General features: G+C 42.6%; 2 protein-coding genes and 1 pseudogene across 2 annotated transcripts; 1 reads left to right on the top strand and 2 right to left on the bottom strand.

Annotated features, from left to right (window-relative positions):
- Nucleotides 1–4,988: 4,988 nt before the first annotated feature.
- LOC129857710 (smad nuclear-interacting protein 1-like) lies at nucleotides 4,989–12,470 on the bottom strand. Its single transcript, XM_055926213.1, has 4 exons — nucleotides 12,176–12,470; nucleotides 7,501–7,624; nucleotides 6,706–7,322; nucleotides 4,989–6,243 (listed from the first exon to the last, which is right to left on the bottom strand). Exons 1-4 carry the CDS (start codon nucleotides 12,340–12,342, stop codon nucleotides 5,964–5,966), a joined length of 1,188 nt encoding a protein of 395 aa, XP_055782188.1. The 5' UTR covers nucleotides 12,343–12,470; the 3' UTR covers nucleotides 4,989–5,963.
- A 341-nt stretch (nucleotides 12,471–12,811) lies between these two features.
- Nucleotides 12,812–16,338, top strand: LOC129858601 (axonemal dynein light intermediate polypeptide 1-like; annotated as a pseudogene).
- Nucleotides 16,339–17,287: 949 nt separating this feature from the next.
- Nucleotides 17,288–45,483, bottom strand: LOC129857708 (nucleolar GTP-binding protein 2-like). Its single transcript, XM_055926210.1, has 16 exons — nucleotides 45,300–45,483; nucleotides 44,771–44,861; nucleotides 44,422–44,516; nucleotides 43,961–44,100; nucleotides 36,720–36,904; nucleotides 36,394–36,460; nucleotides 35,028–35,186; nucleotides 29,098–29,211; nucleotides 28,242–28,370; nucleotides 22,201–22,305; nucleotides 21,265–21,423; nucleotides 20,492–20,599; nucleotides 19,436–19,938; nucleotides 18,926–18,999; nucleotides 18,048–18,130; nucleotides 17,288–17,878 (listed from the first exon to the last, which is right to left on the bottom strand). The coding sequence occupies exons 1-16, from the start codon at nucleotides 45,361–45,363 to the stop codon at nucleotides 17,735–17,737; spliced, it is 2,220 nt and encodes a 739-aa protein (XP_055782185.1). The 5' UTR covers nucleotides 45,364–45,483; the 3' UTR covers nucleotides 17,288–17,734.
- Nucleotides 45,484–57,932: the final 12,449 nt, after the last annotated feature.

Genomic DNA, 57,932 nt, shown 5'->3' with positions numbered 1-57,932 from the left:
GTTTTGTCTGATCTTGATTATTGTCCAGTCGTGTGGTCCAGTAATGCAAGGAAAGACCTAGTTAAGGCGCAGCTGGCCCAGAACAGAGCGGCACGTTTTGCTATTAATTGTAATCAGAGGGCTGATATAAATATTATGCATGCCAGTCTCTCTTGGCTAAGAGTTGAGGAGAGACTGACTGCATAATTTCTTCTGTTTATAAGAAGCAACGTGTTGAAAATCCTAAATTGTTTGCATAGTCAACTTACACACAGCTCTGACACACACACTTATCCCACCAGACATGTCACCAGGGGTCTTTTCACAGTCCCCAAATCCAGAACAAATTCAATAAAGCATACAGTATTATATAGAGCCCTTATTGCATGGATCTTCATTCCATCTCATATTGCTCAAATAAACAGAAAACCTGGTCTCAAAAAACAGATAAAGCAACACCTCGCTGCACAATGCCTCTCCCCTATTTGACCTAGATAGTTTGTGTGTATGCATTGATATGTAGGCTATGTGTGCCTTTTAAAATGTTTTATGTAGTTCTGTCCTTGAGCTGTTCTTCTCTATTTATGTTCTGTATTATGTCATTCTGTATTATGTTTCATGTTTTGTGTAGACCCGAGGAAGAGAAGCTGTTGCTTTTGCAACAGCAAATGGGGATCCTAATGAAATACCAAATAAACTCAGCCAGAAAAGAAACGTCCTCACACTGTCAACTGCGTTTATTTTCAGCAAACTTAACATGTGTAAATATTTGTATGAACATAACAAGATTCAACAACTGAGACATAAACTGAACAAGTTCCACAGACATGTGACTAACAGAAATGAAATAATGTGTCCCTGAACAAAGGGGGTGTCAAAATCAAAAGTAACAGTCAGTATTTGGTGTGGCCACCAGCTGCATTAAATACTGCAGTGCATCTCCTCCTCATGGACTGCACCAGATTTGCCAGTTCTTGCTGTGAGATGTTACCCCACTCTTCCACCAAGGCACCTGCAAGTTCCCGGACATTTCTGGGGGGAATGGCCCTAGCCCTCAGATCCAACAGGTCCCAAACATGCTCAATGGGATTGAAATCCGTGCTCTTCACTGGCCATGGCAGAACACTGACATTCCTGTCTTGCAGGAAATCACACACAGAACGAGCAGTATGGCTGGTTGCATTGTCATGCTGGAGAGTCATGTCAGGATGAGCCTGCCGGAAGGGTACCACATGAGGGAGGAGGATGTCTTCCCTGTAACGCACAGTGTTGAGACTGCCTGCAAAAACAACATGCTCAGTCCGATGATGCTGTGAGACACCGCCCCAGACCATGACGGACCCTCCACCTCCAAATCGATCCCGCTCCAGAGTACAGGCCTCGGTGTAACGCTAATTCCTTAGACGATAAACGCAAATCCGAACATCACCCCTGGTGAGACAAAACTGTGACTCGTCAGTGAAGAACACTTTTTGCCAATCCTGTCTGGTCCAGCGACGGTGGCTTTGTGCCCATAGGCGACACTGTTGCCGGTGATGTCTGATGAGGACCTGCCTTACAACAGGCCTACAAGCCCTCAGTCCAGCCTCTCTCAGGCTATTGCTGACAGTCTGAGCACTGATGGAGGGATTGTATGTTCCTGGTGTAACTTGGGCAGTTGTTGTTGCCATCCTGTACCTGTCCCGCAGGTGTGATGTTTGGATGTACCGATCCTGTGCAGGTGTTGTTACACGTGGTCTGCCACTGATGACGGTCAGCTGTCCGTCCTGTTCCCCTGTAGCGCTGTCTTAGGCGTCTCACAGTACAGACATGGCAATTTATGCCTAAGGCACATTCACGCAGATGAGCAGGGACCCTGGGCATCTTTCTTTTGGTGTTTTTCAGAGTCAGTAGAAAGGCCTCTTTAGTGCCCTAAGTTTTCATAACTGTGACCATAATTGCCTACCGTCTGCAAGCTGTTAGTGTCTTAACGACCGTTCCACAGGTGCATGTTCATTAATTATTTATGGTTCATTGAACAAGCATGGGAAACAGAGTTTAAACCCTTTACAATGAAGGTCTGTGAAGTTATTTGAATTTGTAAGAATTATCTTTGAAAGACAGAGTCCTGAAAAAGGGATGTGCCTTTTTTTGCTGAGTTTAGGATACGATGTTCATGTGCACATGAACACTTGCTACAGTAATGAGAAAGTTTATTTCCATTTGTAATGTGTCCTTTGTTTGAAGTTTGCTGTCTCAGAGCACCAAGACTTATCTGTCATGTCCGTGCGTAATAGGAGCGTGTGCGACTGCGCGCCTCCATAAGTAATACTTTTGCCACCTGTTGGCCTGCAGAACTATTGTTATGAAACATATATTCATTAAACTGCTACCGGGGAACTTCAGATAAGTCTTGTGAGGCTTGTGTGCCTCTTGAGCAAAACAACCGACATTTATGTATTCATGAGAGACTCTGTGTGTAGCCCAACCTGTTTGGATCCTACAGACAGGAGTCCCGTTGAGGGGGGGGGGGGTCATAAAGCAAAACGGAGAACACCATGTTTGTGAGTCTCATCTTTCCATAACAATTTGTAGGTCAAACCATTCGGACGCTTTAGAAGTAGCGCTGCCACCTTCACCACAGATGCTGAAGGGTGATATCTGCAGAGCCGTTGGATTAAGACGCAGCCCATGCAGAAATATATAGTTTTTAAACATTGGGATTTTGAGGGGGATTTTTATATTGTGTTGATTTGGTTTCCGCAGGGCCGTGGAAATTGTATAAGGGTTAATATGCCATATTTGGGCAAAGAGCTCCATGTTTAATGGTATAGTCCACAGGGAGGGGCCATAGTTATAAAGGTACCTGTGAGCTGGAGTTATGTTCTGGCTCTGCTATGTGAGCTGTGTGGGAGGCTGTCTATAGCCTGGTATACCCCAACCTGCTATAGTTGGTTTAGTAGGGTAGGCCTGATTTAAGGCTTAAGTTTTCGATTTAGATTTAAATCTGTATTTGAGAGTCTGTTCATATTGTAAATATGTAAATAAGTGCATTGTGTAAATATTCATTCATTGGATTTCGTCATTCACCGGGAACCACCTTTCACTGTTAATAAACTGGACACTCTTTTGCACCTGATCCTGCTGCCTCCTGCTACTTATTGCATAAAAGGCTGCTTCAACATCCAGTCTCTACAACAGCATCAGAGAGGAAATGTGTCATTTTTCAAGCTAATATCCTGAAATTCTACACATTTTGCCATGAGGCAGATAAAAAAAAATTTGAACATAAACTCAATTTTGTTAAGGGGAATACAAGAAGTACTGAGTACTATGGAGCCTCCAAGACCCATGTTGCCCAGGGTTAAGAACATACATTTTAGAATAAAGGCGCTAGGCTATATGTTATTTTTCATTGTTATTTCTAAAAACGTTCTTAATATCGACAGTAATAGTGGAATGATAGTGTTTCACAATATTATTTTCCCAAAAATGTATTAGGTCCACACAAAATTGCATTTATTGGTAGAGCGTTGTTATTGGTCAACAAAAGACGACTATCCCGTGGTCAAATTGACTTGTTTCCTTTAGCTTCAATAGACAGGCTAGCTGACGTCGCAAAAACGATGTGCACGCTTACAAGGGGCAGCAGGCCGTGTGTTATGGTTCTGGATGGACAGATAGCTAGCAACAATGTCAAGAAACTGCCATTTGGTGAATCTTTAGTGGCTCGTTTCAGCTCATTTGATCTCGTTTTTAATACTATGTCTTATTTATAGCTGTTTTGACTGTCACATCTATGCTAATATGGCAAAAAAAATGCTATCTATCTAATGTAAACCTAACGATGTATTTGAGAAACAAGTGCTCATTGTTAAACTTTGTGTTTTCAATAAACATTTGAGATGGAATATGTTAACAAATTATGTCAAAAATCTACGCCAACCCCGTGTTTTGTCCCATAGTTGCGCACCTGACGATTTTTTTTTGCTAAACAATCAACCCCTACTATATCCCCAAAGTAAGATTCTACAGCCACAAAGTCAAAATTTGCTAGGGTTTAATTTAAGGTTAGGCATAAGGTTATCATTGCAGTTGATAGGGTTAGGTTTAAATTCAAATGTTATTTGAGAAATTGTAGAATTAGGCGGGGTATATGACTTTGTAGTTGTAGAAACGAGTGACAACCAATTGACTGGGGCTGAGCGATTTCTACATGTTTAACATTTGCTGGCCCCATTCAATTTGACAAGAGATTTGCTGGCCCCAGTCAATTTGACAAATAGACTTTCGCCTTTTGTTGACCAATAAGGCTGCACCATTAGAATGCAATTGTGTCGGCCCCCAATAACATTTTTTGGGAAAAATACTATCACTGTATATATTAAGGATGTTTAAGGACTTTTATGAAATTACAATACAAAAATATTACATCTAGTTCCTTTAATATTATTTATTGCATTACACCCTCTAAACTTATTCGACAGATACCGGTCTTTGGCCAAAATGAATTTTGTAATATTCATGTATTTATCATCTTGCAGTACCTGCAGTACCTCCGTCGCCCACACTGAGAACCGCCAGGGGTACTCAACTCTTAACTTACGAGGTCCAACGCCTGCTGGTTTTATGTTCTACCTGATAATTAATTGCACACACCTGGTGTCCCAGATCTATGTCTGTACCTGAAAAAAATGCAGTGCGGTCCAGAGTTAAGTTTGAGGGGTCTACGCAATACTATTACTGATATGACAGAAATGTATGAGAAAACGTTACTCACACAACACAGTGCGCCATAGGGCTGCAGGCAAGGCTAATAAAACTGAAATAACTGTGGTTATCAGAATTTTGGGTACATTAGAGTTTGTAGAAGTTGCAACATTTACCTCTGGTTTATCACTTGATGTATGTGGCTTACTATAAGGTTATGATGGTTTACTGTAAGGTTACGATGGTTTACTTGACCATACAGTAAATCAAAGGAATGGCAGATGTAAACCTGAACTACGAACAAACATCAACAAAACTAATAGTCTTTCACAACCTTTATGTACAATACAAAACATCTAAAATGGAACTACAATGTAGATGGTGTCTGAAAAAGTAAAAAACAAAATTGTCTTTGTAGTAGGAATAGTCATGCTTTACAGTGTGGTATGATCTTTCTCCAGAAACCTCCATAGCCTAGTCAATTCGGTGGTAAAGACCGGACAAACGAGAATATACTGCGATACACACGTTTTTCCCACATCACAAGAAACACATTTAAAGCAGATACATATATGCCTATGCTTTCTTTACTCCTGCTCAAACCCAAATACAGTACACCATATGATGAATCCAGCATTCACATTCAATACATCCAGTGTATTTACAGTTAAGGTCTGGACATAGTCTATTGCTGAAGGCTAGCCTTTGTATTCAATGTTGTATTCCAAAAATATAATAACAAAATATTTATTTTGTCAAGGAACTTCTTTCTGGCATTGAGCACTTGTGTTAAACATATGCAGTCAGATATGGGGGTGAAATCAACCACACTACTGATCTTATACTAATGTCCTGAGAATAGGGAGTACTGAGACCGGTTACTGCAGGTTAAAGCAGGTTTTTATGACCGCCAAATAGAGAACACAGACTTCTCTTTCCACTTTTTTATTTTTATTTGTTCCGTTAACCCTGAAAGATGCTTAACCCAACACGCCATCATGTCAGGTCATTGTTCCATTCGTGTTTTTAAGGAGATGGCCAACAGGTGGTAGGCATCGGTGAGAACATTATTTTCCCACAATACACTTGATGGGATAATCCATGGCCCTGTCAGAATACTTGAAAGAATGCGCATTTCCTTCCTTGTTTCCTTGAGGTAAGCACATATTTATAAGTGACTGAATAGGTTTAACTAAGCAAAATCCTATTACTTTCAACAATCCAACCAATTAAGATCTGTGATTACTTCAAAGGAAATTAGGACGGAAGGACGCAAGTCAACTATTCGAAAAGGTTCAGAGGTCTTGCATTCCCTCATCTGGACCCTCGTCCAGGCCCTCGTCGTCTTCCTCCGCCCTGGCGTCCACCTCGGCCGTGTCGGAGAACTCATGCAGCAGGACGTACTCGCGGCTACTGAAGCCAAACTTGAGCACGTCCTTCTCCTTGAGCTCGTAGTAGCGCTGCGCCTCGATGCGCTGGTTGTTCAGGTAGGTGCCATTGCCCGAACCTAGGTCAATGATGTAGGGCTTCACCCGCCGTCCGCCAGTTCCATCCGAACGCGTGAACTCCACCAGCCTGGAAACCAGCAGACACAGAACTACATTACCCAGAGGTTGAAAGTGTCCCAACTCAGAACTACATAGCCTAGAGCAGGCCTGTCCAGGCCTATCCAACACTGTTCCTGGAGAGCTACCGCCATGGAGGTTTTTGCTCCAAACCTAATCTGATTCTAGTTATTAGCTGGTTGATAAGCTGAATCAGGCTAGTTACAACTGGGGTTGAAACAAAAACCTACAGGTGGGCACCTCTCCAGGAACAGGGTTGGAGAGCCCTGACCTAGAGATTTAAATCACAAACCCAACAGAACTACATTAACCAGATGTTAAGTGTCAGACTTCAACAAAATGTTGGGAAATTATGTCAAACTGGAAAATGGCAGAATTTCAAAACATAGAGATGATTTTCGAAGGATTAGCAGCTAAAATAATGTCATCCCGAGGGCCTGATTTGAGCAACCAAGTGATTGTCAGATCTCACCTGTACTGGAACACTGCATGCTGTTTGGAGCAGGAGGGGTGGTCAATGGGGATATCCGCAATCTTCCTCTGCCGCCCCATCAGGTAGGCACTCTGCCTGTGAACGTACATGACCGGGAGCTGCTCATCGTTCTTGAAGGGGTACAGTCGCCACCTGCGCTTAGGGATGCGAGCCTCGGGGGGCTCGTTGTACTTGATCACTTCCCCCCTGAACGTGTTGGTATCTTCCGTGAGCGCGCCAGACAATGCAAAGTTGGGCTTCTCTTTATCGACTGGGGGGCTGTCTTTGCCCTCGCCCCCCTCTTGGGTACCTTGTCCGAAAGCTTGTTCCTCACCATTGTTCTCCTCAAACCGGTGCCGGTTGTCCCGTCGTTGATTGTCATGCTGCTGTCTCTCAGCCTGCTGCTCCTGGAAGGAGCGGGATTCGCGCTCTCTGGGCCTGTCCCCACCTCCACCCCGCTCTCTCTCACCTCGTTTTCTCTCCCTGGGTCTGTCAGACTCTCTGGGTCCGTCAGCCTGCTCCCACCTACTTCGCCGCACTGGTGGCTCCGAGGGCTCTGGCTTGTCGTTGCGGTCACGCCTTCTACGGTCATCGGCACCGCGGTGGTCATCCTGCTCCTGTAGGGGAGACAGTGGGACAGGAGATAGGGGAATTAGCCTGATTCCAGAGTCAAGCATAGGGCCAAAATGAGTTGATAAAGTGTTACTATTTAAAGAAGATATTTGCTGCATTAAAATTTTTCATGAATACATTTCCCCAATTGTTACATTTACTCATAAGTAGTGGCAGAATCACCCGCTTTATTTTGACATCGGCACTGCGTGGAGGGCTTCGGCTCCTGCCGGTGTTTTTGGGCGATCTGTCTCGTCTTCCCAACGCCCTTCTACCTGGCGAATGACCTTTTGTCCTGGGTGGCGATCTAGTCAATCAAATCAACAAGGAAAGGCTTTAAAACCAATAGTTGAATAATTTAACACCAAGGCTAGCTAGCTACAACGGACAGCTCCTACTGGATTCTCTGAGCGACATTGACAAATAATTAGTAATACAGGGTTTGACATACAGGATGATCGCTGGCCTAGGGAGTCAATCATCCCTGTCAATGGCAAAAAATATTGTAATAATGCTATTTTCAATTTGGGCTATATAATTGATGAAAAACAGAAATTCCCAAAGCGGTTACTTCTTTATGTACATGATTTATTACACGCACCGCACACATTGCCTTTGAGAGGAATATAATCTGTCGGGCAGCAAAGAGGATGCAGCTCTCAACCGGTTATCACGTAGAGCAGCTCACAGAAGAACGACAGCAGTAGGGAAGACGTTTCAATTCATGATAACTACCAGTAAAAGCTAAGGCAACAAATGGTTATGCAAACCAGGTATTTAAAAAGTTTGGTTCGAAGTCATGGTTAAATCCCTGCGATGCGCCATTCAGTCATCATGATTTGTTTGAATGAACATTTCTGAATGCTTTCCTAAAAATAACTCAAAATACAATTAGGACTGCTATGTAGATCTACCTGGCAGAATAATATCATGATGATTTTGATCAATTGGGTCAGCATTTGTTTTGCAAACTCTGGCATCAAATTTAGGCTACACTGTACAGTACAGACACACCAATAGCCAAACAACTGTCTCTTGGCTAGGTGCGCAATTGAATCGAAAGGCAACTACACCCGTCGGGATGTAGAACGTCACATTTTATCCTTTTCTATAAAAATTTTAAAAAGTGTGATTTTGAGAGTGAAACATGACAAAAATAGGAAGCTCAGAAACCGTGAATAACAAAACTGGGAAAATGGAAATTAGCAAAAGATAAAACTGATTTTATAGGGTCCTATAGTAGCCTGCTGACTGTTCAAAATCGCTAACCACAACAACCTTTTTGAGATTACGGAAGAAAAAAAAATCACTCTAAACAATAAATGTAAACATTCAATTGTCAAGTTAAAATGCAATTATTAGTGTATGGAGGGTAGGTTATTATAGGCTACTTGCTCAGCCCGCAAAATATGTATACAATTACCTGATATTGAAATTCTGCGCACATTATCATTTTTCACGTGAGATCTTGGCCCAGGACAGTATATAATTTTCCCCCATTTGGGCCAGTAGCTTTCAGTTGGCACTGGGCCAGTGTGCCACTGGCAAATGTACCATTTATAGCTAGTCTGATTAATCAGGCTGTAATAGATAATTAATTGGTATATACAGCCTGAAACTAATGACTGCAAAATCATGTAAAGGTTCCTTAAAACTAACTTTACCTCGTTCCGAACCATATACCTACCGGCTCTCTAAAAAGTTGGGTAAACAATACCTTCCTGTGGATATTTTCTCAAATTTGGAGAAGATGAAGGACAAACCACTCAGACAACCAGTAATGTTTAAATGTAATTTTATTAAACATTCTGGAGACATTAGTTTCGGGCTGTGTACCAACTAACTGTGTATTACTGCCTGATTAATCAGACTAAACACATACAAGGCCCTCCGTTGGGCAAATCCGACCATGACTCCATTCTCCTGCTTCCTGTTAACTAACCAAAGCTCAAAAAGGAAGCACTAGTGATGTGCTCAATACAGAAGTGGCGGGAGCGAGCGCGAGGCCACAAGACTGTTTTGCTAGTACAGATGCTCGTGATGCGGCAGGGCTTGCAGACGATAAGGGATTACAAAGGGAAACACAGAGTAGCCCAGCAATGCAGAACTCCCAAACAAGCTAAATGCCTTTCATGCTCGCTTCAAAGAATAGAGCACGGTGCCTTGCTTAAGTCAATCTTTACAGATGACTGTGATACAGCTCTGTGGCCGATGTGAGCAGAATGCTTAAAACAGGTTAACAATCACAAGGCCAGAATTCCAGGGCATGTTCTCAAAGCATGCGTAGACCAGCTGGCAGTGTCTTCACAGACATTTTCAATATCTCCTTGTCCCAGTCTGTAACCCCAACATGTTTCAAGCGGAATACCACTGCCTCTGTTCACAAGAGATTCAAGGTAGCCTGCCTAAATGACTATTGCCCTGTAGCAATCACATCTGTAATTATGAAGTGATTTGAAATGCTGGTCATGACACACATCAACCCCATCATCCCACACACCCTAGACCCACTCCAATTCGCATACCGCCCCAACAGATGGCGTAATCTCAATTGCATTTCACACTGCCCTCTCCCACCTGGACAAGAGCGGAAATAATTATGCGAGAATGCTTTTCATAGACTACAGCTCAGCGTTCAACACCATAGTCCCCTCCTTGCTCATAACCAAGCTAGGGGACCCAGTGACTGAACCCCTCCCTCTGCAACTGGATCCTGGGCAGGCAACAACAACTCCGGCAACGCTAACCCTCAACACGGGGGCCCCTCAGGGGTGTTTGCGTAGTCCTCTCCTGTACTCCCTGTCCACCCACACAGCTGCATGACCGTGCACGACTGCAACACCATTATCAAGTTTGTTGACAACAACGCTGGTAGGCCTGATCACCGACGCCGATGAGTCAGCCTACAGGGAGGTTGTCGGAGTCTTAGGAGTGTGGTGCCAGGAAAACAACCTCAACATCAATAAGATCAATGAGCTGATTGTGGACTATAGGAGAAAGAGGGGAGAGCATGCGTAGTTCCTTGGCGTCCACATCACTAAGGACTTAACATGGTCCACACGCACACCCACAGTCGTGAAGAGGGCACGGCAGCATCTCTTCCTCCTCAGGAGGCTGGAAAGATATGGCATGGGCCCTCTGATCCTCAAAAAGTTATACAGCTGCACCATCGAGAGCATCTTGACAGGCTGCATCACCTCTTGGTATAGCAAATGCGCTGACCCTTGAGAGCAAAGCACTTCAGAGGGTGGTGCAGACAGCCCAGTACATCACAGTCAGGGGAGGCCTGAAAAATTGCCAAAGACTCCAGCCACCCAAGCCATAGACTATTTACTCTGCTGCCGGACGATCGGCTCTCAAACGGCTCTGGGACAGCTTCTACCCCCAAGCCATAAGACTGCTCAATAGCCAGTTAATGGTACCAGTACTATCTGCATTGACTATCTTGCACTGACCCTATGCACACTCACTAGACTACATTCCCATTACACTGACACTCCCACAGACATTAATACAGACAATACAAACTCACACACACTTTTACACTCATTTGCTGCTGCTGCTCTGTTCTTTATTTTACTCTTATTATCAATCCTGGTGCCTAATGACTTTACCGTCTTCATGTGCATTTCTACCTCATACATATGCACAATGACCTGGTACTCGCTGTACATACTGTCAAATAAAATAAAATGTTATTCCTCACATGCACCGAATACAACAGGTGTAGGTAGACCTTACCATGAAATGCTTACTTACAAGCCCTTAATCAACAATGCAGTTAAGAAAATATTTCCTAAATAAACTAAAGTATATATATATTATATATTAACAATATCAGATAAAAAAATGAGACTTTATACAGGGGGGTACAGCTACCGTGTCAATGTGCAGGGGTACAGGTTAGTCAATGTGCAGGGGTACAGGTTAGTCAATGGTAGCGCTGTTCTATTCCTCCTTACCATTTCATTTTTTAAACTCGGCATCAATGGAAAGGGCTCATAAGCAAGCATTTTACGGTAAAGTCTCCAGTGCTTGTGACAATTGTATTTGAATTCTAGCTAGCTCTCACTGTTTCCAGTCAACTAACATTAAATGAGACTTAGCTAGCTAATTGAGGGGAAACTAGGCAGCATTCTCCTTTGACCCCACAGTTCATTCATTTTCTTTGCCCACTACCACCTCATGTGAACTAGGTACAATCCTGACACCGTTTTAACGTTTAGAAACGTCAATAATAATCACTTCCCATACGTCTTTCAAAACATATGGCACTTATCCATCATGAGGGAGAAAGAAAAAAAAAACACTTGATCAAACAGTTTTGCAGATCCATTCGGCTATGGTAGCCTGCACCAGACGAAACTACACTTCAGCTACACTTCCTGAGTTATGCTTACACACAGGTGTTGGGGTGGAGCATGCTAGCTAGATAACACATGTGGTTGGTCGCCTCGTCTTCCGTAAACAAGCACTTTAACATGGAGGTATTTCAGTGTGGTAACACTAACCTTAACCCTATCAAGGCGTGTATCAATTTAACATTTTGTTTTTTGAAATTATATAATGATACTAAAAATAAGGTCCTTATACTTCAAAAGCCGTACCGCCAGCGACGCGTTGCAAAGACGCCCTTGTACAATGCCTTGTGTAATGTAACAGAGTCATGATCAACGGCTAATTGAGGACTGACGTTAACGTTCCAAGACTAACGCATAACAATAACGCCTACTAGTTAGCTAAATGGTTAACTAGTTGCTATTTTTGACATTGTGTAAACTCATGGACGTGCAACCCCACTGTGTAATTTGTGCTCGCTAACTACAATACCATACACCCATGAAATCAGGCTAGCTACCTGCTCGTTCGTCTCCTCTGCGGCGGTGGGCTTGGGCTGCCGTTGGACCCCGAACTCGAGCGGCGTGATCTCTGGGGCCTAGCAGGGCTCAGTTTCTCTTGTTTGATTTTCGGTTTTGAGTCCCGCACAGGGGATTCCACTCTTTTATGCCGTCTCTCTTTATCCATTATGAAACTCAACCAATCGTTGTTAATCGAATAAATATGTATAAAACGTGAACAACAAACTCCACTACAAACGCTGAGAAAGTTTTCCTAGGAAACGCGTTTCCGCTTCCGGCAGAACGCTATATATATTTTTCACCGTGGCTATGGACTAGTTCACTTTAGTTCCGTTGTAATATTGCAGACCAATTCTATCACATCTTCAATGAGGTCATGCACCTACAAATATTATAATTAAATGTACTTAATTTTCCTTAACCAATTCATAGCATCAAAGGTTTGAAACAACTCTGAATCATGCCATCGAGCAGCTCGGAGAGGTTAGTGAGTCGCGCATGGAATTAAGTTGCCATGGTAAAAATAAACAAATAGGTTATCAATTCACATTTCAACAACACATACATACATTCCTTAAGACAGTACTCGCTACAACAAACTACGTTTTTATGTGTAGTGTAATCAAAGTATCACAATGATTCCTCCAGCTGATTCTCTGCTGAAATACACTGCTCAAAAAAATAAAGGGAACACTTAAACAGCACAATGTAACTCCAAGTCAATCACACTTCTGTGAAATCAAACTGTCCACTTAGGAAGCAACACTGATTGACAATAAATTTCACATGCTGTTGTGCAAATGGAATAGACAAAAGGTGGAAATTATAGGCAAGACATGGAGGTCATTTTGCAGGGTTCTGGCAGTGCTACTCCTTGCGCAAAGGCGGAGGTAGCGGTCCTGCTGCTGGGTTGTTGCCCTCTTACGGCCTCCTCCACGTCTCCTGATGTACTGGCCTGTCTCCTGGTAGCGCCTCCATGCTCTGGACACTACGCTGACAGACACAGCAAACCTTCTTGCCACAGCTCGCATTGATGTGCCATCCTGGATGAGCTGCACTACCTGAGCCACTTGTGTGGGTTGTAGACTCCGTCTCATGCTACCACTAGAGTGAGAGCACCGCCAGCATTCAAAAGTGACCAAAACATCAGCCAGGAAACATTGGAAGTGAGAAGTGGTCTGTGGTCACCACCTGCAGAATCACTCCTTTATTGGGGGTGTCTTGCTAATTGCCTAAAATTTCCACCTTTTGTCTATTCCATTTGCAAAACAGCATGTGAAATTTATTGTCAATCAGTGTTGCTTCCTAAGTGGACAGTTTGATTTCACAGAAGTATGATTGACTTGGAGTTACATTGTGTTGTTTAAGTGTTCCCTTTATTTTTTTGAGCAGTGTATGACAACCCAGTCTTGGTGAGCAGAAACACAGAAAATAAGTCACCAAAGGTAGAGAGTAACGTTAACAAAACACGTGTTTAATGCTGGCTGCTAACGTTAGTTACAGTAGCTGGGTGATTCTGCAACTACGGGCACTTCCATGTCCTCTGGTCAATGTTGAGGATTCTATAAAAATATATATTAAAAATATATATATATTTGTATGTTAAGTTCACACTGGAATCACCCCATACTTTTTTAAACACCTCTCTATCAAGTATTCTAGTTACTTTTCAGATGCATTTTATGTCTCAATTTCACTATTTTGCCCTTGTCCCTGACCCAGACTTTTAAGCTTCTACTATGTTTTTCTATGAAAAAACATTAATAATTACGCATTATATAATGTTATGTACTACAGAAAGAGTCAATTAAATAAAATCTATATCAATATTTATTTTTAGTATGCCCTTTATATTGTTTTTTACACAAAATTGTCACGGCTCCTCTGCAGTGCAGGGGCGCTTCCTCCTGCAGGCAGAGGAGGGTCGTTAGTGATTGGAGTCACCTGGGCTCTAAGTATTTAAACTGTCACTAACCACTTCTCTCTCGCTCTCTGCTCCTCCAGGTATGCTCATGATTTGTTTGTTCCTTTGTAGTTTTGCATAGTTTTCACTCAGTCATGTTCACGCATCCATGAACTTTACATACACCTTACATTGTGATACTTCCACACCTCATTCCTTTTTCTTAGTTTAAGTTAATAGTTTGTTGTAGAATAAAGAATCTTTATAAATTGGCCTATACCTGTTCGTGTCCCCTCATTTTTGTTACAGGCTGAGCCGGCTTGTGACAAAATATACCTGTCCTTTGGGAGTGATGTCATTTCCACCACTGAGGACAAATTCCTCATTAAAGTTTTTTTCAAGAGAATGTTAATTTAGTTACCATGGAAACATTGTGACACAAGTGCATGGCTGCAGTGGAAAGTTGTTCTAGATGTGATGTCCAGAAGTTGAAGAAAAATCGAGGTAAATATTGGATGTGTAGAAAAACAGAGGGAAACGGAGAAGTTCAGTGTACATTTGACAGTAAAGTAAAAGGTATGTGGCACACTGCAGATTCTATTGAAGGACTTCTCCAAAGGATTGAAAGAAGTTGGGGAAACACATGTACAACATTTGACACCAATACTCCAAACTAAGAAAAGTAAGAGAATCTGGGGAAAGAGGTGATCATTGTGCATATTGACTTTGCAGAGAACTACCTGTGTAAATACACCAGTGAAATCCAGGCAGTTCACTTTGGTGATTCTCACAAGCAAGTGACCCTCCACACCTGTGTTGGATATACCACAAATGATAGTTTCACTTTGCTCACTGTGCTCTTCTATGCGGCATGACCCCTCTGCTGTCTGGGCCCATTTCGCAAAAACACTGGCCTACTTCCTTGAGCTCTGCCCATCGGCTACTGATGTACACGTTGTGAGTGATGGGCCTACAACCCCAGTATAGGTCTGAAATGTTTAACAATGGTTGTTCAAAATGTTTGCCATAAAATGTTGTTTTCATACATTTTTTTTTTTACATGTCACTTCCACCACACCTTGTCATTTCCATCACAACCCATATTTTTGAGGTAGAAGAGTATATTATGTATAAATTACATACATTTGTTTTAGATATGGAAACCATATGGTTGTTATCATCTCACAAAAAGGTTGGGTGGAAATATATTTTTCATGATAAATGTTTTCAGCTGTCACCAAGGCAAGTTTATACATTCAGGTGTCATGCTGAATTATTCATATTAGGAAAACCTTAAAAATCACTTTAAATAATTTTCAATACAAGTTCATGTACAAATGTATAAGAAATCCATTAAATCAATTGTATGATATTTCATTTTCAACTAAAATGGATGTTTAATGATGTGATGGAAATGACATTTGTCTGGGGAAAATGACAAAAACATACATTCCTGAAAAGTACGATCGCAGCCATTTTCAGCTGTTCTAGACAAATCAAAGACAAGTACAATACTGGTAAAATGGTGTTTGAATAAGTTTTAATTTCGGAAAGTTTGCACTGCTAAAGTGTCCGAAGTTGCATAATCCCCCAGCTACAGGTAGCTAAATGTATCCATATAGTGGAATCTTACATCCAGGGGCATTATTTTGAAATCAATGTCATGCCAATGTTCCTAGTGAGCGGTGAGAGATGTCAAACAATTGTCTTTGCTTTTTCTCAACATCAAATTGGCTGAAGATGGATGTTGGATGGATGTAACCTAAATGTGTACTGCAAATTCAAGCACGGACTCTGAAAGGGGCCCCACAACAGCCTGCCATGACTGGCCCTGTGCCACCTCCACCCAAGACCCCCTCAGCCGATGCCAACAAACAGTAAACCGAGGAGATCCTCAATGCCATACTACCACCCTGGTATGACGTGACACACACATCTTTACTGATTAACACCCTTCTCCCTATTTTTTTCCCCTTAGGGAAATTAACCAATATTCCCGGTTTTGTAAAACTTAATCTGGCAACCCTGTGTTAATCTCAGCTCTACCACTGTTACAGGGAATGGATGGAGACCAACCAGCTGTGGGTGCAGCAGGTGTCTAGCACGTCGTGGACCCGCATGGACGTGGTGCACCTATAGGAACAGCTGGATCTGAAGCTGCAGCAGAGACAGGCCAGGGAGACTGGCATCTGCCCAGTCCTCAGGGAGCTCTACTCCCAGTGCTTCGGTAAGGAGAGAGATGAAGGAAAGATGAGATGAGATGCATGGATGGTAGTAATATTGGAAAAGTGTTCTCCCATTCTTCTTTGCAGATCCTCTCAAGCTCTGTCAGGTTGGATGGGGAGCGTTGCTGCACAGCTATTTTCAGGTCTCTCCAGAGATGTTCGATCAGGTTCAAGTCCGGGCCCCTCAAGGACATTCAGAGACTTGTTTGGCATTCGCCAAACCCAGGTTTGTCTGTTGATTCAACACTCCAGAGAACACATTTCCACTGCTCGAGAGTCCAATGGCGGCGAGCTTTACACCATTCCAGCCAACACTTGGCACTTTGTGTGCAGCTGCTCGGCCATGGAAAACCCATTTCCTAAAGCTCCCGATGAACAGATATTGTGCTGACGTTTCTTCCAGAGGCAGTTTGGAACTCGGTAGGGAGTTCCAAACTACGCGCGTCAGCACTCGGCGGCCCCGTCCAGTGAGCTTGTGTCCTACCACTTCGCGGCTGAGCTGTTGTTGCGCCTAGACGTTTCCACTTCACAATAACCACACTTACAGTTGACCGTGGCAACTCCAGCAGGGCAGAAATATGACGAACTGACTTCTTGGAAAGGTGGCATCCTATGACGGTGCCACATTGAAAGTCACTGAGCTCTGGCAGTAGAATGTCCTTACTGAAATGTCTGTATGGAGATTGTGTGGCTGCGTACTCAAATTTATACACCTGTCAGCAACAGGTATGGCTGAATACACTAATTTGAACGGGTGTCCACATACTTGTGTATATATATGATAGATATTTTTAACATTTCAATTTCTTATCCTTTACAGGCCCAGCTGGAGGGGTTCATTGCCCCCAAAAAGTGACCCCTTCATTCCACAAGTGATCTATAACCGGCAGATTTCAGATGTTCCAACACAGCATTATGTAATAAAAGTGTACTTCATAACCATAAAGCCTTGCGTTACTATAGCAGAAAAAAAAAAGACAAAATTTGTTCATATTCTTTATTTTATGATATGTATATTTGGAGAAGAAAAGTAATGTCACATGATGTTTTTCCCCCCAAAAGTGCAGTACATAACCTGGGTGCCAGTGCGTTTCTGCTCTCTAGCCAACTCCTTATGTAATTGTCATGCCACATTTGACAGTTCCATAAGGAGCTAGCAAAAGAATGAAAACAGACTGGCATCCAGGCTATGCAGTACAAGTGTACTTTTTTAGGGAATGACAGACTCATCCTTTCACTTCGCAGTGAAGCTCCTTATTAGGTTAATGCGTCAAGCGATTAGGTTCATCAAAACCTAACTCACTCAATGCACCCTAACCCAAATCACTTTCCATCAAGATTACCAAGGGTAGGTACCAAGACACCTTAAAACAAGTCATTAAAACAAATACTTATTATAAATGTCCCAATTTGGTGTCTTGGACCCCAGACTAGCGCTTCAACCTCTTGGCTTTCTTGCCCTCACTGGGCGCCGTAGGAATCTTTCTGTTCTTGTTCTTGTTCTTGATGTTGTGTGTTTCGTAATAGCGCGTTCCAACTTTCTTCACCTTCTGAGCACGATCCGCTGCTCTCCTCTGCAGAGGGGGAGAGAGAGACAAATGAGTGAGATTTTAGCTTGAGGAAAAACAGTGCCTTCATTCCATTAACAATAGCGGTAGGGGAGTGGCTTTCCATCAGAAGCATTCAGTCAAGATAGATGGGCCTGTTTGATGTCAAACAGCAGGGTAAGTGAACATGCAGTACCTGCTTGGATGTTAAACTTCTGAGTGGACGCGTGGGCTCCTCTGCCTCCTCGTTTTTCCTCTTCTTGCCGACCTGTGTTACAGCTGAGGTACAAAAGGTTGGCCAGTAAGTGGATGCTCCTTAGGCATGGAATTCATAAAACAGTTAATAGGACATACCCAATGGGGCGGCAGGTAGCCTAGTGGTTAGAGCGTTGGGCCAGTAACCGAAAGGATCGAATCCCAGAGAAAATCTGTCGTTCTGCCCCTGAGCAAGGCAGTTAACCCACTGTTCCCCGGGCGCCGAAGACGTGGATTACAATTTAAGGCAGCCCCCCGCACCTCTCTGATTAAGAGGCGTTGGGTTAAATGTATAAGACATTTCAGTTAAAGGCATTCAGTTGTACAACTGACTAGGTATCCCCCTTTATATGGTTTGATTGCTTGTTTGGTGGTCAGTTTAACAGTGGTCTTTGGCCAAACACCTACTCTAATTATACATTTTATCTGCTGCTATCCATGAAGACTTGTGTAAAGGAAGGTGCATATTTTGCGGGAAGGCCCTTTTATTCTTTGATGGAATTCATTTGGCGGGTTAAAGGAAAATAAATCCCATGACTGAAACTTAAGTTGATCTCAGATCGAATGTCTGGAGGGAAGTTAACCTCCCCTTTCATGTAACAAAAAAGTAATGACCATCATGCTTTCAGGGAAAGAGGATCATTTTGTAAATGTATTATAATGCAAGTTTGACCAATTCCAGTCCTTTTCAATTGGAAATATTACAAAAACAATTATCCATACGACAGATATCCGTCAGTGACAGAACTTTAACCCCTGCATTTGGGATGTCAGGTAAAAGGAAGGAAAATCACAAATAAGTTGAAATGAAGTTGTTACCTTTAGGTTGTGGTTTATTCCCCGCCTTCACTTTCATGTCTGTGAGCATTTTGTCAGAGAGCGCCTTCGGAATCCTGTACAAAAAAAGAAAAGTAGAAAGAGACGTCAAATATAACCTCATTACTCCCTATACATCCAGACGGTTTAGTCCCGTTGGAATTCGCTGAGCCGACAATGGAAAGCAAATTGGCCGCCGCCGACTCTTATTTGACGTTGTTGAGCGAGGGGGCGTGAGCTGAAGTTCTCCAGCGAGAGAGACGGTAGGTGAGTGCGCGGAGCAAATCAACAAATGATAAAACCCCATCGATCAGACAGAACAGTATGAGCAACTGCCAATCATGTTTCACCTCAAAAGGACCCAGGCACCCTTCATCTCTCTCCCTCTATGGCTTCGTCCCAAATGGCATCCTATTTCCTACATAGAGCACTACTTTTGTAGTAATTAAGCACATATTCAAAACTAGACTGAAATGATAAGTGGTGGGGAGAACTGAGAAGAATAAGACAAACCGGATGGCGGAGAAGCGCTTGAGTCTGGCCCGATCCAGGAACTGCTTGTACTTCGCAATCTTCCCGTCCAGCTCGCGGATCGTCTCACGCGAACTCCTTTTTTCCTCCACCTTGGCAGGCTGACCGGCTGGGGTGGTGGCGGCAGCCTCGGCGTCTCCGGCTGCTGTCTCCCCATCCCCCCTCTCTTCATCTCCATTTTCCTCTTCCTCGCTATCCTTCTCCACGTCCGAGCCGGACAGGTCAGAGAAAGCGAGGTCGTCGGTCTGCACGGGGACCAGGTCTTCGTCGTTGAACTCGGGCGCCACGTTGATCTTGCCGAAATTCTGCCGGACATTGGAGAGGATCTTCTGCACCTGCTCATGTTTGTGTTTCTGCTGTTGCTGGGCCTCCTGCTCGCCCGACACTGCAGCCACCATCTCCTTGCTCTGCTCCTCTGTTGCTCCTTCTTCCTGTACACACTCTGTAGCTTCTGGTGCCCCCTCCACCGGCAGTTTATCCTTGCCCTGAAAACACACCAGTCAGTACAGTTTCCATAATAATGACTAGGTTTCGATTCTCCTGAAGTGTGCACTTGCACTCATTCGCAAGGATTTAAAAATGGAAACTACCTCCAGCCAATGCTTACACCAATCCAATTAAATCCACATTGGGGAGTGTGTGAAAGTGCACACTTCAGGAGAAAGGTAGAGAATCGGGATGCATGCAGACCATGTATACATTTCATATTGAGTGTACAATCTTGTTGCTCACCTGAGAGAACCACATCGGAAATAAGACTTTGGGTTTTAGCCTCAATCATTTTAATGTATGCATTGTTGTACCTGGCTGGAGCAGCTTTATATCTATTTTTACATGTCAAATAAAAAGATAACTTGAGCAAAGAAAGTCAATGTGACCATGCATGCACTCTTGGCAAGTCCTGTGATGACATTTTACATGTAGCCAGAGGGTGGCAGACTATAACCAGAATATGTGCTAACATTACTATTGGGAATGTCTCTTTGTATTTGTATGCGAGACAGAGGGTTTTATTCCAGCCGTTCGTCCACCCCTCACCTCATGCTCTCCCTCACAGCCAGGGGGTTTCACGAAGAAGGGGATGCGTCCTCTCTGCCAGTCGTTCAGCACCATTTTGGAAACACAGGTAAGGTCTGGCTCACCCCCCTGCAACAGATCATGCATTAGGGAAACATGAGAAGAAAATCAAGTAGGAATAAACGGAGCATCCTTATATAGACCTTATGTGCCACCTGGATGGATGAGTTCCAAATAAGCTTTAGGGTCAAGTGTACAATTTCAAACTGATCAAGAAAAGGCCCATACAAAAACTTAGTGTATGTTTAGGGAAGATCATTTTTACCACTGACCTACAGCTTCTCAAATACACAAAGATAAATCCTGAACATACAGGACTAATATATATTCTGACATTCAAATTCCATTGATCACAAAGAGTTATAAAGCTAATTGAGACAGATGAAAGATCGTCAGAAATGAAGACAAGCAGCCCAGACAATGTAGCCTGGTGGTCTCAAATCTGCGCTGTCTTGCCAATCCCTACGGTCATTAGCATGCCAAACGACAACCATAGGAGTTGGCTATGAAGCACAAACAGATCTGGATCGACCAACAGCTTACAGTCAATGACCCTGGACTGTGACTTCGGCCCCCATTGATACACTCCAGGATGATGTTAATTAAGTACCAAACAAGAAACAACTGACGAACAGGGAGGGACTATCTGGGCTTGTCCAATAAGAAACACTTTTTGTTTTCCGTTAAAATGTTTTGCTACGGTGTGCGCTAATGAATATGACCCAGGCAGTGACCTTGTGGAGTTTGCCCATGCGCATCGCCAGTTTCTCCAGGAAGTCCTCTGGGGAGCTCCAGGTGGGGATGCGGTACGTCTTCTGGATGTACTCAGGTTTGGCCCGCTCTAGCACCGCCGGGATATGCTCCTCCGGGTTACGGATCTTCTCCACTTGCACCTGGGAAACAGCAGTGAAGTGTACAATGATACACTTGTTAGGCTAGAAATGGTACAGGTTTAGACATGGAAGTATACACAATTATCAGTGAGAAAGTTAGACACACAAATATCATACCCCCAAAACATGCTAACCTCTCACCATTACAACAACAGGGGAGGTTAGCATTTTTGGGAGGGGGGTATGCTATTTGTTCATCTAACTTTCTCACCCATCATTATTCACTAATCATTAAGGACTATCTGTAATCATGGTAGCATCCACATTAATATACAAGTGTGCAGAAACATTCAATTCACCATGAAAGTGACACCAAAACGATACATTATTTACCATTAATTTCTATTGGGCACAAAATAATCTGAAACGCAACTAAAACAAACAACAAATGCATCCAACAAGTTTGTAGTCACCAGCTCGATGAAATCACTGCATGCTAGGAATATGAGACCAAATACTCAACATCTGACTACTTTAATACACAAGTGAATTTGTCCCAATATTTTTGTTCAACTAAAATGGGGCACAAAAAGTACATTTCCAAACAGTTTACCCAGCATGGATGAAAATACCCTCAAATTAAATCTGATCGTCTGCACTTTAACTATTTCAAATCCAATGTGCTGGCGTACAGAGCCAAAACAAAACAATTTTCCACCGTCCCAATACTTTAAGCTCACTGTATAACCCTGCACGCTCAAATAAAATATAATTAATGGTTGAGTACAAAACAAAAACAACCATATAGATTATTGATGGAGAAAAATAATAACATACCACTCCTTTCAACACGATGTCGCTCTCGCTGTCATCAGAGGGGTAAACGACACCGGGGCAGTCGATGAGGAAGATGCGTCGCATCAGGGTGATGTACTGCCACACCTGGAAGAAGAGACCGGGCCCGAGATCAGCTAAGTCACAGGATCTATTGATTTTATACTCGGAGCACTTTCACAACATTTCACCGGTTTGGGACAATCACATTTGATAATGTAGCAGAAATGAAGACCCTAGTGCCTCAACATAAACAAAACAGATCTTAAAAGCGGACAGACCATTCATTCAGAGCGTACTCCAGAACTGTCCACATGTACTTCGTCAGCCAAAAAGGTGAGTAGGACTAGCGAACAGCAAAAGCACTAGCTTATGTCAATCGACTATCCCCCATAGTACAAAAGTTGAACTATTGTATTCGGTGCAAGAAATAAATATTTCTCAATGTTCCATTAGGGGGAAAACACCATTATCAAAAGTGACCACAAATGCGATTATACATGTAATGCTTATATTAAATCTTGTCTTTACATATAATAAATAAAAAGGTGTGAAATTTGTTTAGATTTAGAATGGACCATTACCATGCACCTGTCTCGAAACAGGGGCAGGTGGAAAACAATACATGTCATCTAAGCTTAAATAGCAAATGGAAGACGCTTTTCCCGTGGTTCACTTAGAAATTAATATAGTAGGATTAGCCTATAGAACACTGATGGGATTCTCCTCTTAATAGAAGCCATCACGCTGTTCTCACACAATGGCATAGCTTATAGAAATGTTGCGCAACATGAGCTCATGGGCTCTCATGGAGTGTTTGATTCGATTTTTTATCACATTTGTATTGATATCAGAGTGAATAGAGGGGACAATAGAGTGCTGAGTACCTGGCAGTTTGGTAGGATACTAATGACCATCAGCAGCATCAGAGCTTGGAGAAGCCTAATTACCGTGACTAAACGGTCACATAGAATTTGACTGCCTTCATGACTCATAACCGCTGGTGTGGTGGTAATACGGTCACAGCCCTAAAATCAGGCCTACCACCGTATCGTCGGGAAACTTAATGTGTTGATTCGTGCGTGGCCACTCAGTTGTGGGTGAACAGGGAGTACAGGAGGGGACTAAGCACACACCCAGAGAGCTGCCATGTTGAGGGTCAGAGAGGCAGATGTGTTGTTGCCAGTCAGGATCCAATTTAGGTCTGATTTAGGTCGTTTATCTACTTGCCCAGAGTCAGACGAACTCATAAATACCATTTTTATTTGGCAGCGTGCAGTTTGGAGACTGAAGTTAGCTTAGCGCAATTGCTGGAAATCTCCCGGTACAGTAGCCAGCTCCTCTCAAAAGCAGGGAAATAGACATAACTACAGCAAAACTGGGTGGTTGGTCATTTATAGTCTTACAAATCTATACATAGTATTCAATATTTTATACATTTGTTAATTTCAATGATAAGACCACTGCGCCACCCGGGCCACTTCACACCCAGGCTCTGTCGCAGCCGGCCGCAACCGGGAGGTCCGTGAGGCGACGCACAATTGGCATAGCGTTGTTCGGGTTAGGGAGGGTTTGGCCGGTAGGGATATCCTTGTCTCAGTATGTAAATGTAATAAAATGTATGCACTCTACTGTAAGTCGCTCTGGATAAGAGTGTCTGCTAAATGACTAAAATGTAAAATGTAATAATCATATGAAATGAGATTCTATCCACTTCCTCATTCTCTGACCAGTTGTTGTATAGAGATCGCAATATTGTATTGGTCTCAATGACGCTGCCCGTGTGTTTACAGACGCCATAATGGGACAGAAAGCATTACTAGCTCTGGTCTAGCTCTCAAACTCTAGGCGGCATTATGTGTAATGGAACCGCGTCATGATTAAGGGCTAGCTCTGGTCCAACGTTAGTTAAGCCAAATCTCTGAAATTCAAAGACATTCAAAGTTCCTTCATAGAAGCCACTCCTCTGTAGGTATGATTCTGTAGGCCAGATTCAGATAATGCATGTCATAAGAACAAGATTCCCAATTCCACTCGCATCGCGCACCCTACACTACACTTGTCTGTCTAATGCATGTACATAGCTTGCCTGCTCCATAGCAAGCGGTTCTATCCATTGGTAAAGTAATTTAAAGTTGAGGTAAATGGAAAAAAAAGTATCGATTTCAGAGGTTTGAAAAGGAACAGAATGAAAAAAAATTATGGACGAAAACGATTGGAAAATAATTTCAGTTCCAACCCCTGGTAAGAAGGTCTATTCCCCTGCTTTTGAGAGGAGCTGGCTACTGTACTGAGAATCACATTACTTTTCTCTTCTGCCTGAAAACCAATACTCATATCCCAATTTGGACGACGGAAGGAAATATTTGACAAGCTTTTTTACACAGAAACACAAACGCATTGCACATTATTTCAAACAACCGGGGCAAGAGAGAGCGAGAGAGAGGAGGGACAACCCAATGCTGAACAACCTTGTTTGGCCACAAACAAATGCAGACAGACAGACGCTAGCAGCCTCTGGCAAGAGCCACCTTGCATTGGGCGATAAACTCTTGCTGGTTACACGCCAATCTGATAGACCCCAAAGGGGAGAAAAAAACTGATCTCTTTTGCACGCTCACAGTTCTGGCAACAGACGGCCAACTCCGATAGTATCACCCTCAGTGGGGTTTCCAGACCTCCAGATCCACCGTTTGGTTCCAAACAAGATAAACAGGTCCAGAGAGAGGAAATGAAGGATGAGGGTTATTGTTTTTCTTGCTTTTTGGCCACGTTTCTGCCAGGTATCAGACGTACACTACCGTTCAAAAGCTTGTGGTCACTTAGAAATGTCCTTGTTTTTGAAAGAAAAGCAAACATTTTGTCCATTAAAATAACATCAAATTGATCAGAAATACAGTGTAGACATTGTTAATGTTGTAAATTACTATTCTAGCTGGAAACGGCTGATTTTTTATGGAATATCTGCATAGGCGTACAGAGGCCCATTATCAGCAACTATCACTCCTGTGTTCCAATGGCACGTTGTGTTAGCTAATCCAAGTTTATCAATTTAAAAGGCTAATTGATCATTAGAAAACCTTTTTGCAATTATGTTGGCACAGCTGAAAACTGTTTTTCTGATTAAAGAAGCAATAAAACTGGCCTTCTTTAGATTAGTTGAGTATCTGAGCATCAGCATTTGTGGGTTTAATTACAGATTCAAAATGGCCAGAAACAAAGTCCTTTCTTCTGAAACTCGTCAGTCTATTCTTGTTCTGAGAAATTAAGGCTATTCCATGCGAGAAATTGCCAAGAAACTGAAGATCTCATACAACACTATGTACTACTCCCTTCACAGAACAGATCTGGCTCTTACCAGAATAGAAAGAGGAGTGGGAGGCCCCGGTGCACAACTGAGCAAGAGGACAAGTACATTAGAGTGTCTAGTTTGAGAAACAGATGCCTCACAAGTCCTCAACTGGCAGCTTCATTAAATAGTACCTACAAAACACCAGTCTCAAAATCAACAGTGAAGAGGTGACTACGGGATGCTGGCCTTCTAGGCAGAGTTGGACAATAAAAAGAAAAGATTAAGATGGGCAAAAGAACACAGACACTGGACAGAGGAAGATCGGAAAAAAGTGTTATGGACAGACAAATCTAAGTTTGAGGTGTTCGGCTCACAAAGAAGAACATTCGTGAGACACAGAAAAAATGAAAAGATGCTGGAGGAGTGCTTGACGCCATCTGTCAAGCATGATGGAGGCAATGTGATGCTCTGGGGTGCTTTGGTGGTGGTAAAGTGGGAGATTTGTGCAGGGTAAAAGGGATCTTGAAGAAGGAAGGCTATCAATCCATTTTGCAACGCCATACCCTGTTGACGGCGCTTAATTGGAGCCAATTTCTTTCTACAACAGCTCCAAACTATGCAAGAACTATTTAGGGAAGAAGCAGTCAGCAGGTATTCTGTCTATGATGGAGTGGCCAGCACTGTCATCGGATCTCAACCCTATTGAGCTGTTGTGGGAGCAGCTTGACTGTGTGGTACGTAAGAAATGCCCATCAAGCCAGTCCAACTTGTGTGAGGTGCTTCAGGAAGCACGGGGTGAAATCTCTTTAGATTACCTCAACGAAACTGACAACTAGAATGCCAAAGGTCTGCAAGGCTGTAATTGCTGAAAATTGAGGATTTTTTGACGAAAGCAAAGTTTGAAAGACACAATTATTATTTCAATTAAAAATCATTATTTATAACCTTGTCAACATCTTGACCATATTTCCTATTCATTTGACAAACTCATTTCATGTATGTTTTCATGGAAAACAAAGACATTTCTAAGTGACCCCAAACTTTTGAACGATAGCGTATAGCCAAAGCGAAAGGTTTAAATACATATACTTCAGCACATCGTTGGGAAGTTACTTAGGCTATGAGTAGCACATTGATACACAAACAGTGCTGCCTGCAACATCACATTTTGTGTGCTCTTTTAGCAATCAAGGGAATAGCGTGAGATTGTCCCCCCTGCATTGGCCTTTATTGAGATTACATGGACGTGTCATGACGTTGGCAGTGGGGGTAGGTTTATAACAGTCATAAATACCTCTTTCCCCCTTTTTCTCTTCCCTACTGATGTGACATAAGAAAACCCCTTGGTTAACATAGAGATTCTGGGGACATCAGAAAGTGGGGGGGAATGAACTATATTCTGGTAATCCGATCAACTGAACATATGCGGTGGTACTTAAGGTATATTATGTCAGTTCGGTTGCCCTCTGACACATTCTCATCAATGATAGAATGACAAACTCTACTGTGGAAAGTCTAAACGTCAGAGGTATCGGATTCACATGGAATTGTTGTTTAATTCAAATGTTTGAATATGAAATTATTTGTGAAAAGATTAAATGTAATTTTAGCTTCCAAATGAGAGATTTGGATTTTCATAAATTTGGGCTTCTGCTCAACTAGGGGCCCGCCCCTGTGAAGAGACATGGGTTATAAACTTTTCAGACACACCCCTCTCCCTCCACTATAAAAGCCATTGACAAAAATATAACTTCCTGTTCTGGGTACATTTAGGATGACGATCCGATGTCAGAATGGTTCAGATAATAACAACTACAGAACTAAGCCAACATCAGCATGGACTTTGGTTGCAAATGGTATGAACTTTGAACTCGTATTCACTACAGAAGTGATACCGCCTAGCCGTTGAGTTAGCAACAGCCGCTACAAACGCAGGTTAGGAAGGACAGTCTGAGTATCCCGTCTACTACACACGACGCTACTCCAACGAATCCAGTGACCACCAGAGACATTCTTCAAAGGACAGAGGACTCGGGTTGGTGGTCTTCCATCTACCACCAACCTACTGAAGCGCAGCTCAGAGTAAATATTTATTGCATTTTCCTTCTTCAAATGGGCGGTAATATAGAATGCATAAGATACTGTATTTACGATGGTACAGCTTCGACTATGTTCCAGTCTCCCGCTCTTTCACTAAAATCCCGCCCCTTTTCTTTGTGTAACAAGCTGACATATCTATTCCGCCGGCTAGGGACGTTTTTCTGTATGACGTAATTTGTGATCAAGTTATGATTTCATTGTGTATGTGTGATTCTGTGTGATTAGTTAGGTATTTAGTAAATAAATAATTAAACCCAATTTTGTATTGCTGATTCAACTTGTTAGCCAGGATTCTTGCAGATAACAAGGATTTACCACTTTCAGATGAGACTGAATAAAATGACGATTAAGGTGACTGCTATGGATGTAAAATATTACTAAATCTTTAAGAGTTTATTCGGAAGATAACAGCTCTATAAATATTATTTCGTGGTGTCCCTCTAGTTAATTAATATTTACATGATTAGTTCAATCAGGTAATATTAATTACGGAGAAATTATTTTATAGAATAGCATGTCATAGCAATTAATCTGGCATAGTCAAAGACACGACAGACGTATGTAAATTGCTCATGACACCTCAGGTATCAATATGGGCTTATGTTCAAGTGTTTTTATTTTGAAGTTATTTTTGAGGGGAATGATACCATACCTTAGTCTCACCGGCGAGGGGTGCCACGTTGCAGACCTTCTTGGAGCGTAGCGTGTTGATAACAGAGCTCTTTCCCACGTTGGGGTAGCCGATGAATCCAACGCTGATCTGCTTCTTGTCTGTGTGGAGCTGAAGAGGCAAAACAACTTAAAATAGCAGTTTCCTGAACAATAGTCTAAACTTAACCTGTCTTCAATTCCGAACAGCCACAACTCTACACAGCCAATACTAATAAAACATGTGACCATGTAATCTAAAAAAGCTTGTTTTCACAGGAGAAAAATAGCTACTGGAAGCAGATAAGTCTACACCATGGATGAAAAATCTGTCAAAACCAAGAGGTATAAATATTAGTCTCCCCACTTTGTCCCGAAAGGTCAATTCTAACAGCCATTTATTTTAACCGTTTCTTTGCCTCGTTATCTCTCGGACATGTCTGTGAGCCGAGGCAAAAAAAATTCAACCGCTGGAGTGGGGCAAATGCCTAAAGAACTTCAGTTCACACACACAAAGATCATGGAAACCTTAGTATGTTTTCTACTCAACACGGTTATCTTAAACCCAACAGAGAAAGTGTCAGCGATATACCTTTCAACTTGATTTATGTTAACTATGCCTCCTCTGAGCATCCAAGGCCCTGTTTTATGGCCCGCGCATACCAAAAATAGCTCGGCAACAGATGGGAGAACCTTGTGTGGAGCCGCACGCTCATAAGGGTGGTTAGAGTAGGGTGCCATGACAAAAGTTGTCCATTTGTACCAACCTCTGCCCCTTAGGGACCTACTTTTGACCAAATGGGGAGTTTAGTTCGGTTCGTGTGGAGTGGGAGCCTCATGTGTGAGAAGACGGAACCTACCTTGCCAAACTGCCTGAGGAGTTGGATGAGGGAGCCCTTGCCGAACGAGTTGGTGAGGCTGGCATGGAAGGCCAAGGTGGGGTACTCTGCAGAGAGCACGGCTACCCAGCGTTTCTGGTTTGAAGACAAAACAGACAGACCTAAGTCAGACAGACATGGACATACATTTACTCTATGTGAAATTGTAATTAGTTTGCACAGCACGTGTGTCAGTATGAAAGGAAAGTGTGTAGATTGTAGCCTACAAATCAGGCGAATGTCAAACCCATCAAATATCCTGCAAGTACGCACGATTCAGTTGGCCGTGGAAAAATGTATGCCTAGAAATGTATCATTAGGGTAAGACATCATCTTCTCTGATGCTGATGGAGTAAATAATATACTTCTGAGTGGGAATGAGGGCTGGTTACACAAGATTAGCACTGAAGAATAAGCCTATTTAACAACACAGGCACAATGTGTCATTTCAATTTAAGTCTGACAATCATTCATAATGTGTGTTTTACAAGTGCACCTCTAGTATATTCTAATGGCACTGCAGCAAAATCCAGCAGCACATTATGAAAACGGTTGGCGCTGACACCATCCTTCCTGTTTTGGTGAACCCTGAATCCACACACACACACACACACGTTATTTGAGGCCACAGGCTATCATTTGTCAAGGTAGATCAAGCATGATCCGGGATTGGAAAAAAAGTTGACGATAACTACTTACATAAAACTCCTGAGAACATCAACTCCATCCAGAAAACAATTGACATAGAAGGCATTGCCAGTCTTGCTCGTATATTAGTCTTTCGATCACACATTCACAGTTTTAGGGATTTTCACACTACTGAGCCAAACCAAACCGGACTGAGCTGGTTTGTTTCCCATCCATCATAGTTGCAGCAACCGTGTTGAAAAAGACAATGTGAAAAGAAACTCAGCTGAGTACAGTTTGGGCCGGCAAAATAGTGTGAATGGGGTACATGTGTAGGCTTGGCCAGGTGTGGACTCAAGTCACATGACTTGGACTCAAGACAGACTCAAACCACAAAATTTGATGACCTGACAGAAATTAAACTTGAGACTCGACTTAGACTGATAACTTGAAATTATCTGGGCAGGTTTTGTAACGTTTTGTCACTACTCTCTATGCAGCCAGAGACCGCATTGCACTTGCAAAGAAACTGATTGCCTAGTGAAATGCACACTCGGCCCTCTGATTGGACCAGCAAAATGTCAAATCAACACAGGTCGTGCGCTACAGTTGCGCAGTGAAGTGCTTTATTTATTTTTATTTGGGGGGGGGGGGGGGGGGGGGGGGGGGGGTCACGAGTGTGAAATTAAATGTGGAAGATGCATATATTCATACATATTTCAATAGGAATTTTTGTATTTATACCTTTGCTTATTCGATCTGATCACTAATCTAGGCCTACGGAATTGCATCATATTAATGTAATAATCTTTAAACTGCATAACGTGAGCTCGCGTGCATGTGTGGGGGGGAGCATCAAGCAACAATTACTAGCATAGCTGGTCTTTTGGCATGTCAAAATAGCTTGGGTTATAGCTTGAGTTATGAAGCGTGCATTAGGAATTTGTTGCCAAATTAATTATTACACAATCAAAATAATGAAATGGGCTGTCTGGTAGCCTCAATAGATAGTCAAACGATTTTGTGACCGTAGGACTATTAGGGGGCGCTATTTTCACTTTGGGGAAAAAATCGTGCACAAATTAAACGGCCTCGTACTCTGTTCTAGATCATACAATATGCATAGTATTATTACTATTGGATAGAAAACACTCTGAAGTTTCTAAAACTGTTTGAATTATATATGTGAGTAAAACAGAACTCATTTGGCAGCAAACTTCCGAACAGGAAGTGAAAATTCTGAAAATGGGGCTCTGTGTCAGGGCCTGCCTATTCAACTGGCATATATTTATGGATCTGTATGCACTTCATACACCTTCCACTAGATGTCAACAGGCAGTAGAATGTTGAATGGGGTGTCTACCTTGATGTGATTGATTAGATTTTTTTTTTTTTTTTAAATCTAACACAGCGGTTGCATTAAGAACCAGTGTATCTTTCATTTGCTGTACAACATGTATTTTTTAGTAAAGTTGAGTGAATTTTTTTGGTTAGATTACGTGACTGTCCAAAATTTCTCCGGACAATTTGGTGCATTATGGCTACGTATTCACAATGTAAAACCACAATTTGTACCTCTAAATTTACACATTTTCGAACAAAACATAAATGTATTGTACAACATGTTATAAGACTGTCATCTGATGAAGTTGTTCAAAGGTTAGTGATTAATTTTATCTCTATTTGTGGGTTTTGTGAAAGCTATGTTGGCGGTGAATAAATGGCGTTGTGTGTTTGGCTATTGTGGTGAGCTAATATAAATATATATTGTGTTCTCGTTGTAAAACTTTTTTTTTCTCTTTTTTTTTATCGGAAATGATGACTGGATTCACAAGATGTTTATCTTACATTTGCTGTATTGGGCTTGTGATTTCATGAAATTATATGATATCCCTGTGGCGCTAGGCTAGGCAGATTTTTTGATGAGGAGGATCCTGGATTCGGGAGGGTGACTCGTTAGAGGTAAAAAAAAAGGTTCTATCTGCACAAAGCATAGCTCTGAGATATTGAGCATCAATTTTCACATCCCAGATATCAGAACTGTTTTGTAGTGAATCATGTTGTCAAACCCATTAAGGTCCTCACCATAAAAGGTACCAAAAGTACAGAGTATCAAAATCCTGCGACATTTGTTAATAATAACATTTGGTGGGTGGGGTGGGGGTGGGTGCAATTGCAGATAGAACCTTATAGCTCTGAAATGTCAATCTGGATTCAGCCACAAGTTTGACACTTCTTCTATGTTCAGTTTTTAAGAAGTCTTCAGCTATTTGAATACATAAATTATAGAATAGTACTGTTTTCCAAAATAGAAAACAAATACATTTCTTAATGTATTATGATCAGACAAATTACTGTTTTCACTGAACAACAATGTGAAATGTAATTAAAAGATTTGACACCGTTTTTTGCTTGCGTGCCATTATTGCTGGTTAGACTAGCCTAAACCATACTTTAAGGGAGATGGCAAAGACACGTGTTCTGATTGGTCTGCATTTGTTCAGGCTTGTGATTGGACTGCAGATAGAACTTCCTAGTTTATTTTTCACTTAAAATTAACTTTTTCAAAAATCTAACTTTACAGACATGAAAAACATCTAAGTTATATTTTTGATGTAAAAAAAAAAAAAACTGATATAACCTCATGTCCCATGTACAGATTATTTTTACTTGACTTGCTCAGAATGCATGACTTGGATTTGAGACTCGGCCCTTGTGACTTGAGATTTGCTTGCGACTCGAATAATAGTGACTTGGTCTCACCTCTGGGCTCGGCCCTAATTGATGTGCTCTCTGTCACTTGGAGCTGTAGGGCGAGGATAACCGATGCCATCTATATTGATGTATGATCTGTGTTTTTTAAATCTTTATTTAACTAGGCCAGTCAGTTAAGAACAAATTCTTATTTACAATGATAGCCAAACCCGGACGATGCTGGGCCACTTGCGCACTGCCCTATTGGACTCCCAATCACGGCAAGTTGTGATACAGCCTGGAATACAACCAGGGTCTGTAGTGATGCTTCTAGCACTGAGATGCAGTGCCTTGGACCGCTGTGCCACTCGGGAGCGCCCAAAAAATGGTGTCAGAAGTGGGAAGTGAGTCAGAAGTGGTAACTCATATCTTTACAGGGGGAACACTGAATTCCTCTATGCAATGGGGTTATTGTCATCAGGAATTCTGTCTTACTTACAATGGTCTCATACCCCACACAAGCCTTTAAATGCTGTGACATCCTGTGGAGATTGGGCCTTGGTGATCAGGTTACCAAAAACCTGGTATCGTTTGATTGGTCAATTGTAGTTGTTTTTAGGTTGAAAAGGTTATACCTCAGAGGGTATCAATGGACTCAAGGTCTGTTCGCTCTCTTATCCTGTATCCAGTCCATGGAGCAAAGTTGTATGATCAATTCTCATTTCCTAGGCTTCAAGGTCTTATAAGGCATATTTGTTCATGCTTTGTCTTGAAAGCTAAGGTTAAGATCCATGCGCTTGGAATAATGCCTTGTAATGCTTGCAACTTAAGCTTCATGCCTCATTTTACAAAGTCATTAAATACACTTCTATTTAGAACTCCATTATCAGACATTTCTTGATTGACTTTAACTCAAACGTAGTCTCATGCATATTGCCATTTATCTTTTGGAGTCAGAAACATATTTTAATAGGCTAATTGCTTAGTTTTATTATGAGACGTACGGGAGGTTTATATACACACACAGAACAAAAATATCAACGAAACATGCAACAATTTCAAAGATCTTACTGAGTTAAAGTTCCTATAAGGAAATCAGTCATTTAAAATACATTCATTAGGTCCTAATCTATGGATTTCACATGACTGGGAATACAGATATGCATCTGCTGCTCACAGATAGCTTAAAAAAAGGTAGGGGGCTGGATCAGAAAAACAGTCAGTATCTGGTGTGATCACCATTTGCCTCATGCAGCACGACACATCTCCTTAGCATAGAGTTGATCAGGCTGTTGATTGTGGCCTGTGGAATGTTGTTCCACTCCTCTTCAATGGCTGTGAGAAGTTGCTGGATATTGGCGGGAACTGGAACAGGCTGTTGTACACGTCGATCCAGAGCATCCCAAACATTCTCAATTGGTAACATGTCTGGTGAGTATGCAGCGCTTGGAAGAACTGGGACATTTTCAGCTTCCAGGAATTGTGTACAGATCCTTGCGACATGGGGCCGTGCATTATCATGCTGAAACAGGAGTTGCTGGCGGCGGATGAATTCCACGACAACGGACCTCAGGATCTTGTCATGGTATCTCCGCGCATTCAAATAACCATCAATAAAATGCAATTGTGTTCGTTGTCCATAGCTTATGCCTTGCCTTGCCCATACCACAACCCCACCATGGGGCACTCTGTTCACAACGTTGACATCAGCAAACCTCTCGCCCAAACACGCGGTCTGCCATCTGCCTGGTACAATTGAAACCGGGATTCTTCCCTTAAGAGCACACTTTTCCATCGTGACAGTGGCCATCAAAGGTAAGCATTTGCCCATTGAAGTCGGTTACGACACTGAAAAGCAGTCAGGTCAAGACCCTGGTGAGGACGACGAGCACGCAGAGGAGCTTCCCTGAGACGGTTTCTGACGTTTTTTTCAGAAATTCTTTGGTTGTGCAAACCCAGTTTCATCAGCTGTCAGGGTGTCTCAGATGATCCCGCAGTTGAAAAAGCCGGATGTGGAGGTCCTCGGCGTGGTTACACGTGGTATGCGGTTGTGAAGCAAGTTGGACTTACTGCTAAATTCGCAAATGATTTGGGAAGTGGATTATGGTAGAGAAATTAACATTCAATGCTCTGGCAACAGCTCTGGTGGACATTCCTGCATTCAGCATGCCAATTTGTATCTCCCTCAAAACTTGAGATATCTGTAGCATTGTGTTGTGTGACAAAACTGCACATTTAAGATGGGCCTTTAACAGTGTGCGGGCCTTCTTTTTTACTGGCTTTGTATTGTTCCCAGCACAAGATGCACCTGTGTAATGATCATGCTGTTTAATGAGCTTCTAGATATGCCACACCTGTCAGGAGGATGGATTATCTTGGCAAAAAATACATGCTAACAAGAATGTAAACACATTTGTGCACAAACTTTGCGCGTATGGAACATTTCTGGGCTCTTATTTCAGCTCATGAAACATGGGACCAACACTTTACATATTGCACTGATATTTTTGTTCAGTGTAATACTCATATACGATAATTATTACCCCACTACATGTGTATTTGTCTCAGGATAAAGTTAAGGGGTCTCTTACCGTGACCCAGGTGGGGATGAGGTCGCACTTGTTGAGCACGAAGATCAGGTGCTTCCAAGGCTTCTCCTTCCTCATGTAGGTCTCGATGCTCTGCGAGCGCGTACCCATGGGGTCGCGGGCATCCAGCACCTGTATGATGACGTCTGACGAGTCTATCACCTGCGAGTTAAGGAGTGAGATTGAGAGAGGAAGCAGAGTCAGGGTTTGAGAGTTCTTAGTTGATCTAAAATCACTATACTTCAGGGATGCAAACTGATGAAGGCCCCAAAATGTGCCTATTTTCAGAACGAGGTTGTTACAATACCAACATTTCACAAACACTTCTACTTAATACAACACAATTTCAACTTCACACGGTATAATAGAAAAGGCTAAGGCAGAAAATAGCTGATTTGCTCATATTTAAAGGCCTCAATGTAGTTAGAAAAATAAATGCATAATGATCCTCTCTCCCGCTCACTCATTCACACACTCCTCCCAAAAGTTGGGCACCAAAGAGAATTTAAGGAACACCAGAAAAATACATTTCTATACAGATTTAGCTTAGAATTACATTGATTCGGCATATGCAGCCTACCTTTGAAGCATCTCTTTGAGTGGGCCATCTATCCCTATTCCGTTATCCCCGTGCCCGCCAAATGTTTGCATAGCCATGGTACCATGTTGTTAGCTAACATGACTAAACAAGGTTGCTTGTTATCAAACCAAAAACGTGCGGCCCAGGAGTAGTTTAAAAACAGCCCGCGACATGGTTCATAAAACTATAGAACATTAGTGCCAATTTGCAGTAGAAAGTGGTTTGGGTTTGAAACTTCATTTTCAGTGATGTAAAGGTACAAGCATGACTGTCACTGTGCTCCATTTTCCCTCTATGGCAGTGACTCCGAGGCTGCATGACAACAAAGCTTAGTCAGACTGGCCTGCTTTGTCCTTACAGGTGAAATGAAGACGCCTATCCACTTCGCTCGCGTGTTCAACCCCATAACTGCACACCCCAGCTCGCCATCAAGGCTAATTCACTTTTTTTTTTTTTAACTGATGGTGATAAACAGAAAGAACAGAGGGAGAAAAGCAACTGAGTAGACTAATGGCTAGTTAGGGGACGCGGGATGGCTGGTTACAGCTGTCACACGTCATTTTATTGGATGAAGAGTTCTGTTATGCCATATCGGACATCCCGCTCTGAACTTTGATATTCTATTTGTAGGAAGCGTAGGGACGCATTCTGTCATTAACTTCGATATGAGAAAGATACAGCGGCAAGTTCGCAACCCTGATACCTGCACCGTACGTAGTCTCTATTAGGAAAGACAAAGGTGAACTATAATAAACATTCCTATATCAATCCGATAGAAAGATGCTGTACCTTGTAGAGTTCTCCCCAAATCCTCTTCGACTGGCCCTTCTTGAAGATCTCCTCACGAGCTTCCGCTCTGTGTGTAGATAACATACAGTTCAACAGGTGAACACCCTAACAATAACCACAGACTGGAACCGCTCATGTGGTCTGACACAGTCAAAACCTAGGCTATATTATCAAACCAAAGAAAATGATGGAGTATCAATCATGGAATTGGGGTAGTAGAATACCTGAAAAAGCACAGTACTGTTTGAAGGCATTGTCACTGTCAGTCAAAGTGACATCAGTGACAGAATTAACGGTGCCAAAGTGACAGGAGCTACTGCACTTACCTGACCCCGTCGTCCTCTGTGACCAGGTCGCGGTCCTTCTCAGCGCTGTAGGTCTGTGCCGAGACCTCGGCCTGTTCTGCCAGGTCCTTCATGTCTCCCACCATCAGGTTGGGTCGTTTACGCTGCGCCTTGGGCCCAAACGTGGTCTCAAAGCCCTCGGTGTCCAGGATGTGTACCTTAGAGTTCTGCAGAAGATGGTGGCCAAGGGGAGGAAATGGGGAGAGATAATTTAGACAAAATTGCTTGACATACACTGCATTGGTTAAATAACAGGAGGAGAAAAATGGTCTTTTGCAATCTATTTGACAGGCTATTCTATCACAGCTGCTTCCAAAGGAGAGAAGCGACAGGAGGGAGACATTCAGAAGACAGACGAGGGGAAGACTTTACAATAGATGTGAAAGACGGATGTGGAAATGTGGGACGATAGAGGCAATTACATCTGTGCTGTACTCCCTTATTATGGTTTTCAATGGGTGTCTGAGCTCTACAACCACAAGTGTCCTCAAAACGTAATGTCTGCAAGTTGTTCAGCTCCCTTACAGACAAACCACAACCCAGGGGGCTGGAGGAAAGCAGCTCTGTGCTCGCACAACAGATTTATGGCCGCCTGCGTTGTATAGTGCGGCTATAGCGTGGCTTTGTAATGCTGCATGCAATGCAAAATAAATGCTTCCACTATAGCAACAGCTTATTTCTCGCACTGCGAAGAAACAAGCAGAATAAAAACCCAACGGCTTGGAGGTGGTTACAGCTGGAACAAAACTCTTGGGTGGAACAGTAGTGGAGAGAAAGAACAGTGATGTAGAATTCCATGTGTGTTCCGTGTGAGGTATATGTTAGGTTATAATTAGTTCGTGCAAACCGCAAAGCTTTATGCGACGGAGCTGTGGCCATGTTCCAGGGGTTCCACCAATAAACAACGGTGGAGAACAAACACAACACGCAGAACCCCAAGTATGCAGTGAAACTGTCAATAAACTGCATTGTCTGAGCCAGATCTGATTAGGAGTTAAATTACCCTCCAACACAGCCGTAAAAGGAAGCCTTAGTCCTATTCCAACATGGAGAGAGAGAGAGAAAGCAAACAGTTTATGGATCTTGTCAAAAGCAATGATGTTTAAAATTTCAGCTTCACTATGACCATCCGCCAGGATGTTTGAGGTTGTTCTTTCTAAAACTATGCGTCTATCACCTCCCGTTTCATTCTTCCACCCCTTCTGGTCTTTTTTTTGCAGTATTCTATTGCTAGCCCTGGCTTTTAAAATTAGAATCTAACAGTAAATGACATTTACCAAATACGCGTTAACGACTGAAGACAGAAACTATGGTGAAAACATCACCATAAAATAGGAGACCTGACAAAGACCTTTCTGCCAACAAACAGTGAAGATCAGGGACAGATCAAAAGATAGAGGACCAAAATTGGCATCCAATTAAAAATGACTTATGCAACATATCTGGACTTGCTCACATTGCTTTGGCATGGGGCTCAATTCCCAAAATGGCTTAAGACATAAAATGGCAAGAGAAGGAAGGAGGAGTGGGGAAAGGAGGGAGAGTAAAAAAAAAGGAAAAGGCCATTCATCTCCAACAGCTTTGAGCATCTTGAAAGGTCTTACACGCATATGGAGCCATTTAGAGGGAAAAGAACACTGAAACTCAGTCAACAACAATGTTCAAAGAGAACATGAAGAACTGGACAGGAGTGTTGCTTGGAGACTTTTGGGGCAATGGAAATGGACAATAAGTCAAATTGTGATCAATTTGACCATGTTCCTCGATAACAAATACAAGGACATTCACTGCACATTAGTGGCAGGGCTCTGGACAATTACCCTGTGCCAAGTAAGACAGAGATGGTAGACTTTGATTTTAAAAAGCTATTATTTCATCTAACATATACAGGGAATGCATGATTGATATTTTGATGTGAAACCTGTCAAAATAGGACCCAGAATTATCAGACTTATTTTTTGCTCTTCAGAGAATTTGACATCTTTGTGCATATTGGCCTATAAGCGATAATACTCACATCCTAAGGAAGGAAGGAAGGAGGGTACTCAGAACATTTAGCTAGATTGATAACTAAAAATATGATAGTGTTTCTATATAGCCATGTAGGATAATTGATTCATCCATTAGTAAAATGTGGGCTAATGTCCCTACAATTGTTTTTTTATTAATACATACAGTTGAAGTCGGAAGTTTACATACACTTAGGTTGAAGTCATTAAAAACAACATTTTCAACCACTCCACAAATTTCATGTTAACAAACTATAGTTTTGGCAAGTCGGTTTGGACATCTACTTTGTGCATGATACAACTCCTATTTACAACAATTGTTTATAGACAGATTATTTCACTGTATCATAATTCCAGTGGATCAGACGTTTACATACACTAAGTTGACCGTGCCTTTAAACAGCTTGGAACATTCCAGAAAATGATGTCGTGGCTTTAGAAGCTTCTGATAGGATAATTAGGATAATTGACATAATTTGAGTCAATTGGAGGTGTACCTGTGGATGTATTTCAAGGCCTACCTTCAAACTCAGTGCTTCTTTGCTTGACATCATGGGAAAATCAAAAGAAATCAGCCATGACTTCAGAAAAAAACTAATTGTACACCTCCACAAGTCTGGTTCATCCTTGGGAGCAATTTCCAAACACCTTAAGGTACCACGTTCATCAGTACAAACAATAGTACGCAAGTATAAACAACATGGGACCACGCAGCCGTCATACCGCTCAGGAAGGAGACGCGTTCTGTCTCCTAGAGATGAACGTACTTTGGTGTGAAAAGTGCAAATCAATCCCAGAACAGCAGCAAAAGGACCTTGTAAAGATGCTGGAGGAAACAGGTACAAAAGTATCTATATCCACAGTAAAACGAGTCCTAAGTCAACATAACCTGAAAGGCCACTCAGCAAGAAAGAAGCCTCTGCTCCAAAACTACCATAAAAACGCCAGACTACGGTTTGCAACTGCACATGGAGAAATGTCCTCTGGTCTGATTAAACAAAAATAGAGCTGTTTGGCCATAATGACCATCATTATGTTTGGAGGAAAAGGGAGTCTTGCAAGCCGAAGAACACCATCCCAACCGTGAAGCACTTGGGTGGCAGCATCATGTTGTGGGGGTGCTTTGCTGCAGGAGGGACTGGTGCACTTCACAAAATAGATGGCATCATGTGGCAGGACAATTATGTGGATATATGGGGCACCGTGTTCTCAGTATGACCTATATGAACTGATAGAAGAAATATCTCAAGACATCAGTCAGGAAGTTAAAGCTTGGTCACAAATGGGTCTTCCAAATGGACAATGACCCCAAGCATACTTCCAAAGTTGTGGCAAAAAGGCTTAAGGACAACAAAGTCAAGGTATTGGAGTGGCCATCACAAAACCTTGACCTCAATCCCATAGAAAATTTGTGGGCAAAGAACTGAAAAAGCATGTGGGGGCAAGGAGTCCTACAAACCTGTCAGGAGGAATGGGCGAAAATTCACCCAACTTATTGTGGTAAGCTATCCGAAACATTAGACCCAAGTTAAACAATTTAAAGGCAACGCTACCAAATACCAAGTGTATAAACTTCACACCCACTGGGAATGTGAAAGAGCTGAAATAAATAATTTCTCTACTATTATTCTGACATTTCACATCCTTAACATAAAGTGGTGATCCTAACTGACCTAAGACCGGGAATTTTTACAGGGATTACATTTTTTTACGGAGTTTAAATGTATTTGGCTAAGGTGTACGTAAACTTCCGACTTCAACTGTACATACATAACATTTCCAGCACTAGGCGAAGGCTACTTGATGTAACTAAAACAGTAGCTTTGAAAACTGTACATTTTCCTGTAGTAGCGTTCTGAGCTTCTCTAAATCCCTCTCTCCCTCCACCATGTGCACAGTTAGGAGAGGGAGTGAGAGTGGCTCGCACACACAGCAGCCGGCCACAAAACAGGGACAGGCAGATACTTTCATAGCAGGAATCCTCATAATGCATAGGCTACAGTTGAGAAAATAATGGCTTTAGAAAAAGTTCTACAGGAACGTTGTGTAGCAAAAATCACCGGTGGCAGGGGTGCAAAGTTGGCTGACTGCATCAAACTATTTCTTGCAAAACAACGCGATACAGACAGGTTAGTTCACTGTGAAGTGGAGCAAAACAAGCGGGAATATGCCAATAGGTCACAAACATAGCCTGGTTGAACCCGAAAGAATGCTCAATCTGGCGTAACCAGGCTCGAAGAAATCGGCTACCTGAGGAAAACAGAGTAATGATTTTACAATAAGTTAACTACTGACTTTCAGCAAGAATAAAGAGAAGGGCACTCATCTTGTACTGCACTGACTCAGATGACTGATGGTTAAAATAAACAGATAGTAATATGATAGGTGGAGCTGTATTGTTAGATTTCAGTGAAGCCTTTATTTTTATTGATCATAAATCGGGGGAAAAAAGAAAAACCTCACTTGCTATGGCTTTACATCACATGGTTGCAGAGTTATTTATCCAACAGAACCTAGAGAGAGTGTTTATATATATATAGTGTATGGACACCCTTTCAAATTAGTGGATTTGGCTATTTCAGCCACACCCGTTGCTGACAGGTGTATACAATACGAGCACACAGCCATGCAATCTCCATAGACAAACATTAGCAGCAGAATGGCCTTACTGAAGAGCTCAGTGACTGACTTCAACGTGGGACCATCATAGGATGCCAGCTTTCAAACAAGTAAATTTGCCAAATTTATGCCCTGCTAGAGCTGCTACTTTCAATGCCCCGGTGCACGAAGCCAGGTCCATACAGAAATGGTTTGTCGAGAGCGGTGTGGAAGAACTTGACTGGCCTGCACAGAGCCCTGACCTCAACCCCATCAAACACCTTTAAACTTGGGAATTCATTTTTCCATCGATGATAGCAAGCTGTCCAGACCCTGAGGCAGCAAAGCGGCCCCAAACCATGATGCTAAAACCACCATACTTTACAGTTGGGATGAGGTTTTGAAGTTGGTGTGCTGGGCCTTTTTTCTCTCCACACAGTGTTGTATGTTCCTTCCTTCCAAACAACTCAACTTTAGTTTCATCCGTCAGAATATTTTTCCAGTTGCGCTGTGGAACATCCAGGTCTACTTATGAACTTCAGACATGCAGCAATGTTTTTTTGGACAGCAGTGGCTTCTTCCATGGCGCCCTCCCATGAACACCATTCTTGTTTAGTGTTTTACGTATCGTAGACTCGTCAGAGATGGTAGCATCTTCCAGAGATTTCTGTTAGTCTTCAGCTGACACGCTAGGATTCTTCTTAACCTTATTGAGCATTCTGCGCTGTGCTCTTGCAGTCAACTTTGCAGGACGGCCACTCCTACGGAGAGTAGCAACAGTGCTGAACTCTATAAATGGACAATTTGTCTTACCGTGGACTGATGAACATCAAAGCTTTTAGAGATACTTTTGTAACCCTTTCCAACTTTATGCAGGTCAACACTTCTTAATCTTGGGTCTTCTGATATCTCTTTTGTTCGACGCATGGTTCACATCAGACAATGCTTCTTGTGAATAGCAAACTAACATTTTATGAGTTTTTTTATGGGGCGTGGTAGGGCAGCTCTAACCAAAATCCCCAATCTCGTCTCATTGATTCGACTCCAGGTTAGTTGACTCATGACTCCAATTAGCTTTTGGGGTTCACACTTTCCAAACTGCACTGTGAATGTTTAAATTGTATATTCAAAATAGACAAGAAAAATACAATAATTTGTGTGTTATTAGTTTAAGCACACCGAGTTTGAATATTGTTGTGACTTATGTCAATTTTATGTAGAAATCCAGATAATTCCAAAGGGTTCACATACTTTTTCTTGCCACTGTACACAGAACATTTGCATTGTAGTGTTATTCTACTAGCAACTACATTTGAATGATTTGAGTGACAATGACGAACATACAGTACCAGTCAAAGTTGACAGAACTACTCATTCCAGGGTTTTTCCTTTATTTTTACTATTTTCTACATTGTAGAATAATAGTGAAGACCTCAACACTATGAAATATATACGGAATCATGTAGTAACCAACAAAGTATATTTCATATTTAAGATTCTTCAAAGTATCCACCCTTTGCACGATGACAGCTTTGCACTCTTGACATTCTCTCAACCAGCTTCATGAGGTTGCTTTTCCAACAGTCTTAAAGGAGTTCCCACAAATGCTGAGCACTTGTTGGCTGCATAACTTAAGTATGAAGGCAATATATTTAGACTATTTTGCATTTGTCTGGGCTTGCTAGCATCAGCCAGCAGCCCTGGGCGGAGCATTTCACCCTGGGAGTTAAAATACACTCCTGGAATTGTAATATGCTATGTAAAATCCATTGTATTCCTATGGTGTGTACTGCGTAGACCAGGGGTATTCAACTCTTACCATACACGGTCCGGAGCCTACTGGTTTGCTGTTCTACCTGAAAATGTATTATACCCACCTGGTCTAAATCAGTGCCTGATTAAAGGGGAACAATGAAAACAAGCAGTGGAACTGGCTTCGAGGTCCAGGGTCGAGTTTGAGGGGTGTAGACTACTGCAGTATAGAAGCTTCAGAAATGACCTTCAAAGACTTCTTTACGTTGTTTTGGAACTATTACATTATTTAGCTGTAAACAAAAATGGATCATAGGTCTAATGAATGTCATTTGGCACAATATTATGGCCATCGATGATTATATTAACCCTGATACTGTATGTCTCAAATTACATTTTAGAAGAGATATTCTTCTGTTATTTAATGCTTAAGAGTATAAAAATGTGATAAAATATTGAATTTGGCATTTACTACTGTAGTCCATAGTAACAAATTGAATAGCACATTCACAAATGGCAAAAATGACAGTCAAAAAATAAATAAAGAACAACATTTTGAAGTGTCTGTCATATCTAGGATATATAAGAAGTCTCACATACATACATACTCTAGGGGGTTATTAATATGGTGTTTGATTTTTTGAAAGAAATTGAATACATTATTTTAGATGTTGTACTAAACGAAGGTTAAATAAAACTAGTTATCAACATATGTTAAAAAAAGGCCAGTGGTTATGCTGTGACATTTTTTGCAATGGTATTGTTTCCGCATCATGATACTAGACCTGCTATTGAGGTCAAAATGCTGGTATCGTGACCACACTATAGTGTTCCCAAATTAATGCGACCCTGTTTGGTACTCACATGTGCCTTGACTCTGTCGTGCAGGAGTGACATTGGCAGCCTGCTCTGTTTCATCACCACACGGTATGGGTCCTTCTTCACCGCACCCATCTCATCCTGGAACTTCTGTAGGGATGACTGCTTGATGACCCGAGTGTTTGCTGAGACAGAGGAGACCAGAGGGGAAGAATTATCCAGTGTGTGTGTGTGTGTGTGTGTGTGTGTGTGTGTGTGTGTGTGAGTTGAGGCTGCAATCTTATCTCTGTACACAGATATTTAAAAAAGGCATAAAAACTGATTTATTCTTAAAATCAAGGGTTTGCCAGTCATTATTGACAAGAACTTCACCATTCTGTATACAGTTTGAACTTGCTCAGAGCTGATCAATTGTTAGACAATTTGCCATTATACATGTCCAATCAATAAAAACAGAAGAGAATTTGTGGGTTAGCCAGTGACAGTGTGGCAATTGCACTACTCACCAAACCATTTGATGTTGGGCTCCACTCTGGCCTGTGTCCCATCAGCCACAGTGGACTGGTACGACAAACGCTTGATCACCTGGCCTCTGTTGTTGCTAATGGCAGAAGAAATAGTCAGTGGTCACGAAAGCAGGTGCATGGAAATGATGTTACAGTCAAATATATTACAAAACAATCCTTTTAAACGAGAAAGAATAAAGATGAGCTAACTGTGGCATACCAGGAACTAGTGTGCTCTATCTGGGTATTGTGTCAAACCCTGACCTGAGCGTTACACTAGCATTAAAGAAAATAGTTAATATGCAAGTCACAGGGGAAGTGTCACATTTTCCCCCCACCCATCATTTACCATCTCTGCTTTTGTCTGTACATATTCAGACGCTTGACAGTTGCTCGGTCCCTCATGCTGTTGCCTGAACCTGCAGGAGTCTTGGGTCGGTCTGTAAAAGGTAGTCATAAGGTAAAGTTATGGTGACATAGCAATTTCATGTCACACAGTGTTGGGAGATTATAGGTGGTGGTATTTTGGGTTAATTAAATGTCAGTGTCAGAACAATATTGGAAATCCATATAACGTGTAGTTCTCAATGTTGTTATGGAAGTTATGTTGTGTTTTTGGCATAACGTTAGACATAATGTGTAGCTAAATTAGCTAGTTACTGTAGCGAACTAATTATGTCAGTGCCAAACATATTGTATACTTTTCCATTTGTAACTAACACGAATGTCACATATGCACCAAATGTTTCTGCATAGATAGTTAGGTAAGGTTGGATCTGTCCGTTTCGTCTTTTCAGAGAGAAAGTCTATCGGGTTAGCTAGCTAACATTAGCTGTAAACAAACAGTAACGTTACATCGCGCATTGACTGTAACTTACCAGGATTACTGCTGGAAGTCGAGGTGTTTATCGTGCTTTTCCCCTTGAACCGTGGCTTCACCATCTTGGCAGGTTATCTGACACACACGTAGACGATGAACAATAAGCGAAATCACTCTTCAAAATGTAAAGTTATATCTTCAACTTCTTCTTTGTACCCGAACCACGTGTTTTAACTCAGAGTCCAGCACATTCCGGAAAGACGTCATCAGAGAGCGACAGTACGTGTATATCTTTTTTGTGTATTGATATTTTATTTGTCTTTTTTAAAATTGTATTTATTGCAGACAAACCAGTATACATACAAGAAGTATACAAACAGACAACGGTAACATATGCTAAGGGGTACAACAAATTACAGATTATACTAAGACCTTAAAATATACACACATATTGATTGTTTTAGCAGCTTTCTTATTAGAATAATGTAGAATGTACTGTTCGAATTCCTTATAGAAAACACGGAAGAGTTTTTTTTTTATTAATTAATTTACATTTATGAATATGAATTTTACATTTGCACAATTCGATTTTATGAGGTAAAATTATGTTTCTTTATCCCTATTATAGTTAAGGAAACCCGAGCAGCACACTCTCCCATAAAAAAACAAACGGCATCAAGAATATTAACAATTATAAAACTACGAATATACATACAAACAAATAATTTATTTACATGTAGACAATGCCAAAATAAATGTAAGACTGTTTCTGGATGCTCAACACAAAAAGTACAGTTAATGTTAATGAATTTTTTGAGTTTCTTCAGTTAATTATTCACAGGGTAATACTTATAGGTCATTCTGAAAGAGACCTCTTTGACCTTGTTAACAAGCAGGTATTTGTGTGGTAATAACCCAACTTTTTTTACAACAGATATTATTGACAAATGTATTCCAGTAAGTTGTGACATGAGGAATGGATACAATATCCCTTTGAAATAAAGCACGTATAGATCTGTTGTTCTGAGGGAGCAAGGAGAAACACATTATTCCTATTGGAGAGTCAACTGGATTAAGCGAGGGTAGTTCAAGAAGGTGAGGTCTGGTTACAACTCTAAACAACATGAGAGTTCCAGATGGAATAGCATCAAAAACTATGGAAAACTCTCAATGTGTAACAGGGATTTTGTAACGAGATGAAAATTCCTCATGATTAAGTAACAATCCTTCTGCATTAAAAAGTTGACGCACCAGCAGGATATGATTATTTAACCAGTTCTTTAAAAAATAAAGACTTGTTTCTATACAAAATATCCATCCAAATGAAATACCTATGCGGGGAAAAGAATGATGTTTATATATTAACGATCACGCTAAGAATACTTGTCTATGAAAAGCAGCTAATTTTGTAGGAATCTTATCAATGTTATAGTTACAAAGTAACTGTCAACGACTTCTAGGAGTAGTGGGTGGAGGAGTCAGGCGCAGAGAGCAGAGGTAGTTCAATCATGATCTTTTAATCCAGAACAACAAGTAACGGTAACACCAAACACTAACGGTCACACCAATCACTTAAACCAGCCCAAAAGCAGGACCAAACAGTCCGGAGAAAATAGTCTACGAGAATACACACACACATGAACAGAAAAACATGCGTAACAAATCAGACAAAACTAACTTAAACAGAAAAGTGGATTGGTGGCAGCTAGTAGACCGGCGGCGACCTCCGACCGCCGCCCGAACAGGAAGAGGAACCACCTTCGGCGGGATTTGTGACTGTACCCCCCTCCTGACGCGCGGCTCCCGCAGCGCGCCAACCCCGGCCTCGAGGGCGACCCGGATGGCGAGGTGCAGGGCGATCCGGATGGAGGCGATGGAAATCCCTTATTAGTGCTGGATCCAAAATGTCCCCCACCGGTACCCAGCACCTCTCCTCCGGACCGTACTCCTCCCAGTCCACGAGGTACTGCAGGCCCCTCGCCCGGCGCCTCGAGTCCAGAACAGCTCGTACCGTGTACGCCGGGGACCCCTCGATGTCCAGAGGGGGCGGAGGGACCTCTGGCACCTCACCTTCTTGTAGGGGACCAGCTACCACCGGCCTGAGGAGAGACACATGAAACGAGGGGTTAATACGATAGTAAGAGGGGAGTTGTAATCTATAACACACCTCGTTTATCCTCCTCAGGACTTTAAACGGCCCCACACACTGCGGCCCCAGCTTCCGGCAGGGCAGGCGGAGGGGCAGGTTTCGGGTCGAGAGCCAGACCCTGTCCCCTGGTGCGAACACAGGGGCCTCATTGCGGTGGCGGTCAGCGCTCACCTTCTGCCGCCCACCAGCTTGCTTGAGAGATTCCTGGACTGCCTTCCAGGTCTCCTTAGAGCGTTGCACCCGCTCCTCCACCGCAGGAGCTTCGTTCTGACTCTGATGCTACGGAGCCAGGACCGGCTGGTAGCCCAGCACGCATTGGAATGGCGACATGTTTGTGGAGGAGTGGCGAAGTGAGTTCTGTGCCACCTCCACCCATGACACGTACCTCGCCCATTCTCCTGGCCGGTCCTGGCAATACGACCGCAGAAACCTACCCATCTCCTGGTTCACTCTCTCCACCTGCCCATTACTCTCGGGGTGATAACCAGAGGTCAGGCTGAACGAGACCCCCAGACGCTCCATAAACGCCCACCAAACTCGGGACGTGAACTGGGGACCACCCCGTAGTGCCGGAAGACGTGGGTAAATAGGGCCTCCACAGTCTGTAGGGCCGTAGGGAGACCAGGCAATGGGAGGAAACGGCAGGACTTAGAAAACCGGTCCACAACGACCAGGATCGTAGTGTTCCCCTGAGACAGGGGAAGATCGGTAAAGAAGTCCACCGACAGATGAGACCAGGGCCGTTGTGGAACAGGGAGGGGCTGTAGCTTCCCTCTAGGCAGGTGCCTAGGAGCCTTACTCTGAGCGCACACCGAACAGGAGGAGACATAGAGCCTCACGTCCTTAGCTAAGGTGGGCCACCAGTACTTCCCCCTAAGACCCTGCACTGTCCTCGCAATACCTGGATGACCTGAAGACGGTAGTGTGTGGGCCCACCGGATCAATTGATCACGGACACCAAGCGGCACGTACCTAAGACCGGTAGGACACTTTGAAGGCGCAGGTTCCAACCGTAACGCCCGCTCAATGTCCGTGTCCACCTCCCATACCACCGGTGCCACCAGCCTAGAGGCTGGAAGGATGGGAGTAGGATCGATGGACCGGTCCTCAGTGTCATAGAGACGGGACAGCGCGTCGGCCTTAGTGTTGAGAGGTCCTGGTCTATAAGAGATTGTGAATCTGAATATGGTAAAGAACAACGCCCACCTAGCCTGACGAAGATTCAGTCTCCTCGCCGCCCGGATATACTCCAGATTGCGGTGGTCAGTCCAGATGAGGAAAGGGTGCTTAGCCTCCTCAAGCCAGTGTCTCCACACCTTCAGGGCTTTCACCACAGCCAACAACTCCCGGTCCCCCACATCATAGTTTCGCTCCGCCGGACCTAGCTTCCTCGAAAAGAAAGCGCAGAGGCGGAGCTTCGGTGGCGTGCCCGAGCGCTGTGATAGCACGGCTCCAACCCCAGCCTCGGACGCGTCCACCTCCACTATGAACGCCAAAGAGGGGTCCGGATGCGCCAACACGGGAGCGTCAGTAAACAGCGCCTTCAACCGGTTGAAAGCTCCGTCTGCCTCGGCCGACCACCGTAAACGCACCGGTCCCCCCTTCAGCAGTGAGGTAATAGGAGCTGCCACCTGGCCAAAACCCCGGATAAACCTCCGGTAGTAATTGGCAAACCCTAAAAACCGCTGCACCTCCTTTACCATGGTCGGAGTCGGCCAATTACGCACTGCGTTAACGCGGTCACACTCCATCACCACCTCCGAGGTGGAAATGCGATGACCCAGGAAGGAAACGGCTCGTTTGGAGAACACACATTTCTCAGCCTTGACGTATAGGTCATGTTCCAGCAGTCGCCCAAGTACCTTGCGCACCAGTGAGACATGCGCGCCGCGTGTGGCGGAATAGATCAGGATGTCATCAATATACACCACCACACCCTGCCCGTGCAGGTCCCTGATAATCTCATCTACAAAGGATTGAAAGACGGCTGGAGCATGGTACTCATAGTGGCCAGATGTGGTACTAAACGCTGTTTTCCACTCATCTCCCTCCCGAATACGCACCAGATTATACGCGCTCCTGAGGTCCAGTTTCGTGAAAAAACGCGTTCCGTGGAATGATTCCACCGCCGTAGCGATGAGAGGTAGCGGATAACTAAACCCCACTGTGATAGAATTGAGACCTCGATAATCTCCCTCCTTTCTTTTCACAAAAAAAAAAAACTCAAGGAGACGGGTGACATGGAGGGCCGAATGTACCCCTGTCTCAGAGATTCCGTGACATATGTCTCCATAGCCAACGTCTCCTTCTGTGACAATGGGTACACGTGACTCCTGGGAAGTGCAGCGTTATCCTGGAGGTTTATCACGCAATCCCCCCGTCGATGAGGTGGTGAATTCGGTCGCCCTTTTCTTACAAAAAGCGATAGCCAAATCGACATAATCGAGAAGATGTAATGAGGGATGAAATTCCAAACTTAAGTTGGATTCTTTAAGAAATGTTTAGTCCAATTTATCTTAAAAGTATTATTCAAAGTAGGAAAATCTAAAAAATTCAGACCACCATATTCATATGTGTTCATCACAAGAGATTTCCTAATATTGTCACGATCGTCGTCCTCCTCACCTGAGAAGGAATAGTAAGAAGGATCGGAGGACCAAAATGCAGCGTGATGATTATCCATTTTAATTAGAATACTTGAAAACAAAGAACAAAACAATAAACGGACAAAAGAACAAAAACGCAACAGTCCCGTATGGTGACATACAAACAGACACAGAAACAGGAACAATCACCCACAACCCACAATACAAAACAGGCTACCTAAATATGGTTCCCAATCAGAGACAACGACTAACACCTGCCTCTGATTGAGAACCATATCAGGCCAAACACATAGAAATAGACAAACTAGACATACAACATAGAATGCCCACTCAGATCACACCCTGACCAAACAAAACATAGAAACATACAAAGCAAACCATGGTCAGGGCGTGACAGTACCCCCCCCCCCCCCCCCCAAGGTGCGGACTCAGGCCGCAAAACCTAAACCTATAAGGGAGGGTCTGGGTGGGCACCTGTCCGCGGTGGCGGCCCTGGCCAGTAACCTCTTTGGAGCGGCGACCCTCGCCGCCGACCCTGGACTGGGAAGGGCCCCACTGGACTGAGGAGCACCTCTGTACTGAGGGACCCCTCTGGACTGAGGGGCAGCTCCGGACTGAGGGGCAGCTCCGGACTGAAGGGCAGCTCCGGACTGAAGGGCAGCTCCTGACTGGCGGGCCGGCTCTGGCAGCTCCGGACTGGCGGGCGGCTCTGGCAGCTCCGGACTGGCGGGCGGCTCTGGCAGCTCCGGACTGGCGGGCGGCTCAGGCGGCGCTGGACAGATGGGCGGCTCAGGCGGCGCTAGACAGACGGACGGCTCAGGCGGCGCTGGACAGACGGACGGCTCAGGTGGCGCTGGACAGACGGAGGGCTCAGGCGGCGCTGGACAGACGGACGGCTCAGGCGGCGCTGGACAGGAGGGAGACTCAGGCGGCGCTGGACAGGAGGGAGACTCAGGCGGCGCTGGACAGGAGGAAGACTCAGGCGGCGCTGGACAGGAGGAAGACTCTGGCAGCGCTGAGCAGGCGGATTCATATTACTGTATGAATTGTCATTTATAGCTTTGTTCCAGAAGTTTGTAATTAAATTGGTTATCTCCATCTTGACCAACTCATGTTTTAATATAGAGCTATTACGCTTCCAGTAGGATGCTCTGCCAAGGCCATTATCAGAGATAAAAAGTTTAATGTCAATATAAATAGTTCTATGATCAGTAAGGGGAGTGGCAAGGATGTTAACAGAAATACCCTGTTTATCAAAACATTTTGTGTGCCTTATTACTCCAAGTGAAAGACTGGTCATAAAGAAACTTCACTCTCCAAATATCTATAATATCAAACCTTTCCATAAACTGCCTCAAACTTATATTCATAGAAGTGGACTGTCCCAGAGGCCATCTATCAATTAAATTATTCGGAGAAATATTAACTTCCCACCTACTATAAGTTAAGCATTAGTGAACTTGGTTAGCCAATGAAGAATATTCTTTTCCAAAGATTCAAGTAACTGATTATTTTCAAGTTTGGAATTGTACCCATAAATGTTGTTAATAATAATAGTAACGATGTTGTTACAGTTGATAACAAGACAAAAAAAGTGACCAAAAGGGTCACATCGACAATACATGTACCAAAACACTGATCTGGATCTCTAGAAAGGTGGCAGTTTTCGACTTGGAATTCCAAGTTGGATGTCGTTCAAAACCATTTTTCCCAGTCAGAGCTCGTTCTTACCTAGAGTTCCCAGTTGTCTTGAATGCACTGAAGTCGGAAATCTGAGATTTCCAAGTTCTGAGTTCCCAGTGGTTTTGAACGCTGCATAATTTGGACAGATTTTAGCGATAGTGATGGTGCGTTCAAGACAACTGGGAACTCAGAAAAAAAACTAGCTCAAATCATGACGTCAGTGATCTTCAGGCCGGAAAATCGGAGCTCTAGAACGATGGCAGAGTTTCCGACTTGGAATTCTGAGTTGGAGGACCGTTCAAAATTATTATTATTTCCCAGTCGGAGCTCGTTTTTTCCCAGAGTTCCCAGTTGTTTTGAACGCTGCATGAAATCTCTCACTTCACCTCTTTCTCTCTGACCATGTGATGCTCAAGTAAGGGTCAGTGCGATCCGGGATCATTAGGACTTCTCCACCCTTAACCCTTAACCCATATCCATATTGTTCCACTAATAAAGGACTATTAAAAGCGCAGTGCACTACTTTTATGAAAAATTCTATTTTTTTATTCAGATTTTTCAGGGGGTGCTCTAGCCCTCTCAGCACCCCTACTTCCCGCGGCTGTGCGGGGGTTACTGTTCCCACACAGCCATATATCCATGTTACAGCATGTATTTACAGACGTCAGAGGGACCACCTGTGCTAATTAGTTATCTAGCATGCTCCACCTGTGTGTGATGGATGAAGGCCGCCAGAAACGTGTTGTCAGTGTCCACGTTTACATGCACACCAATATCCCGTTATTATTCGGGATACTCAAGTATTCTGTTTTTGAGTTGACACATACTGTATAAACCACATATCTCGTTTACAATCACCCGAAAAAGCTTGTATCCCGGTTATGAAAAACCTGGATAAGATGCCTGGGATATGCTGATCTAAAACAGGATACTGTTGCATGTAAACATCTTATCCTGTTTACTGTTGTTATTGCGGTCTGTGCAGGCTCAGTTTCACATATCATGGATGTTGTGTGATGATGTTTTCATCTGACTGTCAAACAAATCACTTCAAAAAGCAGGTTACCTGCACAGTTCTATCCAACATAATAATTTTGCCTACTATAATTAATTTACTATAATTTACTACTGGCTACTTTCACCTCTAATTTAGACAACTTTCTGCTTATAATTTCCAACATTTGCTAGGCCATATTATAATTTCCGACATTTGGTAGGCCATTTGTTTGTCAACGATAGTTTGATACATGTAGCTTCTCTTCTATCATAACTTGTTTCCACAGAAGACTAAATACATTTCTGCTCACCAGAATAATATCTTACATCCATAGAATGAATGCATTAATAATCTATACTGAACAAAAATATAAATGCAACATGCAACAATTTTAAAGATTTTACTGAGTGACAGTTAATTTAAGGAAATCAGTCAACTGAAGAAAACGTATTATGCCCTAATCTATGGATTTGGCGTGGTCACACGCGGTCTGCGGTTGTGAGGCCGGTTGGACGTACTGCCAAATGCTCTAAAACGATGTTGGAGGCAGTTTATGGTAGAGAAATTAACATTCAATTCTCTGGCAACAGTTCTGGTGGATATTCCTGTAGTCACCATGCCAATTGCACACTCTTTCAAAACTTGAGACATCTGTGGCATTGTGTTGTGTGACAAACTGCACATTTTAGAATGGCCTTTTATTGTCCACAGCACAAGGTGCACCAGTGTAATGGTCATGCTCTTTAATCAGCTTCTTGATATGCCACACTTGTCAGGTGAATGAATTATCTTGGCAAAGGAGAAATGCTCACTAACAGGGATGTAAACAAATGTGTGCACAAAATTTGAGAGAAATTATCTTTTTGTGTGCAAGGACCATTTCTGGGATATTTTATTACAGCTCATGAAAATGGGATCAGTGTATATTACACAACAGGTGAGCGGTTATAGGCCTACAGTCAGAGTTCATATTTCAGTTACTATTCCATTTAACCCATATATTTAAATGAGAAATATTCTGTTTATTCAAAGATACAGGGGTATTTATGAGCGGTTTATCAAAAGTGCTCCCGAATAACACCTTAAGCGGGGTATGAGTTACTATCAGGAATACTGTGCGCATGTAAACTTGATAATTGAAAAATACTGTCTGCTGCAACTGTGATGAAGTCGGTTAAAACAATGCATAGTACGTGTATATTTTGCATTTGTGAAATTATTTTGATGTGACATGAAAGTAAAGGGTTTTATGTTTCTAGAACCGTATAGCAATTGGGAATCAATTCACGTTTAGATGGAGCTTTTGGCTGTTTTGGCTGGCAGAGCCAGTTACCTATGAATATAATAAATATCATCCTTGGATTTTAAGGAGTAACGGTAGTCTCCTTAAGAGTAGACCTACATTTTGGGAAATGTCCTAAAATCATTTAGCTGGTGGTCTCAGGTCTTCTGCTTATTTTACATTCCCAAACAAATTCCCAAACGGGCGCTGTTTAGCCAAGCGAAATACTAACAATGTAAACGACGTCCCAAAACGACGAATTACATACATTTTCTGTGTTTTTCGAGGTGACCTCCCTCCCTCCCAAAACTAAATGTTCTGCTCTTTCATTTTTTTGTAGAATTTGTATATTTTTTTTAAAAATCACCAACTGAGAAAGCAGTTTTTTATGTAGACCCTATTTATATAGTTAGTAGCTTGTAGTAGCTTGTACTGGTGATACTAGCTACTAAATGCTATAATTCTGCACATTGCTGCTTTTTCCAGAAGAGGGTGCTACACAGATGCATTGGTTTGCTTGCCTGGGTCATAGTGGATTATGCACAGAAGTGTACATTAAGCCGTTTACTGTCAATCCTATACATCTATTCCTATTGCAACTGTTCTGTCAGGTTATAAATTGGGATTATAAATAGCCATCCTATTTTAGTTTTACATTTGCACTTTATTCAACCACGTAATGTATTTTACACCCTACCCATGTGTACAGTTTATAGGCATACACAACTATTTATATAGGCCTAACTACCAACTTTGGACTGTTTGTCATACATCCTACCTGTCTTTTTGCTGTTGTTTCCATTCAGCATTCCTAACTGAAAACACTGTCATTCTGATTACTTGTCCGCTAATTTATTAAAAAGTTAGCTTAAATTCATCAGTTTCAGCTCAAATGCAAATGTTGGTTCGATTACATTGTTATTCTGCAACAATCTGTGCTCATAGTAGATAAGTTGATGAAAATGTGATCTGAAAGGTATTTTTGTGTGTAACGGTACAGCCCTGGCAAATATAATAAACGTGTTTAGCCTACGGTATATAGGCTAATACACTCGAAACCTGTACAGATAGCTTGTGGAATGCGTAGATAATGGCATCAAAGGCCTTGCACGTTGCCAATAAGAAACAGGCATACCCAGCTTAATAATGCCCTCTATATCCATTTTATGAGGTTTAAATGAATTTTGAAACGTTTTACCTTGACTGTGTATTTAGAGGCATTTTACCCTGTCAGAAGAGACATGTAAGGTACCACTTTAACAGCCTATTAAGCGTGTTTTACTTTCGTCATGAAGGTATATGACGCAAGGTATATGACGCAAGAACATAAATTGCACTCAATTCAACACTCTATAGAAGTAAAGATAAGATTGTGTAGAGTTGGCTACTGTGGTAGTACTACACTATCTGGCACAGTGCCATGCCGTAGAACCAATTTTCACTGCCTCTGAAGGTGGATTTGCCCGTGTTCAACTCCAGTAAACTCGCAACAGCAGCAGGAGAAAAGTTCAGACCAGACCAAGGAATGTTCTCTGTTAATTTTCATACAGATGAAATTGAAACTGACGGCATCAGCAATGCACTGCGAATAAATAAATCAATAAAACGCCCTCATATCATGAAGCTGCATTTTCCCCTTAAAATGTATTGGAATGTCAAGCAAAGGCTGGGGTCTTGTTAGGACAAACAAAGAGAGAACAGACAAATGCGCCTAAATTATTTTCAGGTTTTATACCTTTTGCCTTTTTGAGCTCATCTGTCTTTTTAACATTAGAGCTGTTGTCGGAGCAAAAAAAGCAAATCTAACAATGTCTTGCCTTTTTGCTTCAAGACCACTTCACGTTTTCCTAACCATTTAGATTCGAGTGGGAGTTCAATTTAGGGTAATTTCGGAGTATTACTCTGGTCATATCATACGTCATAGATAATACCCTTTTCCTGTTTATCTGTTTAACATTTTGTTCGTTGAGCAATAAAGTGTTGTAAATGAATGTTGCAACGTGTAAGCAGTCATTACTACCATATGGAACCGGCCATCTCCACCATACGGAAAACGTTTTGACTAAGATTTGTTTTCGTTGTAATTGTAACTATCTAACAGAAGCAGAACACGGGCTAAACTGAATAGACAACAAAGACAGAATGCAATATGGAATTTTATTGAATAGTTTGGGGTATACTCATCGGAGACAGATGCTGATGACAGCCCAATGCTAGGCAGCTGGCATCAAAACCCCCTCGCTGGGGGAAAGGAGTTCCAACGACGGGGGTTATGGTTATTATGATGGTGGTGATGGGGAAGTGAATGGTTGTCGACAACCGTTGCTGAAAAACAGCAAGTGAGAGAACATGGGTAAATTGACAAAAATACCTCCCAACCCATTGGTTGAGAGAGATGTTGAAAATTGCAAGAGTGAGCCCATAGGTTTAACAGCAAGCATGAGGGAATGTACATCACTGTGCCGTGCTTATAGGCTATGAGGTAAATAGGTGAAGGACATTTCGCACATGACTAATAGGAAAGAGGAGGGGAAGCAAGACGCTATGCTGATGATGATATGTTTGTATTCATTCCCACCATGCCCATTTAATAGGAAACAAAGTACATTATGTTCTGCTTAATTGATGAATTTAAACAAGCATTCAGACCAGCCTTCTTGATTGAACTTTCGTAAACTATATATTATGTCACTTTGTATCATAGATTTTAGGTTTTGCAAAGTATTTTACATTTTCAGTAGGTTGACTTTAAACAGACAAAGAGTACATCCCAAATGTAACCCTATTGCCTATGTAGTGCTCTACTTTTAACCAGGCCCCATAGGGCTCTGGTCAAAAGTAGTGCACTATATAAGGAGTAGGTGCCATTTAGGACGTAATCAAAGTGATCCTGATGATGTTTGCCATGTGAGATGGGTCTATATTCTCCTCCACTTGTGTGGTAAGGTTATTTATGCCCTACTCTTCAGGCAGGTTTACAAAAGCATGTATCAGTGCTCCCAGACTCTGGAGCGTCTAAGTCATGTCTTGGAGGGAGAGTGAGGTCACAGTGCTCTCGTGCAGACAGAGCAAGTTGCGGCAGACACAGCTAAATTACACCACTGCAATAAATTGCAGATTTACTAAGCAATCTTGTATTAAAATACAGGATTCTGCGTGTATTCGTTTTTATAGAACTATATAAAAAAAGTGGGCTAGCAAGTAGGGGGAGCCCCATGTGCTCTGGCCACTCATCCAGGAGCCAGTGTGAGAAATGTTTGACAGATGACTTGCAGAGTGCTTCTCTTCCCTTTCTTCTTCTTGGGTCCTCTTCTGGAGCCTCACGGGAAGGAGAACTTGTTTATTTCGTCTCTGCCTCTGCCCAGGGCCAACGAGCGAGGTCATGGCATCCCTCTGGCGGCTTGGTATTCACTCAATCAAGTTCTTGGATGGATGCGGACCTCCTCAATGGAGCGTGTTCGTGACTGACATCACAGAAGTAGGACGTGAGATCCAGGCAACACCGTTTCCTATCAGAGCTCTCAGAGCTGATCGTACGTTTTATAACACTGGACCTCATATTGTTCTAAGGGTCAAGGCGTCTCATATTTGACTGTACTGTTGGGTAACACTTTACGTTAAGTTGCTCTTACACCTGTGGATACTGTAAACGTTGTCGTTAGGCCACCATTGCTTTGCTTTGAGATTGCATAGTAATGGAGTTGAGAGATCATTCAGTTACAGTATGTCTTAAGTAACACTGTGGGGCTAATTATGTATTCACCTCTGATGTTGCTATCCTTAGGCTACCATATAGAACAAGGTTCAGAGATTGCAGAGGTGGTGTCTTCAAGCTAACCTAAGTATACGAGGGTTCAGAAAGGCTGGTGCAGTTTAATGAATGAGAACCAATTCCCCTTGATGGCTTACCTGTGCCTGGTAACATGGATGATATAAGACAGAGAAACCTGAGCTATTCTATTGCTGTACTATGG

The sequence above is a fragment of the Salvelinus fontinalis genome, chromosome 6 (genome assembly GCF_029448725.1).
Source record: "Salvelinus fontinalis isolate EN_2023a chromosome 6, ASM2944872v1, whole genome shotgun sequence".
Lineage (NCBI taxonomy): Eukaryota > Metazoa > Chordata > Actinopteri > Salmoniformes > Salmonidae > Salvelinus > Salvelinus fontinalis.
This window is presented reverse-complemented; position numbering and strand designations above follow the sequence as displayed.

What these genes read in the sequence shown, in the direction of transcription:
- LOC129857710 (XM_055926213.1), bottom strand. Translation starts at nt 12,342, where the DNA reads ATGGATAAAGAGAGACGGCATAAAAGAGTGGAATCCCCTGTGCGGGAC. An exon ending in CCGATGTCAAAATAAAGCGG is followed by an intron (nt 7,323 to 7,500) that starts GTGATTCTGCCA and finishes TCTCCCCTACAG; the next exon opens with GAGCAGGATGACCACCGCGG. An exon ending in CATGCAGTGTTCCAGTACAG is followed by an intron (nt 6,244 to 6,705) that starts GTGAGATCTGAC and finishes GCTGGTTTCCAG; the next exon opens with GCTGGTGGAGTTCACGCGTT.
- LOC129857708 (XM_055926210.1), bottom strand. Translation starts at nt 45,363, where the DNA reads ATGGTGAAGCCACGGTTCAAGGGGAAAAGCACGATAAACACCTCGACT. An exon ending in GACTTCCAGCAGTAATCCTG is followed by an intron (nt 44,862 to 45,299) that starts GTAAGTTACAGT and finishes TACCTTTTACAG; the next exon opens with ACCGACCCAAGACTCCTGCA. An exon ending in ACGACAGAGTCAAGGCACAT is followed by an intron (nt 36,905 to 43,960) that starts GTGAGTACCAAA and finishes CATCTTCTGCAG; the next exon opens with AACTCTAAGGTACACATCCT.